At 34.8% G+C, this 72,089-nt stretch overlaps 5 protein-coding genes across 6 annotated transcripts; 4 read left to right on the forward strand and 1 right to left on the reverse strand.

Annotated features, from left to right (window-relative positions):
- The first annotated feature begins 13,463 nt into the window (after positions 1-13,463).
- Positions 13,464-22,916, forward strand: LOC130461146 (uncharacterized). 2 transcript variants are annotated; one of them, XM_056829110.1, is made up of 2 exons: positions 13,464-14,439; positions 22,239-22,916. In XM_056829110.1, the coding sequence occupies exons 1-2, from the start codon at positions 13,764-13,766 to the stop codon at positions 22,247-22,249; spliced, it is 687 nt and encodes a 228-aa protein (XP_056685088.1). In that variant the 5' UTR covers positions 13,464-13,763; the 3' UTR covers positions 22,250-22,916. The 2 variants fall into 2 exon arrangements, with proteins under 2 accessions (XP_056685088.1, XP_056685087.1); XM_056829109.1 differs by having other exon boundaries at positions 13,469-14,523.
- LOC130461145 (uncharacterized) lies at positions 14,948-17,677 on the forward strand. Its single transcript, XM_056829108.1, has 4 exons — positions 14,948-16,009; positions 16,106-16,426; positions 16,501-16,600; positions 16,697-17,677. Exons 1-4 carry the CDS (start codon positions 14,964-14,966, stop codon positions 17,432-17,434), a joined length of 2,205 nt encoding a protein of 734 aa, XP_056685086.1. The 5' UTR covers positions 14,948-14,963; the 3' UTR covers positions 17,435-17,677.
- A 10,741-nt stretch (positions 22,917-33,657) lies between the features above and the next one.
- LOC110793872 (MLP-like protein 43) lies at positions 33,658-34,900 on the forward strand. Its single transcript, XM_021998804.2, has 2 exons — positions 33,658-33,909; positions 34,292-34,900. The coding sequence occupies exons 1-2, from the start codon at positions 33,717-33,719 to the stop codon at positions 34,570-34,572; spliced, it is 474 nt and encodes a 157-aa protein (XP_021854496.1). The 5' UTR covers positions 33,658-33,716; the 3' UTR covers positions 34,573-34,900.
- A 6,598-nt stretch (positions 34,901-41,498) lies between these two features.
- Positions 41,499-42,920, forward strand: LOC110793868 (uncharacterized). Its single transcript, XM_021998801.2, has one exon. The coding sequence runs from the start codon at positions 41,499-41,501 to the stop codon at positions 42,918-42,920; it is 1,422 nt and encodes a 473-aa protein (XP_021854493.2).
- A 1,509-nt stretch (positions 42,921-44,429) lies between these two features.
- Positions 44,430-50,308, reverse strand: LOC110793869 (probable E3 ubiquitin-protein ligase LOG2). Its single transcript, XM_021998802.2, has 3 exons — positions 49,474-50,308; positions 45,197-45,692; positions 44,430-44,844 (listed from the first exon to the last, which is right to left on the reverse strand). Exons 1-3 carry the CDS (start codon positions 49,965-49,967, stop codon positions 44,716-44,718), a joined length of 1,119 nt encoding a protein of 372 aa, XP_021854494.2. The 5' UTR covers positions 49,968-50,308; the 3' UTR covers positions 44,430-44,715.
- Positions 50,309-72,089: the final 21,781 nt, after the last annotated feature.

A 72,089-nucleotide genomic window follows, 5' to 3' on the forward strand; every position in this document is an offset into this window, starting at 1 on the left:
AGTTCCTCGACCAAAGACGCACCCGATATTCCTCAACCGAAACCATAGAGTGCCTCGGCCAAGGAAACTCTCCGCCAACACTTGGGGCTATAGCGTGTTCCTCGACATGGGAAGAATGTATATCCCTCTGCAGCTCACCAATCTCCATTGTTAGATAAAGGCCGATCAAATTAAAGTCTACACGACACATCCGACAACACTCCGCCCAACGAGGAGGTTCCTCGACGAACACAAGGAACATCCCTCGATTCCAAGAAGGGGGTGGTCCTTGACATTGGCATAAACAAGGAAGGGAAACAAATCCTGCCTCGTCTAGAATTCGCTCAACACACGACATACCGAGGACGTCATTTCATATGTCAAGCGTGGGGCTAATTGTTTGGGCCCATACACATGGTCAGCCCAACTCGATGCAAAAAGACTAAAATGCCCTTGAAGTCTCCAGAATCAAACAGGACAGCTATTAGCTAGAAGTAGACGTAATTACGGAATTACCCCCATGTAATCATATAAATACTCTGTTGTAATCATTTAAAAAGAAATCTAATCATTACCTTAAAAAAGCAAATCTGTTACTCTCTCTCTAGTCCTTCTCACTTAACAATCACTTATCTAATTTAAAAATCATACGAAGGTTACTCGGACATATTCAGGGACCGTCTAAAACGATAATATAGGTGGTCGGTTATAAGATTACGGTCAAATACGTCATCGATTAAGCTAATTCCCAAAATATTATATTTACAGTTTCTCAGGCAGAAACCCATTCCATTTCAATTCGTTGAACCAAACCAACCTTAGTCTATACCACTACCAGAATTCATCCGACATTGCAAATCAATTTACGGAGTAGTTGGCAAAGTGTTAATTATGAGTAATAAATGTCAATGAAAGAGAAAAAGTAGTAGTAGGTTGATTATATTGGACGGTTGGACGTAGTAGGTATATTGGACATTTGGACGTTTAAAGTATTCCACCACACAATTCATGTGATTTCTTGTCTGTGGCTGAGTGCTGAATTGCTGATGCATTTTCCAAATAAAGTGACGAATTTTGTCAAATTGGGCCAATTGGCCATCCTTAATTAAAATCATTCGTTAATAGATGGAGTATGGAGTAGCCTATTCAAGCTGATTTGATAAATTGGTTATTGTGTCTCATCTTTTTAATTTTGGACGACTCACATGTTCATATTTATCATAGATCATAAACATTAAGTTATTTAAGTACGTGAAACGTTGAATATGGTCAATTAAATTGTCAAAAAAAAAAAGAATATGGTCAATTAAATAATCATTATTATCTTTAAACCCATCTATTCGGGTTGAGTGATACAAAATAGAAAAGGGTCATTTTTTTTTTTTTTTGACATATGAAAAGGGTCATTAAGTTCTTTTAAGTAGGTTTATTAGCATAGAGGTCTTGGCCTAGGGAGTATTTTTGCATGGACCTAGTGTACAATAAATGTTATTGTGGATTTAGGCGATGTTCTCTTCACCTTGTCATTGTTACTTATTGGAATCTTATAAAATCAGAACAGATCAGACCAGTAACATTCAAACCAGACCAGATCAGACCAGCAACATTCAGACCAGACCGAACCAGACCAGCAATATTCAGACCAGACCAAACCAGACCAGACCAGGAATTTTTAATTATTTATTATTACCAGACCAAAGCCAACAATTTACTTTAGCACCCTTTTACATACATAATGACCTTTATACATAGTGACTGTAATAAATTGAACACCAATTTCTTAATATAGTAACCATTTTTTGCATCAAAGACCCTATATTTTTAAAATAGATTCGTGAATTAAAATCACATTATTCAAGCATAACATGTGTTAATATTACCAATTTGATATTTATTTTTCATAATAATTCAAATAAACACTGCCAAAATAAACTAGAATTAAGTTGTTGACTTTTTTATACAATAAATTTAGTGCAGACTCCATCTACTTAACAATTAGTACGATGGATTACCGAATCAAATCCCCTTTCCGGCCTATTTATAATTCATAATGCATTTGTAAGATATTGGACACATATCAAATTAAAGTAGTCATTTAATTTTATTATTATTATGATTTTTTTTAATTAAGTTAGGTATGTAGTTAAGTTTTCTAATCATGCTCAGAGAATAAGAGAAGTATCATGCATAATGTCCTATTCTGTCGATCAAAAACATAGAAAATGTACAAGAGATACCAGAAACAAGCTTGCAAATATTGGAAAAGGGAAAAAAGACAATTAAGTGTTGCAAATATTCAGAAACGGGTGGAATCTCTATTGTACAAGAGAACTCATAAGGTCAATTTAGTAATTGCACGTTTGGTGTCCCCGTATAGAATAGTCTATTATACCCTCCCTCACAATTGAATTAGTAACAAATCTTGCCTTAAATTAAATCAAAAATAATTATATCATAGTGACCAAGTTGAAAAAAAATTAAATAATTTCAATCATCTTTATGATTATTGCAATTATAATTTTTGATTAAGCTACATTTGGTGATAACAACAATTAACCCATAATTCGCGTCAATCACCTCTTAAGAAGTCAATAATAAATAACATTTGGTTTACTATATAAATTTAACCCCCTCCCATCCTAATCACTCAAAACACAATATATGTTTCGCTCTCCATTTATTAGATCTCTAATGTATGACCAAGTTAGAGCATTATTATTGGTTGTAGTTGAATAGCTACTAATTACACAAATACAATATCACTTTCTTTTGTAGTTACGATCTTAGAATTATCACACACTTGGTGGATCTCAATCTATCATTTCATTTTAAAGTTTTCAACCTATCCTTTTTATTTCTTAATATTTTCAAATTGTTATTACTCTATCTAACTAATTAAGTCCTTTATTTTCCTGTTACAATTTGTAGAAACTAAATAGCTAGATGAAAATGATGTTCATATATCATTTGCTACTCTGGTTCGTATAGCATTTTTTCACATTATAATCGACTTTTCTACTATATTTTTTTTAATCATATGTTATTGTTAAAGCACTGATGCAACGGAGATTATATCATTTTGGTCCATTATAATGTATAAAATTCTTTAAAAAAAAAAAAAAAAAACCCCATGTACTCCGTTGTACTAAATTTTTTATGACTTATTAGTACAAGAAACACCTTTGAAAAGATTGACAATCTTGCATTTTTTTTCTTTGATAGTGTCAATCTATCATTTATAAAATCAGAAAAGATATATGATCAAAGAAATTACGCTTTTCATAAAAATATATAAAATAAAAATTAATTAATTGTTTTTTAAACCTTAAAATCGTGAAGATCGAATAACGTGTATAACTTTTATTTGGCAACAAAACTCACGGACAATTGGATTTTATAGATATTTTTAACAATTTTCTTAACTTTTCGACCATGCATTTGTGATGAAATCTTCCAATAGGTATTAAACTATTGGTTAAAGTACTTTTTTAAGAAAAATAAAGAGGTAGTCATTCTACGAAAATAAATATTGATTTATTAATGTTGGTTAATTGACATGCATTCTACAATCCACGCACGCATCGGGTGTATAAATTACAAGTACCTAATAAATAAAGAATACGAAGTATATACAGAGTATGAGATAGAAAAAGATTGAAAATTTGTGTATGATATGTCACATGTTCAGTATCACCCTACTTTTCTTACTCCCTCCGTCCCAGAATACTAGCCCCGGTTTAACCGACATATAGTTTAAGGCAATTTAATTGACTTATTTTTTTTTTGAAGGAGTTGACTTATTATTTAATTATGTGGTAGTTGATAGTGGAATTTTTTTAATATAGTTAATGGAAAATGTGTCAACTTTTGAGGAGGTTGGAGGTGTACGTATGGGACCAAAAAAATTAATTGTGAGGGGGAGGTCGGGGTGAGGGGGTTGTGGGGTTGAATTTGTTAATATTTTTTTAGGAAGTAAAAATATAGGTAGGTTCACGGTTAAATGAGAGAAATAATATAATATTAGTGAAAGTGTGTCATTTATAGAAACGGGGCAAGTATTAAGGAACAACTTTATAAGGAAAACATAACAAGTATTAAGGGGTGGAGGGAGTACATGTTTTGTATTCCCTTCGTATTTTAATATGAAGTACAAAAGAAGTATGAGTTACACTTTGAACGACACAAAATTATAGGAGGTTTAAGTTGGATTTAATAAATAAATTGTACGGAGTAAGTGGATAGTGAGTAAATTATTTATTGTAATTTGTAAGATATGAGTTGTAGGTGAATGATTTATTTTGTGAAAAAGAAGAAGTGCGTAAGTGTGAGACCATGAGAGAAAGAGAAAAATTAATATAATTGGGAGTTAGGATCACAAAATAAGGAACAATAATAGACTATTAGAAAAATATTCAAAAAATAGAAAATATAAATTAAATACGACCACTTTAAAAATGTGTAATTTTTTTTAGGTAATTATTTTATAGGTTTAAAGAAAAAAGAATACATTAAGAGATGTGGGGAACTCTCTTAATGGACCGAAAATTACTTTACAAATTACAATGGGAAGAAGACTAGAATGGTTACACGGAACAATATCCAGAATACTATGGCTGAGTATATCCCCCTTGGAATATATGTTGGGGTTGATATTCGCCCAAATAAACTCAAAATTAGCAATTTTATGGGCTTTTTGGATAAAATTTGAGAATTGGAGGGTGGCAATCTAAACTTTTAAATATGGCGGGTTGTTGTACTTTGATTAAATCAGTTTTAAATATGTATCCTTTATACTCTATGCAAACTTCCTTACTTCCGGTTAGTGTTACTAATATTATAGAGAAGAGAACAAGGAAATTCCTGTGGAATAAAGTTGATAGAAGTCATTATTTAGCCCGTACTTCTTGGGCCACTGTTACTAGGCCAATGAGTGAAGGAGGTTTGGGGATTAGACGTCTTAAGGAGTGGAATTTTTCTTTTATGGCTAAATTAGGTTTGAAGATGTTGACTTATTCCGATAAGCCCTGGGTTAAAATTTTAATAAGAAATATTTGAAGCGCTCTTCTTTCTTTTACTGTATCCTGGGGTCCCATCATTCTCGATGTGGAGGGATATTTTGCAAGGTCATCCTTTATTACACAAAGGTTTAATTGTTGGGATTGGGAATGGGAAATCAACATCTATGTGGTACCATCATTGGGTGAGTCCTGCCCCGCTGTATACCTTGGTTACTACTGATTTCCCGGACTCGATTGCACATTCGTTTGTCAGTGATATTATTCAAAAGGCAAATGGAATATAGAGAGAATTAAATGTTATTTACCGGATCATATTTGCAAACTAATTATTGTTGTCCCTCTGTCCAATAATCCTAATCAGGAGGATTTTTTTCGATGGGCTGATAATAATAATGGTCACTTTAGTGTTAAATCAGCCTACTTCCTTCGCACTCACTCCAACCTTAACATTCACATTAGTAATCAGTTCAATCGGAAGTCAATATGGAAGATAAAAGTACCTTTTAAATACAAAATGCTTATTTGGAATTGCTGCCATGAAATCCTTCAAGTTGCTCAAAAACTTTCCAACATTCTAGACATAATTTCTCCAATTTGTTATAGACTTAGAAACACTTCAGAAAGTCATATTCACTTATTTAGAGATTGTTGGGAGTCAGGGATTTTCTGGAATTTTATTTTTCAAAGACTAAAGCATAACTCAAATTTCAATTTGAGTTCTTTCTTTAATCTAGGCTGGAAAGATTGGCTTTATTTTAATTTATCTCAAGATACAGACTGGAAAATGATTTACTGTGTTGCAATGTGGCATATCTGTATATCAAGAAATAACACAGTTTTTGAGCAGAAAATGAAGAAACCATTTTCGGTTTATAACTCTTTTATGTCGATTATGTTTCTACTAAACAAATTTTGCAGGGCAAAGAGACTCAGATTCCAAAGTTTCCTCAAATATCTTGGACTCCACCACAATTTGATTACTTGAAGCTTAATGTGGATGGAAGTTGGCAAGGACAAAATGAAGCAGGGGGGATTTAGAGGTGTATCTGGAAACTGGTACGTGGGTTTTTCGAGCAAGTTCAATGCTATTACTCCACTAGCTACTAAGCTCTATGCGGTTCTTGAAGGTTTGATGGGCGGTGGACTACAACATTCAGAACTTGGAAATAGAAACAAACGCCCTCTCCATTGTCAAAATGCTGGGAAGGTTGGATGACACCTATCATCACGAATTATCTCCAGTAAATAATGATGTTGCTTTCTTGACTACTCGATTTAAGTCCCTTGTCTTCAAGCATATTCCAAGAGCTAGTAACAAAGTAGCTCATTGTCTTGCGCAATATGCTTTGAGCATGGCAGTGGGTCACAAGATGTTTTTGAATCCTCTCCCTTTCACAAAAGTATCTTATGAAGGCGACATTGAGAGAATGAACAAAAAGACAGGAACAGAAGGAAATACAACACGACAAGGAGAACAAGCAGTGATTGATCTGGAAGCAAGCTCTACAACTATTCCGACCTCAGAGACTATCACAACTCAGATCATATTTGGTACCTTACCAGCCACAGTTACTCTCACGGCCAACGATGTTAGGAGGAAGGGCAAGATGCGTATTGATGAAGAACAAGAGGGTTTGGCGTCTAGTTAAAAAGAAGATTAGGTTTGATCCCCATTTTGGATGTTAACAGAGTGTGCAAAGGGTGTATGGTTGGGGTTCCTTTGGTACTTGTATACTTTGGTTTGGTTCTTTTAGTTCTTTTAGTTCGACTTCTAGTTTATGGTCGGCAAGCTTTTGGGTTCGGAGCCCATTTTGTAACAACTATGTTTAATATATAATATCTTCGTTGGTGTGTTAAAAAAAAGAGTATATCCCCCTTGAAGTCATACTCTTAGGATAACATGGTTAAAGACTATAATAAGGGTGAAGAGGAGTTTGGAAATTCAAAACTCACTCAAGACTCAACATTTTTTTCTCCAACCAAATTTAATTATGTCACATCATCACACTTTATCCTACTTAATTAATTTTTAGGAGTTTAAGTGAGGTGAGTCTGAGGATAATGTGTAAAAAAAATAACTTGCATGGACCAGGTTCAAACTAAAATTAGCATGGACAAGGATAAAATATAACTAACTAACTACATGTCATATCACGTGACATTTAAAAAACGCGCGCCCCATTTCTCTTCCCCCTCATGCTCACACATTCTCTTATAGTCATTCATCTAATATAGTAACATTACTAAGGATATAGTAATCTTATTTATTCGCATCTTATGTTCCGTTCTATTAGAATAACTATAACAAAATGAATAACTATAACAAAAAAAAAAATAGGGACTATAATTGTGAGAGTAACTATAACAATAAAAAAAATAGTAGTCACAACCATAATAAATTACTATGAATTTAAAATAGAAATTATAACGGAGAATAATAGTTATATACTCACTATTGAATTGTATATTCACCATACCAATTCAATAGTTATAATTTATGAAATATAGTTACCGCAAAACTCATGTAGTTATTCATATTAAACATTTTCAAAAAATAAAAAAATAAATCTACGTACGATAATATTGATGTAGCAGTAACCTATTCTTTAAATGTAAATGGTGAGCTCACAGTTCCCATAGCAGGAAAAAGAGGCTTACGACAAGGTGACCCTCTGTCTCCTTACTTTTTTTGTTTTATGCATGGAATATCTTAATAGGTGCTTGCTTCATCTGGCGACCAATGTAGAGTTCTAGTTCCACCCCAGATGCAAAAAATTCAACCTAACACATGTGTGTTTTGCCGATAATCTCTTGCTTTTTGCAAAAGGGGATTTGAATTCAGTTACTGCTATTTATGAAGCTTTCTAAAATAATTCTTCAGTTTCAGGACTAAAGGCTAATTTGTCTAAAATCTCCATTTATTTTGGTGGAGTCAGTGCAGTTGTTCAAGATCAGATCATTGAGAGATTTCAATTCACTAAGGGCATCCTTCCTTTTAAGTACATGGGCGTACCTTTATCGACAAGGAAGTTGACTAGTATGCAGTGCCAACCTTTGGTACAAAAGATCTTGAACAAGATAAACTCTTGGTCTTCCAAGATTTTGAGTTATGCCGGTAGGATACAATTGATCAAAGTCGTTCTGTTTGGAGTTCAATATTACTGGTGCCAGCTGTTTCTTATTCCCAAAAAAGTCTTGAAGCTTATACAGTCGGCTTGTAGAACCTTCCTTTGGACAGGTGCCTCTAGGATTTCCAAGAGAGCTTTAGTGGCTTGGTAGAAGGTATATGAGCCTAAAACTGCAGGTGGCTAGGACATAACTAGTATTACCCACTGGAATCAGGCCGCAATCTGCAAGTTACTCTGGAACATTCACAAGAAGAAATACTACATCAAAGGTAGACCTATAAGCAAACTTCCAGCTATGCCTCAAGCTTCATGGATGATCAGGAAAATTTTAAATGCTGGAATATGGTTAGATGCTACTGCTCAAAGAACTAACATACTGCAAAATGATCAGTTCTCAGTAAGGACGGTGTACATGTTGATGAGAGGAAACTATGTCAAAGTGCTGGAAAAAAGTCATCTGCAACAATCCTGCTGCTCCTAAATGAATTTTTGTGTGTTGGTTGGCAATCCTAGAAAGATTGTCTACATGTGATAGAATGCTGAAGTTTGGTGTCATTTGTAACCCAATTTGTATCTTGTGTAATCAAGATAGAGAAACAGTTCAACATTTGTTCTTTTGTTGCAGTGTTACTGCTCAGGTGTGGAATGCGATCCTATCATGGATGGGCTATCGGGTTTCTGCTGACTGGACCACTGAGTTGAATTTTGTTCAACACCATGCTAACAGCTAGCAACTCAGCTCGACATCAAGTGTATAGACTTGCCTTGAGTACAACAGTTTATAACATATGGATTGCTAGAAATCATGAGAAGTTTCAAGGTTGTCCTATTGTTATTGATAGTATTATTAGACAAATACAGTTTCAAATTTATGTTAGGTGTTTTAATTGTAAAAAACTCCAAGGTTTGGAGTTCAGTGTCTAGTGTTTGGAGTCTTAGCCTAGGGAGCCTTCCTAGAAGGGTTGTTAGGTATAAGGTCTTGCTCCAAGGTGTACGTCTTTGTTTGTATTGGGTGTTTTTAGCCTTTGTTTTTACAATTTGGTTAATATATAAATACTTACCAAAAAAATATATTGATGTAGCAACCTTATAAATCATATGGTTACTATTTGAATTATGTAGTCATTATAAAGCTAAATAAAACACGATTCAATCAATTTTATAGTCAAATATAGTCAAATAAATTATTATAAGAATAACCAAGTATTATAGTAATCATCAATATCAAATTACATAAAAATATTAAAAATTATATGGTCATTCTTTATATCATAAAGTTATTGTACGTAACACTCATATAAGTAGTCATTATTTAAAATAGTAATCTTAAGAATCAATAGTTGTTATTTGAATTACAATGTCACTATAAATCTCAAGAAAATATTATTCAATAATCATGAAATTTTTAGTCCAATGTAGTCAACAAATCATTATAACAGTAAACAAATGTCATAGTAATCATCAATATCCATATAATAATTATTTAAATCACGTAGACTTGTTTTAAATCATATAGTCACTTTTTAAATCACAAAGTTTCTGTGAAACTCATATAGTTATTACTTAAAGTCGCGAAGTCACTGATTAAACTATCGAAGTTAAAAACGAATTTCGACAAAACATAAACCCTAATTTCCAAAACAACAAAAAATTTCAAATTTAAATAAAAATAAACTTTAAATACTTTAAAAATAACGAATCGAGACATAATTTTTACAAATTCTTGCAACAATTTGTATAAGAGCGCAACCCTTTTCGATTATAGTCACATAGTCAATCGATAAATCATTATAACGTACAATAAGCAAATGTTATATTAATAATTAGTATGTTATATAGTTGCAAAATCGTATATACACTCTCAAAATCACATAGTAACTCTTTCAATCACAAAAATTACTATAAAACGCATGTAGATAAAATATATAATCGCGAAGTCACTGATCGAATTCGCGAAGTTATATAGTATATCGGCAATACACAAACATTAATTTCTCCAAAACAACAAATAATTTCAATTTTAAATAAAAATAAACTTAAAATTACTTTAAAACAAAGAACCGTGATGTGATATCTCAAAATTCTTGCGATGATTTGTAGATTAACATAAATTGTTCGATTCGATTTCGGTAATGGTGAACCTCCTCCTTAATCTACTAATTCCCCCATTTTTTTCTTTCTCTAGTAGATCCAATTAATTATGAAAATTATAAGATAATTAATTACGGTGAAAATCGCACAAAAGTGAACAAACCCTAGAAAATTGAAAAGAAATATGAAAAACATAGAGAGAAAATAAAGAGAGAGATATGAATACATATCTGAAATGTTTGGAAAAAATGCTCAAATGAAAAATAAAAAAATTTAAAATGTATATAAAGTGGGCTAGGCACAAATCGCATAGAAACTCTATAAATCACATAGTAACTCTTTAAATCACAAAATTACTGTAAAACACATCTATCCATACTATTATTAAATCTCCAAGATAAGGAATGCCACGTTTCCATGTGTCACTGTGATTTGGCAAATGAAATGAGACTGTGCCATGTCACGCACACACATGCAATTCCCAATTTTATTATCACAATAAATGTTAGTATCAATGTTCGGACGCATGACCTCTCATTCATAACGTAAAGTTTTAACCATTTTTACAATGATATAACATACGACTCTAAAGTAATGGAAAAAGACAAAAGTCATTCTTATAAATATTTAAACTTTAATGCCCAATATATATTTGAATAATAACCTATTACAGAATATAATTTTATTTTACTTAATACGGAGTATTTCTTAATTACTCAGACTATACGTGAAAATAGTTAATTGTTGCACTGCTTCTTTAGCTAACCAATTGTGTATTTTTTTTCATTTTTTTTTGTTATTCAATTTGTAATAATTGATACATTAAGAAATTTCTTATGTTTATAAGTGAATTCGAAAAAAATAAAATTCTATACGAAGCACCAATCAAGTAAACTACTACTCCCTTCGTATTTTAAAAAGAGATACACTTTTCTTAAATGGCCGTATTTTAAAAAGAGATACACTTTCCTTTTTTGTGATGTTTTAATTGGTCTCCACTTCCAATTATATTAATAATTCTCTCTTTCTTGTGGTCCCTACCCTTACTCACATCATCCTTTTTCTATATAAATAATTCACCCACTACCTCACTCTCATCTTATTTTAATAAATTTAACTCACTGTCCTAAAACTACGTGTCGATCAAAGTGTATCTCTTTTTAAAATACGGAGGGAGTAGAAAAATTAAATTTTTATACCGAGTACCAATCAAGTAAAACTAAACTAATCTTAATAAAAAACACCATACAACATCTACAAAAGAAAATTGAATCTAAAAAAAGTTGGTACTAATTATAAATTTGTTAATTAATATTTATGTATACTGGTTGAACCGTCGCGTGCTACGCACGCGTCATTCAACTTGAATATAAAGTAAAATTTTCTTAATTGTGAAGTAATAAAATATTTTTGTAATCTAAATTATTTTGTCCTATGACTTCCAATTCAAAGTTACTTTCATTGTTCTTAATTTATTGCACCAGTTTGGGTTTTACACGTTTTGCACGTTATACTTTGACCATCTATTATGATTTTTACACACAAAAAAATATATAATTGCGTGAATTTTTTCTTAATTTTGTTTAGTTTCAATATATACTTTTAAAATGATATTCTCTCCGTCCCACATTATCTGTTACACTTTCTTTTTTCGTACGTCCCGGATTACTTGTTACACTTCTAAATTTAGAATGGTCCTACAATTATTATATTGTCTATCTCTTCCCACTAAAAAAAGTTTCACTACAAGAAAGCGCGTGATTACCAACCGATTTTACCGACCGCCTAAAAAGGAGTCAGTAAAAATAAATTTATCAACCGATAATGAAGCAGTCGCTAAATTTACCGACCGACTGAAAAGCGGTTGGTAAATTTAAAATTTACCAACCGCCTTCGAAACGGTCGAAATATTAGCGACTGCTTTACCCCTATTATGACTAATGCGCAGTCGGTAAATATCCGACTATTATCAAAATTAATTTTAAATTTTACTAACCGCTTATTTAATATCTCCGACCAATAAGCGGTTGCTAAATAAATAAATAAAAAAAAAAGTAACTTATTCAATTACTGACCAACTATCTTTCACATTTCGAAAAAAGCAAAAAACAAATTTGGTTGGGCTCTCAACCTTACGTCGCAGCCCACGACGGAGCCGACGAGATTATCGTCAGCCGAACTAGGGTAAAACGTCGCCACCCAGCCGAGCACGCCACCCTGCCCGTCGCCGCCACCCAGCCGAACTACGTCGCAGCCCACGAAGCTTTATAATACACACCGCCCACCCGCGCAGAACTCCACCCGCCGGACCGGATTCCGTCGACGATTACTCAGCCGAATTCCGTCGACCCATTTCCCACCCCAGGTAAGGTTTGTTCTTAGTTTTTCATAACATAATGCTTCAATTTTTCAAACCCTAACTTTGTTGTTTGTATCAAATGAAAGAATTACAGTTTTTCATTTCTAAATAATCCTCCAATCTAGGTAAATTTGTTTGGTTTATTGCAAGATTTAATTTTGGTGACTATCTTTCATTAAATTGAGCGATTTTCGGGTTTAATTGCTTGGTCTATTGCAAGATAGCATTTTGATGTCTATTGCGATTTTCGGGTTGAATATTCATCGAAACAGTGGATTGCTCTTTTGATTATCTTAGTCTGGTTCATGTTATTTTTACCTTGACGATAATTCTTTTGAAAATGCAACAATTTTTTGTTTTCTTCTATTTAGAGTTCGACCCAACTCAAATGACTAAATGAGATTAGTGGAACTTGAGTTGAGATTAGTGGAATACTAATAAGGTGTAAATTGTGGGATTAGTTATTGTAATTAAGAAAGTGCTCCAATAAAATTAATGACAGTATTATTTTAGGAGTATGTGAGTGATTCCTAGCTGTAATGGTGTCAAGTAGTTGAGATACAGACAATTATAATGGACCATCCGAGTCACTCACAACTCACATAATAAATGACAGAACTTAGCGAGCACAGTTATCATTCACTTATATCCATCACAAATTAAGCATAGTCTCTGCAATATGACTGGAAATGTAGTTGTTGATCAGCAGATCGATCACTAATTAATAACTCATCCAACTATTCTTCATTTTTAACTTCAATTGAATTAGTGTAGTATTAGTTTCACTTTCAACCTTAATTTTCTTTTGAGTAGGTAAGAAGGTTCAACACATAAACTAATAATGAGGAATCATATCAAAACTTATATAATGTTTATTGTAAATGCATTTTATTATTTATATTTGATTTTTATCCTTATTGGCTTGTGTTTAAGTAATTATTGATCTTTATATAAATTATAAGTAAATTATTGAACTTTATATAATTTATAAGTGCGTTTGAATAAATTATTGATCTTTATATCATTAATAAATTATTTAACTTTATATCATTAATAAGTATTGATTTTTATATAATTAATAAAATCAATTATTTGATTGTTTATTTAGAAAACTTCGAGCGGTAGTTAGACTATATAGTAGGTTTAGTAACATGATTAGTGTGAGATGTGTAGAGATTGGTTAGTAACATGTTTTTTGTGAGATGTGTAGAATTTGGTATCATGAAAAGAAGAGAGCGTAGTTGGATGTATGATAGACTCGACGGGCGCAATCTTAAGCCCGACTTTCTCAAGGGGGTTGGAGAGTTCATTGAGTTTTGCAAAGAGCATCCAACATGCAATGATGGTGACAAAATAAGATGCCCGTGCCCCTTGTGTGATAACAGGCGTTTTCATGATACTGAAACAGTTAGAGTACATTTGTACAAGAAGGGCTTTGTTCGTAATTACTATCAATGGATATGTCAAGGGGAAAGCTTAGTAGAGTCCTCGCGTGTTCAGCCAAATCAATATCGGGATATGGTTATTGATGCTCTTGGAAATAATCAAGAGCATTTGGTGAATGAAGAGGGTAATTCAGTTGAAGAAGAACCAAATGATGAAGCTAAGAAGTTTATAGACCTTCTAAAGGCAGCTGGAGATCCATTATATGAAGGGAGCAAACTCTCTGTGTTGGAGATGGCATCAAGAATTGCAAGTTTGAAATGTGAATTCAACTTACAACACAGGTGTGTGGATGGGTTTGCATCTTTGATGAATGATGCGATTCCAAATAACAACCAAATGGGTAGAACTTTCAATAGCACAAAGAAGGTTCTTGAGGGCTTGGAACTTCCTCATGAGAGGATCCACACATGCCCTAAAGGTTGTTTGCTCTTCTGGAAAGGCGATGCACAGTTAGATAAATGTAGAGTATGCGGAAGTGATCGGTATAAGAAGACTGCAAAGGGTAAGCTTATTCCAGCAAAAGTTCTAATCTATTTTCCAATCACACCGAGGTTGCAAAGGTTGTATGCTACCAAGAACATTTCGGAGGATATGACTTGGCATGCCAAGAATCCCCGAGTTCAAAACACCTTCGCACATCCTAGTGATAGTCAAGCGTGGAAGCACTTGGATACAACCTTTCCTAATTTCGCATCAGAGCCACGAAATGTCAGGCTTGGTTTGTGCACGGATGGATTTGCCCCCCATGGTAAATTTGGATCCCAATATTCATGTTGGCCAGTTATTCTTACACCATACAACTTGCCTCCATCGATGTGTATGAAAAGACCATTCATGTTCCTTTCTTTGCTCGTTCCCGGTCCTAAAAATCCTAAAGGAAACTTGGATGTGTACATGCAACCACTCATTGAAGAGTTGAAATAGTTATGGGAGGTTGGGGCTATGACTTATGACATCTCAAGCAAGCAGAATTTCAACCTCCGCGCAGCCCTTTTGTGGACTATTAGTGATTTTCCTGCATATGGAATGCTATCTGGATGGTCCACGGCCGGAAAGAAGGCTTGCCCTTATTGTATGGATAAAAGCAAGGCATTTTGGCTTGAACATGGAGGTAAAGTTTCATGGTTTGATTGCCATCGACAATTCCTTCCACATGATCACCCTTTTCGAAAGAATAAAACAGCTTTCTGCAAAAACAAAGTTGAAAATGGCATGGGTCCGCATATAATGTGTGGAGAAGAATTGTGGCAATGCGTGAAGGACTTGCCTAAAGCAACTGATGGTCCTGAAGCTCTTAAGAAGTTGAAGAGTGCCAAAATGGGTTGGTTCAAACAAAGTATTCTATGGGAACTCCCATATTGGAAGGATTTGCTTCTTCGTCACAACTTGGATGTCATGCACATTGAAAAGAACTTTTTTGACCAACTCATAAACACTGTGATGGATGTGAAAGGTAGCACCTCGGACACCACTAGTGCAAGGAAAGATATGGCTAAGTATTGTAAACGTCGGCAGTTAGAGCTTGGAAATGGAAATCAAACCATGCCAAAAGCACCCTTTGCACTTGACAAGGCTCAAAAGAAGGTGTTATGTGAATGGGTTCGAGACTTGAAATTCCCAGATGCTTATGCTTCAAACTTGAGCAGGTGTGTTAATCTTCAATCATGCAAGCTGTATGGAATGAAGAGCCACGATTGTCATGTCTTCATGGAGAGGTTACTTCCGGTTGCTTTGAAGGAGTTGCTTCCCTTGCATGTTTGGAAGGCAATTACAGAGATTAGTCAATTCTTCCGAGACTTATGCGCCCCCACTATCAAAGCGAGTGACATAGATCGCTTGGATAAGAATATAGCTGAGATCTTGTGCAAGCTAGAGAAGATTTTTCCACCTGCATTTTTCAACTCAATGGAACACTTGCCAGTTCATCTTCCACATGAGGCAAAGGTTGGTGGTCCCGTCCAGTACAGGTGGATGTACCCATTTGAAAGGTAATCAAAATAATACAAATTAGCGTAAATAAATTATTACTTTAAATATCTTATATGTTTACTAGTAACTATTAATCAAACTTACATAATTTATAGGTTTCTTAACCATTTGAAGCGTAAGGTTGGAAATAAGGCACGTGTAGAAGGCTCCATATGCAATGCTTACCTAATGGAGGAGATTACGAACTTTTGTTCCCACTATTTTCAACCTGAGGTTGACACCAAAGCAAGGGATCTAGGAAGAAATGTCCATTCGGTTGTTGAGAACCAACATGACGTTAATATCCCCGAGATGTTCAGGGTGGATTGTGGTCGTGCACCTACTAATGGCCGTTTGCGCTTCTTGCAAGACATGGAGTATGATCGAGCACATCTTTATGTGCTTGCAAACAGTGGCATCTTAGGTGAATATGAAAGGTAAAAAACTATAATTTAATTATTGTAAACTCTTCTAACGACGTATTTAACCTTTATTTCCTTAATTACCATAGGAAATTTGAGGAGCACATTCTCCAAACTCAACCTCACATAGTAATGGAGGATATTTGGAGTAAATGCGAAGCCCAGTTCCCTGAATGGTTTAAATCACATGTGAGATTAATTGTATTTTGCTTTTATTCATAAACAATATTACTTACACTAGTCATTGAAAGGGAAAAAAAATTACTAACTAATTCTACGAATTAGGTTCTCCGGTCTTTGAGTCCTAATGATGTGACACGGGCGCTTGCGATGGGCCCCTCTAGACAAGTAAGGACATGGAGCCGGTTCTATGCGAATGGATATAATTTTCAAACTCATGACTACGGCAAACACAAGTCAACTATGAATTATGGAGTGTGTGTACAAAGTCCTGATGAAGTTGACTACTTTGGCATTTTGGAGGAGGTGGTTGAACTTTCTTATTGTGGTAAGCTTCAAGAGTACAAGACAATCTTGTTTAAGTGCAGCTGGATGGATTCCGTGAAGGGTATGAACATTCATGAACAATACAAACTTGTTGAGGTCAATCATTCTAAGAGATACCCAAAGTATGACCCGTTTGTATTGTCTTACCAAGTTAGTCAAGTATACTTTGCACACTACCCCAGTTTGAAGAGGGATAAAGCCCAATGGTGGGCTGTGTTTAAAACTAAGGCAAGGTCTGTGATTGATGCTCCGGTTGACTTAGACTTTCTACAAGAAGATGCAAATGAGGTTTCTTCAGCTCTTTGTGCTCCAGATGAGATCCCAGATTATGAAGATCAAGATGATGATGATGATGATGACGATATTAATGATGGTGATGCTGATAGTATGAGTGATGAGGATGAGGATGATGAAGATGAGGATGAGGATGAGGATGATGGTGATGATGACATTGATGATGATGATGACGATGGTGATGATGATGATGCTGATGATTCTGATGGATACGACGATTAACTTGATATTGCTGATTTTGGTCCTATTTGGTTGTTTAATTTTAGGTTCAAGAAATATTATGTAGTTGTTTGGTAAACTTATGATTGGAGTTTGACATGTGTTGTCTTTTATGATTGAACTTTGAATTATGTTGTTGTTTATTGAACTTATCATTGAACTTTTTATTTTGGTTGTATAAATTTATGTTTGTTAGACAATCTGTAGTTGTTTGTTACTTGTTATTAGGTAATTATATATGTAGCGTAAGTTTATTAATGTTAATGCTTGGTTTGTGTTCCATTAAATAAACAGATGTCCAATCGATGAATTGTCTTTTATGATTGAAATTTGAGTTATTTAAACTTGGTTTGTGTTCTACTAAATAAACAGATGTCCAATCGAGGAGAACATTCAGCCATCCGCAGTCGTTTAGGTGCACGTGGAGGTGGTCGTGAAGGTGGTCGTGGAGGTGGCCATGGAGCTGACCATGGAGCTGGCCGTGGAGGTACTACACGGGTGACCCAACCCTCACTGGATACCTACTTTGATGATGACGAAACTCAAGGTGAATACTCTGAAGAGGTGGTACCTGATTCACAAGTAAATGAAGAAGCTGAGGATTCTGGAGTGGTTTGGATGGCACCGGGTGAACTTTGGTAAGATTTAGAGTTACATTTTAATTATTTTATCTCATGTATGAATTTTGTAAACTAACGTTACTTGTGTTATTTCCTATTCCACTATGTAAGGTTTGATCACAGTTCCATTTCGCGGGATATTACTAACGTCATCCAGAAATATTTCAAGAGTCCTTGGACGTGTTATACCAAAGTTGACAAGGATACAAAAGATCATTGGTTCACTCTGTTCAAGGTTTACACAATTTTATATCATGTAATGTATCACTTTTTATTTTTCAACTTTCTATAATTGTAACATAACAAAATATCCTTCTTTTCTTTTCTTTTGTGTAGAGGACCTATAAATGGTTGCCTGAGTTTGATCACCTTGCTGTGCGTGATTACCATGCAAATGCATATAAACGGGTTAAGTACATCCACTACCAAATAACAAGAAAGAGTAATGGAAGGAAGCCAGATTGGATGTCTGAGAAAGTGCATGCAGATATGATGAAGCACGTGGATGATGATGAATTCAAGAAAAGATCTGAGCATGCTAAGAAAAATAGAAGAGGGGGTTCATTAACCAACAATGTTGAACCATCACATTTCCAAGGTTCCATTTCCACAACTGAGGCTGCAAAGAAAATGGTAAGTTTAATAATGTAACTAAATTTCATTTAACGTTGTTACTAATTTGATTATTCACAAAAATTACTTGTATAATTAGGCAAAGGAAAGTGGAGGTGTGATGCCTACAGCTGGTGACTTGTATTTGAAGACACACACGAAGGAAGTACCGGGTAAAGGGAAAGTCCCTTGTAGTAGCAAAGCAAAGCAAATCAAGGTAACTTACTATTATTCAAACAAAGCTTATGAAACACGTTTTAAGTTTAAAATCAGCCCTTAGTTCTTTTAGTTGAAAAATGGGAGCGAAAATGCCTTATTTGGTCAATATAGGTCCTATATCGATAAAATATGACTTAAATGTGCTTACATTGATTCGAATGAGTTTTAGGAAGCTTGAATATGCTTACATTGATTCGAATGAGTTTTATAGAGCTTGAATATGCCACACAAAACATGTAAATGGTTTGAAATGACAAGTTTGGTTCCTTAGCACAAAGTTGGGCGAGAAAATGACATTTTAGGCAAAATATGACCTATAACGAACAAATAGGCCTTAGATGTGAGTAAACACATTTGAATGTGACTTAGCAAGTTCAAACAAAGCTTATGAAACACGTTTTAAGTTTAAAATCAGCCCTTAGTTCTTTTAGTTGAAAAATGGGAGCGAAAATGCCTTATTTGGTCGATATAGGTCCTATATCGACAAAATATGACTTAAATGTGCTTACATTGATTCGAATGAGTTTTATAGAGCTTGAATATGCCACACAAAACATGTAAATGGTTTGAAATGACAAGTTTGGTTCCTTAGCACAAAGTTGGGCGAGAAAATGACATTTTAGGCAAAATATGACCTATAACGAACAAATAGGCCTTAGATGTGAGTAAACACATTTGAATGTGACTTAGCAAGTTCAAACAAAGCTTATGAAACACGTTTTAAGTTTAAAATCAACCCTTAGTTCTTTTAGTTGAAAAATGGGAGCGAAAATGCCTTAGTTGGTCGATATAGGTCCTATATCGACAAAATATGACTTAAATGTGCTTACATTGATTCGAATGAGTTTTATAGAGCTTGAATATGCCATACAAAACATGTAAATGGTTTGAAATGACAAGTTTGGTTCCTTAGCACAAAGTTGGGCGAGAAAATGACATTTTAGGCAAAATATGACCTATAACGAACAAATAGGCCTTAGATGTGAGTAAACACATTTGAATGTGACTTAGCAAGTTCAAACAAAGCTTATGAAACACGTTTTAAGTTTAAAATCAACCCTTAGTTCTTTTAGTTGAAAAATGGGAGCGAAAATGCCTTATTTGGTCAATATAGGTCCTATATCGACAAAATATGACTTAAATGTGCTTACATTGATTCGAATGAGTTTTATAGAGCTTGAATATGCCACACAAAACATGTAAATGGTTTGAAATGACAAGTTTGGTTCCTTAGAACAAAGTTGGGCGAGAAAATGACATTTTAGGCAAAATATGACCTATAACGAACAAATAGGCCTTAGATGTGAGTAAACACATTTGAATGTGACTTAGCAAGTTCAAACAAAGCTTATGAAACACGTTTTAAGTTTAAAATCAACCCTTAGTTCTTTTAGTTGAAAAATGGGAGCGAAAATGCCTTATTTGGTCAATATAGGTCCTATATCGACAAAATATGACTTAAATGTGCTTACATTGATTCGAATGAGTTTTATAGAGCTTGAATATGCCACACAAAACATGTAAATGGTTTGAAATGACAAGTTTGGTTCCTTAGAACAAAGTTGGGCGAGAAAATGACATTTTAGGCAAAATATGACCTATAACGAACAAATAGGCCTTAGATGTGAGTAAACACATTTGAATGTGACTTAGCAAGTTCAAACAAAGCTTATGAAACACGTTTTAAGTTTAAAATCAACCCTTAGTTCTTTTAGTTGAAAAATGGGAGCGAAAATGCCTTATTTGGTCGATATAGGTCCTATATCGACAAAATATGACTTAAATGTGCTTACATTGATTCGAATGAGTTTTATAGAGCTTGAATATGCCACACAAAACATGTAAATGGTTTGAAATGACAAGTTTGGTTCCTTAGCACAAAGTTGGGCGAGAAAATGACATTTTAGGCAAAATATGACCTATAACGAACAAATAGGCCTTAGATGTGAGTAAACACATTTGAATGTGACTTAGCAAGTTCAAACAAAGCTTATGAAACACGTTTTAAGTTTAAAATCAACCCTTAGTTCTTTTAGTTGAAAAATGGGAGCGAAAATGCCTTATTTGGTCAATATAGGTCCTATATCGACAAAATATGACTTAAATGTGCTTACATTGATTCGAATGAGTTTTATAGAGCTTGAATATGCCACACAAAACATGTAAATGGTTTGAAATGACAAGTTTGGTTCCTTAGAACAAAGTTGGGCGAGAAAATGACATTTTAGGCAAAATATGACCTATAACGAACAAATAGGCCTTAGATGTGAGTAAACACATTTGAATGTGACTTAGCAAGTTCAAACAAAGCTTATGAAACACGTTTTAAGTTTAAAATCAACCCTTAGTTCTTTTAGTTGAAAAATGGGAGCGAAAATGCCTTATTTGGTCAATATAGGTCCTATATCGACAAAATATGACTTAAATGTGCTTACATTGATTCGAATGAGTTTTATAGAGCTTGAATATGCCACACAAAACATGTAAATGGTTTGAAATGACAAGTTTGGTTCCTTAGAACAAAGTTGGGCGAGAAAATGACATTTTAGGCAAAATATGACCTATAACGAACAAATAGGCCTTAGATGTGAGTAAACACATTTGAATGTGACTTAGCAAGTTCAAACAAAGCTTATGAAACACGTTTTAAGTTTAAAATCAACCCTTAGTTCTTTTAGTTGAAAAATGGGAGCGAAAATGCCTTATTTGGTCGATATAGGTCCTATATCGACAAAATATGACTTAAATGTGCTTACATTGATTCGAATGAGTTTTATAGAGCTTGAATATGCCACACAAAACATGTAAATGGTTTGAAATGACAAGTTTGGTTCCTTAGCACAAAGTTGGGCGAGAAAATGACATTTTAGGCAAAATATGACCTATAACGAACAAATAGGCCTTAGATGTGAGTAAACACATTTGAATGTGACTTAGCAAGTTCAAACAAAGCTTATGAAACACGTTTTAAGTTTAAAATCAACCCTTAGTTCTTTTAGTTGAAAAATGGGAGCGAAAATGCCTTATTTGGTCAATATAGGTCCTATATCGACAAAATATGACTTAAATGTGCTTACATTGATTCGAATGAGTTTTATAGAGCTTGAATATGCCACACAAAACATGTAAATGGTTTGAAATGACAAGTTTGGTTCCTTAGAACAAAGTTGGGCGAGAAAATGACATTTTAGGCAAAATATGACCTATAACGAACAAATAGGCCTTAGATGTGAGTAAACACATTTGAATGTGACTTAGCAAGTTCAAACAAAGCTTATGAAACACGTTTTAAGTTTAAATGTGCTCCATTTAATATATTTTTTATGCATGGGTGATAATCATTTTAATTCTTGTAGGAAAACTATGAAAAAAATGTTGCTGAATGTGTTGAAAAAGGCATTGCTAAAGATCCCAACCAAATCTACTTTGAGACAGTAGGTGGGAGAAAGAAGGGAAAGGTCCCCGGGCTGGGTAGTGGAGCCTCTCTATACTTTGCACCATCTAGAAGGGGTGGTAGTTCTTCTAGCTCATACACCCCATCTATTTATTCTCAAATGTCATCTCGATTGGAAGAGACTCAACAACAGTTGACCCAAAAATCCATTGAGCTTGAAACAACAAAAAATCAGATGTTAAAGGCTTTGGAGGACGATCTACTTTTGAGGCAAAGGGAGAGAGAAGAAAGAGAAGCAGAGCGACTACAGCACCAAAGGGAGATGGAAAGGGAGAGACAAGAGAGAGAAAGGGAGAGACAAGAAAGAGAAGAACATGCCGCCCAGATGAAAAAGGCAATGGAGTCTTACGAGCGGATGTTCAGTCAGTGTACTGGTTTTCCTTTCTCGCAGTCGCAGGACCCTCGAGATCCAACCGGAGGCGGGACACCTTTGTGTTAGGTAGTTAGTATTCTTGTATTAGTTTGAACTAGTTACAACTTTTCGTATTAACATGTTTGAACAACATTATGTGTATTATGAATCTTTGTTGTATGACTTTGAACATGTTTAATATTATAACATCGAGCAGGTTTCATACGATTTTACAGAATTTATATAAATTCGTATATATACAGGCATATATAATATTTAAAGGTACATATTTAATATTTATACAGGCATATATAATATTTACAGGTACATATATAATATTTATACAGGTATATATGCGATTTTACAAAATTGGCTGCAAATGATATTTGCATAATTACCGACCGCAAAGGCAGTCACAAATTTAGTGACCGCCACAAAAGCAGTCACTAATTTAGTGACCGCCCCCAAGGCAGTCACTAATTTAGTGACCGCCAAAGCAGTCACTAAATTAGTGACCGCCACCAAGGCAGTCACTAATTTAGTGACCGCCACAAAAGCAGTCACTAATTTAGTGACCGCCACGAAGGCAGTCACTAAATTAGTGACCGCTACCAAAGCAGTCACTAAATTAGTGACCGCCAAGCGGTCGCTAATTTAGTGACCGTCAAGGCGGTCGCTAATTTAGCGACTGCTTTAGCGGTCACTAATTTAGTGACTGCTTTGGCGGTCACTAATTTAGTGACTGCTTAGGTGGCGGTCGCTAATCCTGTCGGTAAATTTTAGCGACCGCCTTCCAGTTGGAGTTTCCTAAATTACCGTCCAGGTGAAAACTGACCGCCTTTTTGCGACCGCTGGCGGTCGCAAAATCTTTTACCAACCGTTTTTCGCGTTTTACCAACCAATTTTAGCAGTTGGTAATTAATCAATTTCTTGTAGTGTTTGGTCATCGCTCTCTCTCTCACATTCAATTAAAAAAATATCCCACTAACTCCTATCACATCTACTTTTTCAATAAAATAATGATTGATAATCAAACAAACACTTATCACCTAAAATTTTGTGCAAAGGTAAGTGTAACGAGTAATGTGGCACGGAGGGAGTACAATTAAACATATTAATTATCAACTTTGTGCATTGACAAACGTAAAAATTTAATTATGTGATAAACAAAGAATAATGTAAATATTTTTGAGGTGGATTTTTATCAATTTTTTATCGTAATTCAAATTAAATAACCATAATATATTATTCAGACTTTGTAATTAGACAAAGTTTATAGTTTGATTTCAGTATGTACACTAATAGGATGAATATTTATATTTACACTCTTGTAATTTACGAAGTTCATAATTTGTAGCAGATTGTTAACTTTTGAGATATTTTTCCTTGAAAGTGCAAAGTTCCATTCACGATATATTGATATCTCTATTAAGAGATTAATATTTTATTTGATTACAAGTAATAAGTTAATTTTTGGCAACATTATAAACTACTTTCTCCGTTCATTTTTACTAGCTACGTTGGTCACTTTCACGCATGTCAATGTACAATTTTGATCATTAATATCTTAAATTATCTTTAGGCAAAAATTATAAAAATTGATATTTTGAACAAACACGTTGAGACGACGAATCTAACAAGATACTACATGACTATGTTTTATATTTCATATAAATCACCAACAATAATCAAAGTAAATTAAGTAAATAATGTAAAAAGTTCAAACGTTGCGAGCATTAAAATACGGATGAAGTTGTAACATGGAATTGACAACTGATCTGATATCAAGGGAACGGACATCACTCTGAGCCTACTTGCAGTGGACAATAGATTGAATAAATAAGTTTATTCACTTCCGCCAATCATTCACTTCAAGAAATGGTTGACAAGAATGATAATACAATATTATTTCAATATTTATTTGCATATTTTGTCCTTTGCATTTTCATTACGAGCTTGATCAATATTGGATTGTGAATAAATTGTAGTATAAAAACATCCACATAAAGAAGCTGTGCCCCTTGAATTGGTTCCTTTTTATTTGTCATATAAATCATATTGGGAATCTTAATTCAAGTGTCACACGCGACGAACTTCTAATAAAACTGATGGTATATTAAAATAAGAAGTTAGTTTAATAAAATATGGTTATTGATAACTTGAGATATTAATAGGTAAAGGTATGTCTTGAAAAGCCTGACTAAATAAACATGTCAATTAAAAATACACGGAAAGTGTCACAATAAAAGTTAGTTATATTAACATTAAGGGATTATCGAGTTTTAAAATGCTCATTAAACAAAACGTATGTTTTTTGTTGAAAAAAAAAGTATGTTAATCTATTGTACAACTCTTGTTAGATACTCCGTATATACTAACTCACCTGATGTAGCCATAACTAAGCTTTAAACTATATGAATTCCCCGTGTTTTAATTTGTTTGAAGAAAAAACTTATCTTTGTTTTTAATTGAACTTGAGCCTATCTTACTTGAGGAGTCATTTTTCGGAAATAATTCATTTTAAGTCAAACTAAAATTATTCATACTTATTGTAATTAATTTATTTGTCCTTAACATTTTATTATTCCCTTGACTTTAATTTATCTTTGTTAGTGTAAAAACCATATATAAACAAGGAAATTAGACAATTATGACTCTAGTTTAGAGATCACCTAGGATATAATGTTTCTAGTCGCTCATACAATTTAAAAGTCTACGCTTATACCCCATTTTTTGTGGAAGTTATTTCTTTGCACAACAAATTCATGTTAGCAAATGAAAAATAACAGTAGACATATTTATATGAAAGGAGATAATTTAATAAGTATTCAGCAACAACGTGTTCAATGCTTGTAGAAAATTCAGCCGCTTATGAATGACGTCAAACAATTGCTTACATGCACATTTTGACAGTTATAATATTGACATGTCTAATGAGAATGCAACAGACTATGTTCCTTCTATTGCTACACTTTCTGACCCACCAAGATATAGATCCTTTAATTGATACCAAATTTTCTCATTTTATTTCCTTAGATAAATTAAGATATAGTCTTGAGAGAAGATTATCTTAATTAATTTCTACTTATTTTTTTTAAATGAAATTAATAAGGAAATTAGTGGAAAATATGTCCCCTTTTCAACTTTTGAGTAGTGAAGCTAAGTTGTATACTCGTATGAAGTCCAAATCAAAACAAAATATGATACCAATTAAAAAGAAAACTCATTTTTATTTAATGTACAAAGTTTGACTTTCATGCTCCTCAACGCAAAAGTTTGATCATAAATATCTCTGGTCAATATTTAGAAATCATAAAAACCGATTCGATCCGAGAAACATCTCACATTATGTTTTCTTTAACTATCAACGTTGATAAAAGTGGAGTATGCAAAAAGTTGTAAAAAGCAAAATGTGTAGATTAAAAGAAAACCGATAGAGTATGACTTTTACTTTACTCAGCTCTACTCTTTTACTATTTATGTGGTCGAAGTTATAAAACAAGTGGTCATATATTTATACGCATGAGGAAAAATATTTTTTGTGATAACTTGTTGAATTCCTATTTATTTTTCTGAATACCGCTTTTAATGATTTTACTAACCCAAAAATTGAAGATATTAATCGTCAATACAAAAACTTATATATCATGGTCACGTGTAAAACACCACTTTTTTTCCAAATAGTTATACTTACCCAACATGACCAATTAGTTATATTCAATTGTTCTTAATTATATTTTTCAATAAAATAGTTATATTTTCTAATCAAATATGTAGTAGTTATAGTTTATAGTCAAATAGTTTTTTTTTTTTTTGAAATGGTTACTTTGGCGATCTTATAGAAGATACTACTCATTGGTCAAAGCAATACAACAACAATTGTGTTGAATGTATATGAATAGCAACCAGGAAAAAGAAGGGAGTAGGTTTTTGAAAACAGTAAGCCTTGTGTAAGACCGACTTATACTCATAAGACAATAACAATTAGCAATAAGAATGTAACTTTCTAATTATAAATATAACTATATATTTGATCATAAAGTATAGTTGTAGTCTTATAATTGTAACTTTCTAATTATAAACGTAATTGTAGTCTTATATTCATAAGACGGTCTTAACTAAAAGTTTACATTTTAAAAATATAAAATTTATTTCTCGACTTCTTGTATTTTATTTTTTGTGATATATGTTAAGCAAAAACACAACTAACCCGTCAAAAAAACAATTCCTTAGTCCCTTTATGTTTGTCATCCATTTTTATTTTTGGTCCGCCACTAAAAGATTGTCCCAAGACTAAAATGATCACGAATTGAAACCACAATATTACTTCAATATAACACAAATTCTTACTTAAAGGTGGTATATAATAAATATTGTACATCAAAGTTAAAGTTAACTTAAAATTCTTAAACTATCTATTTTTTTAGTGATACATTTTTATTTTAGTAAAAATTATTTCCTTTAAAAATCACTATCAATGTATGAAGGTAACCATTTAACTCTCTAAAATGCTTATGCATCAATATTTTTCATAATATTAAAGTTATATTAATCCCTCCGTATTTTATTAAGTGATACACTTTGATAGGAATGGAGTTTTAGGAGGGTTAGTTGCTTTTATTAAAATAAAGCCGAAGTGAGGTAGTGAGTTGTTATTTATTGTAAGAAATTTATGGTGAGTCATTTAATGTAGTAAAAACAGGATGTGAGTAAGTGTGAAGATCATAAGAGGAAGATAACTATTAACATAATTGAGAGTGGAGACCACGACATGCCAAAAATAAAAAGTATATCACTTACTAAAATACGGGCGAATAAGGAAAGTGTATCACTTAGTAAAATACGGAGGGAGTAAAAGTTACAAAAAACTGGATAAAAGTTAGGAAAATTTGGTAATATTAATCCAACCTTTGGCCGATTTTCTTTTATTAATCTCACCTACGCCATATTTTTTAATAATCTCACCTTTACTACCCAACGACTTTTATTGGGCTTAAGTGAGAGATAACCGGTGAAAAATTCAACGAAATGGTGATGAATTGATGATTATGACTGAATATATCGAGAGAGGGTACTGCAATGTAGGGACATATTACCGCCTACAACAGGTTTATGACCTGTTAGGCCCAATAAAAGTCGATGGATAGTAAAGGTGTGATTATTAAAAAATATGTCGTAGGTAGGTTTAATAAAATAAAATCGGCCAAAGGTTGGATTAATATTACCAAAAATTATTCTGATATAATGTACAATAAATTTATTGTACAGATTGTGCTTGTAAAATATTTTGTCCACATAAAATATATGTAGTCCCATCATTTTTGTCTGTTCACGATTACACACAACCAAAATTTAACAAAGCAAAAAAATTATTTGAAGGTAATCCTTTAAAGATAAAGGGAATTGAATTAGATAGTCTAAAAGATTGACTACAGAGTGTAATACGTTTTGTAAGGTTATGTTCGTAGTCTTAGGCTTGTTTCTCTCCGGCTTATGTTTGCCAAATTTAAATTATTTTACCCGAACATAAATTTAACTGTTTTTTTTACTAATTATCTTAACAAAAGAGAAGTGGGAACTTCCATTTGGCTAGCTGGAAAATTGACGTGAAGGTGACTTAGATAAGAACAAAGCATGCAAAATTGGAAAATATGGCTCTACAAATACCACTGCTGCAGTGCTGCGTTTTGATTGAGAAGCATGTACGTGGAGCTGCCTTTTGGAAAGATGGGTCTACAAAGGATACAGATGGTATTTTTGAGAAAGATGTCACTATTTCACTACCCCTTAAAACCAAACCTGCTACTCTTTTTTAAATAAGATAATAAGATAATAACGATTGTGCTAAATTCATTTTTTTTTTTTAAATAATATAAACATACGATATACGACCCGACGCATTGCTCGGAGAAATAACTAGTTTAGTTACTATATATTTAAAATCGTGAAGTAACTGTCACATGACAGTTACACACGTTACCCCAGCCAAAATTACCCCGTTACCCTGATTCACGCTAAATTAACGTGGACCAGGTTTATAATAGAGTTTATAATGTGCGATCCAAGAATAATTTTGTATGAGTTTGGATAATAAAAATATGAGTAAAATAAAAACAAAAATTCATATAGTAAAATCTGAAATTTGGGTTGAAATTAAGGGATAAACTCACTGTTATCACCCATGAAAACAGTAATATCCAAATAATTTGCAACTATACGACCGTACTTACTTTCCAATCTACATCAAGATTTATTTCTCGATATAAATATGTCGATTTTTTCATGAAATGCCCCTGAGGTTTCACGAAATTCACCAAATACACTTGCGTGTTTCAAAATACATAGTATACCCCTATTTTTTTTAAAATGCACCAAATACCCTTATTTTTAACGGAAGTTTAACTCCGTTAATATTAACTCTTAATTAACTACCTAACCCACAATTAACCTACTAAATTACTATATTGCCCCTCCCTTAATATCTCTTCTTCCACTCTCTTCTTTCATTCTCAACCCACTTTCAATTACTACTGCTCCTTTCTCTTCGATCTCCTGCACCATGTCAGCCTCTTGCTCATCCGCCCACCACTACAACTGTCACATTCTCTCCTGACCCTTCGCCGCCCCAACCACCTTCTCGTTCACCACCACCAACGGACCAGCAACTCAAGCTACCGCTCCTTTCTCTTCGATCTCCTGCGCCTAGTAACCACCACCACCAACTCACTGCCCCATTATCCGACCTCCGGCATTCCATCATCAATTAGCACCACCAAAATCCACACAAAACAACTTTTGCAAATCCAAGAACCCTAATTCCCAAATTCAATCACATACCCAAACTTAATTTTTCCTACAAAATGGATTTTGATTCAAACGACGACAATAAATAAAATTCAATCGACGAAACAAACAACCAGAACAATAACCCCCCACTGTCAAAATCAAACCTAACTAATAGAGCGATGGGTAGCTAGGGCGTAATTCATCATGATAATGAAATGTTGGGTGGAATTTTGGGTGGCCCGTTTCAATTCATCATCATTAATTGCTACCCACAACTTAATTAGCTAGGTTGATTTTAGGTTTGATTTTGACAGCATGATAATTGGCAAGTAAAGTGAATTGGGTAAAAGAATCAAAAGCACCTCACCCTAAGAAATCCCCATTTGGTAGAACTAAAACCCGTGAATTTAACAAGTGGGAAGAGTTCAGAGTAAGGAATTGAATACTCAGATGAAGAATCAACATGAGGAGTTTCTGTTGCCATTGTTGAAGGAGAGAGAAAATGTGAGTAACAACATCAAGAAATGGGTTTTCTGGGAGATGGATTTGTAACTATTTATGGGGAATACCATGACTAATGTCTGGGTTCATGATGTTTGATGATGGTGGTGGGGGAGATGTACCAAGCTGTCAGTAATGTCTAGAGGAGAGTGAAAGCAGGGAAGTGGAGAGGAAAAAGAAAGGAAGAAGGATTATTTTTTAAGGTTAGTTTGTTAATTAGGAATAAATGAGTTAATTAGGAGTAATGGATAACTAATTATATGTTAATTTAGATTGATTCGTGCTAATGACTAACGGCGTTAACGTCGGTTAGCCTTTGAGGGTATTTAGTGCATTATTTTAAAAAATAGGGGTATACTATGTATTTTGAAACACGCAGGTGTATTTGGTGAATTTCGTGAAACCTCAGGGGCATTTCATGAAAAATCCGTTTTTTTTTTTGAATGTCGAATATAATGGGAGCGAACATGTGTGACATCTATTTGCCAGTCTGCCACGAGTATATTTCCAACGAGGCAACGAGCATTGTACGGAGTACCAATCTACTCCATATATAACAATCAATGCCATCTCTGTCATGTGTAGTAATGAGTTAAGTGACATGGCATCATCACATCATGTCATATACACACATTATTGTTTGTTCTCTCCTTACAAAAAAAATATTGTTATACATCCTCGAATTCATGATCTCTCAGATGTTAATGCAAAGTTTTATCCATTACTCCAACAATATAACTTATGGCTCTAAAACTATTAAAAAATTAACAATTCATACTTATATGTGTATAAAAGTTAATGCCAAAATTTATGTTTATGTATGTATAAAATTTAATTAATGCCCAAAATTTATGTACTCCCTCCGTCCCGGAATACTCGACCCGGTTTGACCGGCACAGAGTTTAAGGGACTTGAATTGACTTATTTAATTTAATAGGTAGTAGTTGATAGTGGAGTATTATTTTAATGTAGTTAGTGGGAGGTGGGTTAAGAGGTGGGGTTGGGGGAGAGTAGGGGTTGAATTTTTAATTATTTTTTGTATGGAGTAGGGCTAAGTGGGTTAATAGGGGTGGAGTAAGAAATAATATAATATTGTTAGAATATTTCCATTTTTAGAAACAAGTCAAGTATTAAGGGACGGCCCGATAAGGAAAACAGGTAAAGTATTCCGGGACGGAGGGAGTATTTGAGTAACAATTTATGATAACAATTTTTTTCCTTCTCCGTTTTTACTCATTAAAAGCATAAAACTGTTAAATTAACAGAGAAAATAATAGGAAAAAATTTTATTGCGTTTTCTTTTAGCTAATCAAATGTGTTTTCCCCCCCTCCAAAATGTATTTCGACTCAATGTACAATTATAACTTAAAAATTTTCTAAGTTATAAGTAAAGTACTCCAAGTAGTACATAAACAAAAGTTTTACCCAAATAGGGTAAATTACTCGAAAATTAGTTCGATCTTCGATTGACCAATTTTATTCTTAAACTGTATATATACGGAGTAATAAAATTCATATATAGTATTCTCAAATTGCATATATAAAGAAATTTATAAGTGAATTTAAAATGAGTAAAAGAAACTCAAACTATATCCAATACTCCGGGGCATCCTCCGGGCCACTAACTATTAGAGTTCGGAAAACTAGCTACAACAGATGGAACGAACCCTTTGTTCAAGACTGTATCAAATAGAAATGTGAAAGAGTGTATTTATCATTATCAAAGCTTATCCATAACGATGATGGTTTCGCAAGATAAAAAATGATATAGGTCGCAATGCGACCTTTAGACCGTTTCACAATGATTACATGGCATGCTCATGTGTCATGATTTAAATTGAAAACTAAAATATTTAACTTATACTTCCTCTGTCTTTTAATACTTGCAATGTTTGTTACTTTCACGCATGTCAATGCATAACTTTGTCATTTATATCTTAAATTCTTTTTATGCAAAAACTATAAAAAGTTGATTTTTTGAAAATATACATTGACACAAATCTAACAAGATCCCACATGACTATGTTTTATCTTATATAAAAAATATCAAGAATAGTCAAAGTAGATTATATGAATAGTGCAAAAGTTTCAAACATTGCGAGTATTCAAAAGAGGAGGAAGCATAACCTATTACGTACTCCCCTTTCCATATTGGGATGTTTATTAGTCCCCTTTCCGTATTGGGATATTTGTTTTATTAGTCCATTTTAAATATTTCCATATTTGTTCAACAATTATTCACCTTTTACCCTTATATTACAATTGTAATTCCTTTTTATCCCAATTAAATAGGCAAGTGATACCTTTATTTTCTAATTTAACAACACTAAACACCCCATCTACCCATATTTTTTTTTCCCCTCTTTTATCCATATGGGTAAGATTCTTTAAAGATTCACATGCAAGGTGTCATTTTAGCAGATTGTTCAATATTCCACGAGGGACTAATAAACAAGAACGGATGGAGTATACTTGTTACAAAAAAGGTATGAAAATCATAATATTCTAAGTTGTTTTCTTCTTTATACCGACTACCTTATTTATATATTTTTATAATAAAAATAGTGCATTATTAGTAAAAATATTCTGATGACGCATATCCTACGTGGCGCCTATATGTACCAATTAAACTCCGACATGTAAGATTGCGATAGCTAAATGTTGTCGCAACTTTCGACCTTTATCATCACCCTTGCAGGATTAGAATATTTCGTATGATCCAAATTATTTTATAATTTTTTAGTTTTGATATCTATTTTAGATGTATGATATTTTATTAATGAACTACTCCCTCTGTTCCTTAATGTTGGTTACGTTTGGGAAATGGGGTGGTTTTTAAGAAAATTGAAATCTTAGTTTGTATTGGGATTTGAGTAATGATTGAGTGTAAGAAATTATATATTTAAAGAATAAAGTAAGAAGAGTGAAAGTATTAAAGAAATAGGAAAAGGGTGGATGGGAGGGGTATGGGGAAGGTAAATGAATTTAATATTAATAGTTAGAAAATTTAGGAAGGAATTTGAAAGGAATCTTTGGTATTTTTGGTACTCCCTCCGTCCCTTAATACTCGACTTGTTTTGATCGGACACGCTTGTCAATGCACAACTTTGACCACCAATTTCGTTAACTATATATTATAAAAATTTGTAAAAACTTTAATATTTTGAAAATATATATTAAGATGAAGAAAACAATATATTATATACTAACATTTGTTTTCATAAACTATAAATAAAATAGGGTCAAAGTGAATTATGTGAATAGTGCAAAAAGTCAAAACAGGTCGAGTATTTAGGGACAGAGGGAGTAAATAAGAAAGGATATAAGGGTGTTTTGGAAAAAAAGTGTCCAAAAATAGAAACGTAACGAACAAAAAGGAACACCTAAAAAGGAAACGTAACTAACATAAGGGAACGGAGGAGTAATAAATAGTACAATATTATATTTCCCCATCAATATTATTTTAACATTATCACCTAAAATAGTAGTCGTAAATTCGTATTAATTTGTGGACAGCTATCAGTTCGTTTCTAGTTGGATGCCTAGCTCTATGAAGAGTTATTTCTTCAGCTAAGCTTTTGTACGTGTATGATATTTTATTATTAAGTACTTGGGCCAACATGTACAGTAGATATAACACGGTTTGAATCTCCTATAAAAAGGATGGGATCACCTAATTTCATACATATATTTCATAAAGCTAATAAGAAATATATAATTAATATCCTTAATTTTCGAAAAATGGGAGGTTTAAAACGTAAGCTAGAAGGTGAGATAGAGATAAGAGTTGCTGGAGGTGATGCCTTCCATGACATATTCCAAGAGAAGCCTCATCACATCGCCAACATCCATCCTGAGTTAGTGCATGACTGTGAGTTGCATGATGGTGCTTTTGGTAAACCTGGCTCCAAAATTTGCTGGAAATATAAGCTAGGTAACTAATTAATGTTCCAAACCACTTTTTATTTATCTCATATGAGATCTTGTCAAATTAAAGATATTAATAATAACTGTCAAAAAAATACAATGACAAACATGATGAAGAAGTAAAATATATAGGCCATGTTTGGTTAGGACTTAGGAGTTGTTAGTTGTTAGCTGATAGCTGGTTTGACTAGCTGTTAACGGTTAGCTGTTTGCATTAGATGTTTTGACTAGCTGGTTACATCAGCTGTTTGTGTAAAAGTGTTTGGTAAATTAGCTGATAGATGTTAGCTGTTTAATATGTAAAATGACAATTAAGGACATATATTGTTTGAATGAATATTGAATAACGTTATTGTTATAATAATGATATATATGTTGACATGTTGTAGATGGAAAGAGTCAATCTGGAAAGCAAATACTTGATGTGGTAGACGAGAAGAACAAAATAATAAAATTCAGAATGTTGGAAGGAGATTTGATGGAGGATTATAACACCTTTGTTCTAACATATCAAGTGATACCTAAAGGTGAGCATAAAAGCCTGGTAACTTGGACATTTGAATACGAGAAGAAGCATCCTGGCGTTCCTGAGCCTTCTTCTTTGATGGACGAATTGCTCCGACTGGCCGAAAAAATTGATGATCATCACCACGCCGGCCAACCCAAATAGACTAATTAATTAAGTACTAAGCCATCTGTTATCATCGATCTTATGCTTTGTTTTTTACTACATAATATGATCGTATGTGTTTATTACTGCAAAATAAGGCATGTTTGCTGTTTGCACATGCCCCATAAGCATCTATGTATGTGAAACAATCGACTGGATCAACATGGTCTATGTATCATGTATGTTGGATTGTTGGGGTGCTATATATGTATAATGTATTTTTTTTGGGTTCTACTACGAGGAGTTCCCACCGCCTTCGGCGAGTGGACTAATCTCCCGTGGATGTATAATGTATTATATATATCATAATATATTTTTGTTGATTTAATGCTTTCTTAAAGAATAATGTACATTATTGTGCCTTTTTCTTGGTTTTTTTTTTTTTTTTTTTTTTTTACCGACACTAGCATTAGCTAAAATAGTCCGTATTTATTATGCAAAATGACGTTTTCACCCTATCACCTCACCTCCTAAACCCCCTCCCCGCCCTCTCTAAATTTGCAGCAGCCTCACAAATTGAAACTACTAATTTTTTTATTACTCCTTATTTACTTAATTATTATCGTTTAAGAGCTATTTAATTAGGCTTCTATTCGACTTATTAAGTCTGAAATGAACTTATTTTTTGGTGAAAACGTCTAGGGAAAAAATTATTTTTTCTGAGTTTATATTATCTAAACTTATCTGGACTTATTTTGTCTAAACATAAGTCAAGCGAACAGAGCCTTAATATTGACATACAATTTATACTTAATATTAATAATTAAGACAATAACAATAACGAATATTAATAATGCCAAACGAACAACTAAGAACACAAACAAGTTAACAACATTAAACAACAATTATGTGACATTTACTAACATTATTAGTAAAATAGTTATCTGACATTTACTAACATTATTAAACAATAATTATATGACATTAAACAATTATTTTCTTAACGAATATATATATATTAGTAAATAGTAATATAATTAACGAAAACTAAATAAATAACATAAAAATATTTTTTTGAAATAAAAAGAAAAAATAATTGAGCGGTACCGCACAGAATGTGCACTGCCGACACATGGTGTAACAAGCAAGATATGTATCACTGCATTGTCGACGCGCACATTCTGTGTGGTACCACTATGTTATCCAAGCATAATCCTTGCGGTACTGTGCATTAAAAACGAACGACGCGACATTAGCAAAATTCGTCGACATTGAAAATTGTCCCAGAGGCGCGACGATGTTTCTACCCTTCTCATTTTCAGGGACGGAGGTGCAGCTACGCTATTCTTCTCTTCTTTTCTGCGGTGCGGCTGTCCTCTTCATCTCTCCTACGATTTTCGGCAAGGTTGAGGGTTCTTCTCTTTTGCGGTGCGGCACTCCTCCTTATCTCTTCTGCAATTTTAGGCGAGGGTGAGTAATAGGCTACTTCTTTTCGGCGGCAGGAAGATATGAGGGGGTTTGAGAGATGGCGATAGGGTGAAAATGGGGGTGCTTTGTTTTTCTAAAGGGAAAAGTCGTAGTTTTGTATTATAAATGCGGACAATTTTAGCTAACGCGGGCGTCGAATAATTATACACTTTATTTTATCGTTATTGATGTATGTATATGTTGATGTACCTTGTGTGGAAAAACATACACGGATTATACTTCGTATGTAATAAATTTGATACTGCACAATAAGAATTTGTGGTTTACGATTGTTATAACTGATTGATAAATATTAAAAGAAGTCGATAATATAACGACCACTAAATGTAGGGTGGGTAAATATGGTTGTGGATAGGGTCAGGCCATGTTTCATGTCGAGCAGGCATGCTTTGGGCCTGAAAGGGCCAGGCTCAGGCTCAGGCCGCTTGTTATGGATAGGGTTTGGCTTTATCAAAAAAGGTGGCCTGGTCCAAGCACGACCCAAACCCACATGCCCTCAGGCTGGGCCTTCATGTCTAAGTCTAATTTCACTAAATATAACGTGTTTTGTCTTGTAAGGTCATGTCGATCGTGCTATGCTGTTTCCATATCATGCTGGTGTTAAGTTATGATACATATGACAATTCATAAATCATGCGGAAAAACCATTTAGCCAGGAATACATATTATTTACACATAATCATATAGCATAGTTTAGATGCATACTCTTTGTTGCGTGCCTTCCCTAGCTGCGCCCGAACCGAACAAGAACAAGTCTTTAGGACTCCAAGTGTCGTCCCTCCGTAGATAGTCCACAGCACGTCCGGATCCGCCTTAAGATTGACCAACTAGAATCGCCCCTAAGGTACTATAAATTTTCGGCACTTTTGAGCAAGATGTGTGACTGAATTTTTCTCTCAAAAACTCACTTTGAATACTTGAATAATCTCTGAAAATATGTGACCCTAGGCACCTATTTATAGAGTCATGGAAAGGGTTTTGGAATCCTATTAGGATACTAATTTATTTAATTATAACCCTACTAGGACTCTAATTAAATAATCATTATCTAATAGTTTTAGGATTTAATCACACTTCGAATCCTGATTGCTTCAGGATTCCCGCACAAGCATTGCACGAGCACCGTACACCCGCGCAAGCCTTGCGGCCCACGCTAGGCGCACAGCGCTCGGCCCACTGATGTGCTCTCGTGCGCGCGCCCAAGGCCTTGGCTGGGCATGGCCTTGCGCTGGGCCTGGTCGAGGCTTGGCGTGCGATGGTGCGCGTTGGCTCGCTGGGCGACGGCCTGGCTTCGTGCTGGGCCTTCGTCTAGCGGGCCTCGTCCGATGCTAATTCGTACGATACGCTTCCGATTAAATTCCCGATTCCGGAATTCATTTCCGATACGAACAATATTTAATATTTCCGATTCCGGAATCAATTTCCGTTTCGAACAAATATTTAATATTTCCGTTTCCGGAATTATTTTCCGATTCCGATAATATTTCCGATTCTGACAATATTTCCGTTTCCGGCAATATTTCCGATTCTGGCAATATTTCCATTTCCGATAATATTTTCCGATACATACCATGTTTCCGTTTCCGACAACATCTACGACTTGGATAATATTTTATATTTCCGATACGATCCATATTTCCGTTTCCGGCAATATCATCGTTTCCGGAGTATTCATTTCTTGCCTGTGACGATCTCAGCTCCCACTGAAACCAAGATCCGTCGATTCCGAATATCCATAGATGGAGTATTTAATGCCATTAAATACTTGATCCGTTTACGTACTATTTGTGTGACCCTACGGGTTCAGTCAAGAGTAAGCTGTGGATTAATATCATTAATTCCACTTGAACTGAAGCGGCCTCTAGCTAGGCATTCAGCTCACTTGATCTCACTGAATTATTAACTTGTTAATTAATACTGAACCGCATTTATTAGACTTAACATAGAATGCATACTTGGACCAAGGGCATTATTTCCTTCAGCTGGGCCATGTCTAGGTGTATATTGTGCAATACGTTTATAAATAGGTGCATTTGGTGAATTATAAACATGACTTAACAGAGGACTAACGGAAGGTCGACTTAGGGGTATTTGGTGCAAACTTAGGCAAATATAGGGGTATATTATGTGATTCAAAAGACACGAGGGTATTTGGTGCATTCTTGCAAACCTCAGGGGCATTTTATGAAAAAACTGTTTTTTTTTTAAATTTATTATTATAGTTAGTGGGAAATGTGTCAACTTTTTGTGGGTGGTGGGGGATAGATGTGAGTTTTTTTAATGTTCTTTTAGATGTTAGGAATACAAGTGAGACCTTAGGTAAGTGAGAGAAACAATATAAATTAGAAATATATACCATTTGCAGAAACGGTACAAGTATTGCAGGACGACTTTATAAGAAAGATCTGTGAGTATTCCAGGACGGAGGGAGTAGATAGTTGTAAACTTATAATCTCATAAAGTTACATAATTGTATAGTTAATTATAGGCTTATAGCTTTATATAGTTAGTTATATAATGTTATACTCCCTCCGTTCCGAAGGTTTGATCGACACATAGTTGAAGAAAATTTTAATTGACTTACTATTTAATTAGGTGGTAGTTGATGTTGAGTATTTTTTTTTAATATAGTTAGTGGAAAATGTGTAACCTTTTTTAGGGTGGTGGAAAATGTGTAAAGACATGAGAACCTTCTTTTACAGTGAGAACCTCAAATTTGCATATTTTTGTGAACTAAGTGTGCATATTTTTTGAACTTAAATATGCAAACTATTTCAACCGTATGAACTATGCATATCTTTTTACTCAAATGTTATGTGCATATTTTTTTTTACTAGAATGTGCATTTTTTCATTTTTAGAAAATCAAAATTTTTATTCAACTTAAAAAAAAAGGTGGTGTACATTTAGTTAAAAATATATGCACATATGGTTCAAATAAGATGCACATATAGTTCAAACATACACACAAAAGATCGAGGTTCTCACCATAAGAAAATTTCTCACCCTAAGACGGTTCTCACCGGAACCTCACCCATTATAACAGTATATAGTTAAACAATTATGTAGTTACATATTTATTCTTACATAGTTAGGGGTCGCCTGAATTGGGGTTAGTAATTAGGGGCGTATTTGTTTTGGGAGAACAATTACAAGTGGAATAATTTGGGGGATAATGTTCCAGAGCTTGTATTTTTGGTGTGTTTGGTAAGAAGGTGATAGATATCTGCTAATCTACCATTCATCTTTTTCAGAAACTATCACATAATATGCAAATAGCATTGCATTGTATTTCATTTATTTTTATTTTTATTTTTCTAAACCGATACATTGCGATAATATGAGAACATGTCTTTGGACTTTTAATCGAATCGCTTACTCTGTATTTTACTTTATTTTTGTTCGAAATCAAACAAAAAGCTTGAAATATAATTATTTTTTGAAAAGTAAAATGAATAGTACTCCCTATATTTTTTTTTGAGGTAGAGTACTCCTTTATAATAGAAAGAAAGAAAAGTAAAATTAAAAATTAAAATAAATTTGATAACGTAATCAAAGAAGAATGTCAGGTATTGAAGCTTGAAGATCTTTGCCATGGAGGAAAGGGATGAATGATGATTGAGGATGAGTGATAATGAATGGTTGGGCTTTACTTTTGGGAGAAGAGTTACAAGGAGAATAGTTACTCTAGGGGGGGCTAGTGTAATGCATTATCCCCATAATGACGGGAAAAATTACTGGCCTAACTAAGTCACCCAATCCAGGCATAAGAAAAAAGCCCATGTTTATTACCCTACTAATTATTACAGCCCATTGCCCCCATTCCAGGCGAGGCCTTAGTGGAAAATGAAATCCAAGGTATAAACGTGATTTCTTTGTGCGTGTATCATCCGCCAGCAAATACGGTGCCCTGCATACCAACTCTCTCACATGGGCTGCCCACCCATGTCCATGTTACTAAACTCTCGCCCAAGCAGACGAGGGTCGCGCATCCAAGATTGTCCGCCCAACCACAGGGCTTGGCCTCCTCTAACAATCAGCTATGCTCGATCAAATACGTCGAAAATCAAAAGCCTGAATCAAGAGTCGATCAAATTACCACCTAAAAATGCCAAAATTAAGTATTCTGCCAAACTCTCGAGTCCTTGACCAAACTCGTAAGTTTGGCGTAGGGCTTATGTTCGGGCCCCAAGTGGGACCCACTTTTTACACAAATTACCAAAATACCCTTCTAGGGGAAATTACTGAAAATACCCTCAAACACAAACCCCCTGATGGGCTCAAACCAGAATTTCAGGGCCCATATCTCAGCCTCCTGCAGGCCCAAGATTTCATACCCCTACAATTGCTCATATTTACTAATAATGTCATCCGGTATTACTATAAATATGTCTCACCTAATCATTTCTCAGGTATGCAATTATTCTCACACTGACTCTCTCACTGCTTTCTCTCTCTAACAAGACCTGACTTGAGCGTCGGAGAGGGTTTTCTCGGGAACCCCCCGAGCCAGTTTACATTTGCCCTTTTGTAGGAAAACAACAACCCGATTGGAGGAAAACAACAACCCTGATTGACAAGACTTCCCTTGTCTTCACACTTAGCAATTTCTTCGCAGAAACAAAACTAATTTAGCAATTACAGTAGCTTAAATGCTCTTAGTAAAAGATAATGACTTGCGTCTCAAATTTTATGCGATGTGGACCTAACCATCAAACAAAAAAGCCAATGACATTTCTTAAAATATGAAAAGCAACTAATTAATCACGAAACTGACATTTAGAAACCTGGTTTAAGAAATCATTTGAGCAATAATCATCATTTTAGAAAAAGGGAAGCCATATTACTCCGTAGCATATTGCAATTATGCATTCATGATTTCAGGCCAATTTGGCACAAAAATTTGACACATACTCACTCTCGCATTGATTGACGTTGACGATCAGATCACACATGGAACCTTCGTACAAATTTCGACCCAAACGTTATCAAAAACTGTCCCCTTTTGTTTCATGTAAGCAACAACCGCCAGATTCATTGTTTCTCTCTCTCTCACTTCACTTTCACTCTTCTTCTCAAAAACCTCTGTAAATCCTGCATTTCTAGATCTAATTTCAAAAACAAAAACACAAAATAATTCCAAATTATCTAGAATTTCATACCAAAAAACAAATGGGTTGATTTAATTTCGTGAAAGAATGATGGGTTTATCTTGGTTTGAACCAATGTCTAGAAGAATTCCGAGAAGGGTTTGGTTAGGGTATCAAAAATCAATGGGTCTCCTCGTGGGTGGAAATCACACCTCCTCCAGGTTTTGTTCTCGCTAAATGTACACTTTTATCAACTCTTTGGGTTGTTTTCTCTCTATATTTTCACTGAATTTGCGAAGAATTTGACTTTGATTCTGATCTTGTTTAGTACCTAGATCCTAATTTCAGGCCAATTTGTTGTACTTTTACACCAATTTGTGTGTTAATTGTTGAAATTTCGATGATAATTATGGGCGGGGTGCATAATTTGGGGGGTTTTAAGACAGTGAAATGGCAAGCCTTTCACGGGTCTTTAGCAAGGCGATTAGCAATTCGAACTTTGATGTTTGCTCTTGTCATTTCGATGTTGCCCCTTTTGCAACTTGTGATTGATATTGATCCTGCAAAACCCATGTTTATGAGCTCTAATGGATGTGATACTGAAGTGGGTTATTTTGACCCGGATTCGGTCCTTGGCAGGGTTCTTAAACCCATTGCTCCATTCGTATTCCCACATTTGAGATCTGGAATGTGCCAGGATAATGTGAATTTGACTATTTCTGTGGTGAGGGAGCTAATGGGTAAGAATTTGCTCAATTTTGGAGCAAAAGCCCTTTGTATTGGCAAGGGGACAGCATCGGCTGTCTCGGCGTTGCGTGATTTTGGGTTTTCAAATGTTGATGAAATTCACAGGCACCCCTTTTTCATGCTTAAGCAAAAACAAGTTGTTTGTGAACTTGATTTTGATGACAATTCCTTTGATTTTGTCATGGCGAATGACCTTAGTAAGGTCTCGGTTCCTGCTATCCTTGTGAGTGAAGTGGAGCGAATTCTGAAATCCGGGGGGACTGGAGCAATTCTTGTGGGTAGTGAAGGCTCCAATCATGATAGTTTGATTAGGTCTGCAACTACAGTATCTTCATTTCTCAAAAGGTCAAATGTGATTGATGTTGTTAGCTTAGGGAGCTTCACTTTAGTTGCATTTATGAAGAAAGGTAATAAGTTGGGTTCTTTCGAGCAGTATCGTCTGCCAACAAATTGTCCTTCTATCAAGCGGAACAAACCCATTATGAACAAGATGGAACCTTTAGTTGACAAGATGCCTAAGGCCAATGGTAAGAGAGTTACTTATCTACCAAACTTGGTTGGTGTACCCTCTACAGGAAAGCTGGTTTATATAGACATGGGGGCAAAGGAAGCTGCAAATTTTAGCAATAGCAACTGGTTCTTACCCTCATACCCTATCAATTCAAAAGCTTTTAGTGTTTACATTGTGGATCATGATGCTTTTGTTTTGACTTCTCATGTAAAATGTCCTGGTGTTACCTTCATTTATCACCCAGCGTTGGGTGGAAGTGTTGTCAAAGATAAATCCAACTCTGTTAATGTCCATGATGAAGAGCCACTTATTGATGATGAAGAGTTTGATTTTGTTGTTTGGTTTAAGGAAACAGTGGAAGTTGCGGATTTTGTGGTGTTGAAGATGAATATGGGAAAGGCTGAAATGAAGTTTTTATCTGAACTGTTTGAAAGTGGCATCATCTGCTATGTTGACGAGCTGTTCTTGCACTTCTCTGATGCAGATCGTGATGATAATGGTGAAAGCCACATTAATCTCTTTCAAAGCCTAAGAAGCAATGGTGTGTTTGTCCATCAATGGTGGGGCAATTGAGCAACTTCAGCAGACTCTTATATGCTATGATTCCATCCTTAAATAAAATGCCTCCGGATTCTAGTCTGTTGAGGCGGTGTTGTGTGGTAAATCGTGTATGAATGTATGATGTGGGTTTTATCATTATGATGAATCTGTCAACATGGATTGTGTTGTGTACGTGTTGTTATCTATGTAATCTATCATTTGTTGAGTATTTTGTGTAATCTATCAGAATGGACTTCTTCTGGCAAGCTATTGCTACAAGATTTAGTTCTAAACTCTCAAGTATTAATGTATTACTGAGTGTTCCACAAGTGCAAAGTTGTTCTATAACATAATTTAGCTATTTCACGGAAGTGAATTGGCACTGCAAAATCTGAGGAGGAACTTCAGGATTTTTTTTCTCCTGAATTACCTCGCCATGGAAGCTCACACGACTGAGTTTTTCATGTTATAGAATCCATACTCCTCCTGTCAATATCTCATTTACGCGTTGTATGTTTGTTCTTCCTCTGAACCACTGGAATCTGGAGCAGCCTTCCGAGATACCACTCTGTTTCATCTTATTTTAACAAAAATAAGTTCAGATAAGTTTAACCCAATAAGTGTTCCCAATAAGTGTTTTTCAACTATTTAACATACAAATAAGTGTTTCCAATAAGTGTTTTTCAACTATTTAACATACAAATAAGTTCTTTTTAGTAAAAACATATTTAGATAAGTTTAGATCGTTAAAACTTAAAAAGTTTCCTTACCAGTAACGGAATCCTTGACAATCATTACCGCCTCTGTATGTGAAAATTGACAAGACAAAGACAACAAAGAGTGCGTTCTATTTAACCTATTTGACCTGAACTTATCTGAACTAAACTTATCTGAATTTATTGGAACTTATCTGAACTTATTGGAACTTATCACTAATAATAAATAATAAATAATAAAATAATAAAATAATAAATAATAACTAATAATTATAATAATCATAATTATTATTAATAATATAAATAATGATAAATAATAAAAATTATAATAATAAAAAATAATATTTTTATTAATATTGAAACTTATTGAAACTTATCTGAACTTGTCTAAATTTATTGATTCCAATAATTTATTGGAACTTATCTGAACTTATTGGACCTGAAACTTATTTTTTTTTTTAAGGTGAACAGGAGGCACGCAAACACTTTCGTGATTGGGAAATTGGATCACTAAATTATGAGTTGATTGATTGGAGCAACTGGCCCATCTCCATTAAATCTCTGTGTTGATTGGTCGGATCATTAATTTCAGATCTTGTATCATGAAGATTCATGGGAGGTGTATAATGCGCTACGGGGACGGTCATAAGACTCAGCCATATTGACTGAATATTGGCAACCGTGATGGATTTGCCGCTACGGAGGTTCACCGTCAATCCACATAATTTTTGGTACTGTAAAGCTTACCAAGTTAGGATTACAGCTTGAAATACTAATTGCATTTAGTTAGCAGGAGGTGTTTGAATTTCGGTACAAAGGCACTAAATTAACAAGAAAAACAGAGTAATTACCAATCTTTGAACCAAACCTTACTATTACTTACAATTAATTATCAACTTAAGTGTGAAATACTTGTACATTTCTTTACACAAGGCGCTTTTGGCACGTTTTTTTTTTGTTTATTTGTTGCTTTTCAAGAGAGGAGAGCAACAAAGAACTCTACATTTAACATACTGGCAACATTTATAGAAGAAAAAAAAGGGGAAAAATTCCAGGAGATGGTGGCAGGAATGCACCATCTCTGTTGAAGTCTTAATAACCATTGAGTTAACTCAATTGCTCCTTTCTTCTTCGTTCACGTTACTAACTTTAATCTCCAGAAGCCGCTCAACTGGTTGCCGGCAAATGGGACAACGGTTTGTCTGAAACCTCAAAACTTTTGCACACCCACTACACATACACTGCAAAAGGGGAAAGATGCAAATGTTAGTATCCAAAGGTCCTCCAATAAATATAAGGGGTAATAGGATTCGTGCCCAACCAATTATAGTAAGTAACTGTAAGAGAGCACAAGCGAATAACGATTTCACAAAAGCACAAAAAAGACGGACAATCAGTATTTACCTTACTGGCCCTATCGAATACCCAAAACAAGAATATCCCCACACCAAGTTCACGTAAGAAATAAAATGATCATGAGAAAATGGGTAGTATTGCCACTATAGGGTATTTGAAGCATGCCTTGAGAAGTTAGAAATTCATTGCAATGGTCTTTAATATCTAAGGTACTAATTAGAAAGCAGAGATAATTACCATGTGCCTGCACGGAAGGACCGTTGTGTCTCTAGGCTCTGACAAGCAGATAACACATTCTTTTCCAGGGTCATTGCCATCAAAGTCACTTTCAACTGAGTTCCCTATTCCATAGATTTCCTGCAGTTCATACCTCATTCCATTAACCCATAGAATCTGCTTCAGCACCTTCACCTTATATTCCCCTTTATCTTTTTCAAATACTACTTGAGTTATCTGAGAGTTTGTGCAGCCTGGAACAGGCTCGCCATCACTGCCTGTCGGATTAGCTGGGCAAGCATCAGCCTTTATTGCTAAAGGATATACATCTATATCGCCTTCTCGGAGCAATTCAGCCTCCTCAAACATTAAAAAGTCAATCCCTGTTCCAGAAGGTTGTCTGAACTTTTGGCATAGGCCTTGCTCAAACTGCACAACCACTGGAGGGAGTATACTTTCTTTCGTTGGTGTTAAATTGCAATCCTCACCCTCCTTTGCGAAAAATGTTACCGCTATGCTGTTGTCAGGATCCACAAAAATTGGCACACTGTTAGTGCTGTTATCGTGATATAACAAAATTCAGAGAAATAACTGCATACCATATTAATGATACCAACATAATACAAATAAAATTAGAAAGTCATATGTTTTGAAACAGCTGAAAGTCCTTAAAAAATCACTGAGTATGCACCCCTAGAGTCTGGATGCCACCATTTTCGGTGCATGTCACATGGCCAACAGATCAGCCTTCACTTTTTAGTCCCTCCATGGCTAATGTAAATAAGTACAGAAAAAGCAGTCCGTAGAATAAAAAAAGGTAGGTTCTACTGGAATACGATGCTTAAGCACATCGCTACCCCGCTCCTCAAAGCTTCTTGGGGACTACCATTCAATGATAGACAACTGCCTGTTTGGAAGATAGAAAGGGGAAGAAAAGAAAAAGCAGGGGTTCCCAAATTCCATAAGATAGACATCTCAAATTTACAAGTACCAACCATATTGTGGAAGGACAATAACAAATATAAAATGGAAAAAGAGTGTCACTAAATTCAAGGGAAAGAACGCGCACATCTGGGGCTCTCAAACACAGCCAAAGACAAAATGCGTAAGAGGGTTGAGAGCAAAATACATTTGATCTGCTAAAATATACACCATTCTTCAACAATCCATTCAACCGCAGATTATGTCATGCACTCATGCAACAAAATCAAGACTGATCTAAACGGACTAACATTTTGACATCAGAATAAAAATACTACTCCGTAAGATTTAACTATAGTTTCTGAGAGATTTGCATCTGGATGACTGAATGAGAAAAATATGCTTTCTTCATCATCAATTACTTCTCACCATTAAAACTGAAGCAAAAGATGTTATTAAGTAGGTATCTAGATGTAATTCTTGGACAATTCCACCGAGCTGCAAGTACAATGCCTTAAACGACTGTCATGCTCCTTGGGCAACTCATTTACAATCTTGTATGCCTTGATCCTTACATACCCAAATCCAATAATAAATAAGTAAATTTTTTGTGAGGAATAACTTGAACAACTTCCTCCAGTTTTTCTTCAACAAGATTACTGCCGAATTATTATTAACGATCAAACAACCAAAGGAAACAAAAACCCCAGAACGTCCTATATATGTCCTTTTTTGGCGGTTCCCCGGGAATGCTTCAAGATCCCGAAATTTTGAATAGCAATAATCATAGATAAAGCTTCAACATCATATCGTTAATAGAAAATGCTAATACCAATGGGATTGGATCATGGATTAAAAAAAATATCCCACATCACTTAAAAGGCTATCATGGAAAAAGCTTCAACGATATGAATTGTCATATTAAATGCTTCTGCTTGAAGTGAACAAAAAATGGAATGCACAACAGGAGAGTCTCCAGGTATATGTCATAAAAACCACATGCTTTATACAGTTTATTATTTATTTAATAAAGAGTTTGCTGTGAGAAAACACAAAAATCAACTGAACCACTATAATTTGGCTGGCCTGAAGAAGGGTAGCACATATTTCTCGAATCACTGTAAATACAATGTCTAGTGTCTACAACTCTACCACACTACAATGTACAACTAATGGGTGGAGGAAGTTACAATCTCCACCACTCATTTTTCTTCATGTCCCTGCAATCACCAATATCACCAGTCTGTGTGTATTTTTGGGCTAATCATAGGAAATCTCCAAAAGTTCCCACCAACTCAATCAAGACCAGTAGCAGAACTCACCAACTATCAGAAGTTCAAAACTAAAGGGTGCAGAAATCATTAGCCATCGTGCTTAGATTTAGCAGTAAGCACCTTGTCGGACCAACGACCATCACTTTAAACAAAGGGTATTACTACACGCAACCCTAAGAGACAAATATAAGGGTTATAACATTTCCTAGTATAGTATTCCATACTTCATCAACTATTTTAAGTGTTATACTTGCCTAAATCGACCGTTATTTTTAAGTGTTACACTTCTATTTATGTAAATATTCTCAACTATGCTTCAGTATCTCTCTCCTCTCATGCTCCCCAATCCCAATTACATTATCTTTCTCTCTCTCCTATTGTCCCCACACTTATATTATCTTTTTCTCACGATAAAAAATTCACCCAGTATCAATTTCTTGCAATAAATAATTTACCCACTGCATCACTTCCATATTGTTTTATCAAATTCAACTCGACCTCCTAAAACTATGTGTTGGTCAAAAGTGCAACACTTAAAAAAAAAGGGAGGACGCGCAAGGTTATATGACAATTGATTTCATAAACAAAACTTGCTTAAATTTCAATGCTAGCTCACATAGAAACCTACGGTAACAGAAATATAGAAACCCAACACAAAAGAAGCAACAAAACTATCCCATCTTTCACTATAATGCTATATGAGCTTCATTGTGATGTTAGATTGTTATTCCTCATAACTTCAGCCCTTCTAAGGATCTTCAATTTCAAAGTGACCCACCGCAAGCAACTCAAATTTCCTAATTCCTATCCATGTAGGCACAAGACGCTTTGAGGCAATAGGGATATTTCAGCACTCTTTGTGCACTTGAAGTGAGGCTAGCTAAACAAAATGTAGAAAATTTAGTGAAAAACAAAAGTTGTGCGCTTAATTGAATTCACCTCGCCAAAAAAAAAATTTGTTTGATCCCTATCCCATTGCACCTCGACGCGCCTATTTATAAACTGTTTCCTAAATTGTTTTCCTTTGTATACTAAGACTAAAATTCAGATCTTACATAATTCAAAGTTTTGAACTGCAATGAAGTCAAAAGGATCACTAATAACAAATTCAATCATTGAATGAGGAAAGCTTCAATGAAGTGGAACCACTATGATTGAATGCTTCTCCTTGAAGAAAATAAAATAAGCAACGGGAGAGACTTCACAAATACTCTTCAAACAGTTAATTACGATGTTTGCTGTGAGTATGCACAAAGGTCAACTAAGCCGCTCTAATTGAGCTGACTTCAAGGCTTCAAGCTCACTCATATGGTATCAAAGGATAGCACAAATTTTCTTGAATCGCTCTGAATAAATTTCTTAGACCTAGTGAATGAGGGCAGTTTACAATCTCCTTCACTCATTCTGCTTCACGATGTTATCAACAACTTAAAAAATACAACGGAGTACTAACACCCCATGTGTAATTTAGGCTTATCATAGCAAAACTGTTAAAGTTGATAACCAACTCCATCAAGACAAGGAGCAGAAGTCACCAACCCACAGAACTTTTAAAAGGGTGCACAAATATATGCACCTCTCTTGCTTAGAAGTTAGAACTCATTAGTGTACCAAACTCAAGTGGGACCAAACATCATCATTTCATCACTATCTAAGAATGCATAAAAAGAAAAACAAGGTTTTGGACAGTGGAAAATTGGAAACAAAAAAGAAAAAGTTTGGTGTTGTATAGAAGAATCAAACTAGAGATAATACTTGAACTATGGTAGTTCAAAGATCATGCAGTGTTCTATGACAATTTTAAAAAAACAGCAAATACAGAAGTACAAAACAAAATAGGAAATATAACACACGAAGGATGTTAGTACTCTTCATAGTATAGACACTTTCGACACTTAATTTTGGGCTAATATCATGGAACTATTCCACAAATTAGCCGAGCAGCGTCCCAGTAACATAGACAATAACAATCAGCTATGCAATTTTGTAACGAACCAGTTAAAAAATAAAATTCCTACCAAATTAAACATCAACGCCAATCAACAATCACATATAAACTTATAATAACCAGAAAAGAAAAAAAATGAATAAAAAAATGATTACCTTCCAGCAACAGTAGCATCGAAAGTGAAGGCAACAAGAAACTTGCCAGGATTCTCCTCATCAGCTTCAACCCTCAAACTTTCCTTCTTCAAATTCACATCATTCCTAATCGTCACCGCCTTTTGATGCTCCACATACGGCGTCGCAACCGGAGCCGGAATCATGGGCCCATAATGATACCTCCCAGCAGTCCAATTCGCATGATGATGACCTTGGTGGTGGTGATCATACGGCGCAGGTAAAGGCATCTGCATCGCCGGTGGAAGAGGCGGTGGTGGAGGTGGGTAATACCCGGGCGCCGGCGGGTGATACTGGTAGTACCCTGTAGAAGGATAAGGCGTGGCCGCAGCGAAAACATATCGATTACCCCCTGTTATTTCCGGCTGTGACGGTTGTGGAGGCGGTGGGGGAGGCGGGGCAGGTGGGTGATTCCGACGACTCCCTTGACGTCGTCGATTACTACCGTTACCGCCGCTACTTCCGGCGTTACCCATGTTAAAACAAAATGAATATTTGAGAAATTGTATAAAATCAAAACCCTAAGAATTGGGAATAATTAGGAAGACATTTAGGTGGGAGAAAGGAATATGTGTGAATGGCTAAAAGCTTCAACAACACACTACTACAACAACTATGATCGGACGAGAAGAAAAGTGAAGGGAATAATCAAAATAAATAATAAAATTAAAATGTTGTTGTTAATGGTAATGGTGGTGGAGTGGGGTTGCTTTGCGATGATATTAGGCAAACAAATGATATGATGGGTAACACTTTTTTGAATTTGGGTATTTGTGTGTCTGCCCTTTTTGGGTGGAGTGAACTGTTTTTTTTGGGTTGATTGGGAATTACCTGGAACGATAAGTATCATTATCAAGTTGGGATTATTTTTTATTTTTTTTGGTTCTACTACGAGGAGTTCCCACCGCCTTAGGCGAGTGGACTAATCTCCCGCGGGAGTTTGCATGGATACCTCGATGGGCAGCATCCCTCCCAGTTGAGATTTTTTCCATTCCCAAGGCTCGAATCCGAGACCTTGGTTAAGGAGCAAGAGGCCCTTAACCACTCATGCCAACCTCAATTGGTATCAAGTTGGGATTATGATTTATGAGTGCTACGGGATTAGGGTTCAGGTAGAGTCGTGGACTTGATGGTTTGGGTCATTTCAGGTTCATTTTTTTTTGTTATGTTTATACTCCGGGTAAAAATTATTTGAGGTAAAAATTTAATCTAATATATTTAGATTTACCCTCAAATGAAAATACACCTTATAAGGGGAAGAATGAGAAGAAATCTTAGGCGTTCAAATCGATGGTCAAGATCAGATTTTAGGTTTCGAATGCAAAATTTGTAATTTTTATGATGTTAAATTAAATATTTGCGAATCTTGTATGTAAATCTTGAATCTATGATTGACCTGTTGTATATGTTTAACAATATTAAGGCCTAATCTTGTTAATTATACAACCTAATTTGTAATTGTAATTAATTTGTTGAATTTCAAATAATTTAGAATTTGTTTTGAATTTCATAATTAATTGATAATTTAATTAGGATCCTATTAAAAACCACCATAAAATTTGTTAAAATTGAAAAGTTTTAAAATTATATGACCTAGATTTTAATCCCTAAAAATACATGTAATCAGAAATTAATATGGATTATTAATTTGTCGTTAAATTTAAAATATAAAAGTTATTAAATTTTTATAAACTGATCACCAATCTTGCACGCACGAAGCAATGGAGGCTAAGTGTTACCCTTAAGGGGTGTTGCATAGTGCGGGCATGCGACGACGAGCAAAGGAGCTCGTCGCCCATGCGGTACGAAGCAATGAGCAAGCACGAGCATGCGCGGCAGGCACGACCCTGTGCGGTGTGTGCTGTGCGGGTGATCGACAAAAGCCGACGATGCATCGTAGCGCAAGGCACGAGGCAAGGCAGCAGCACAACGAGAAAGGGAGCTCGCGTGCCGCTGCGCAAGCCCCTGCCTAGCGCGCATGCAGCAAGCACAACACTCGGCTGGTGCGCTACTGTGATGCATCACTCGGTCAACAACAATGCAGGTCCTGGGCGTTGCCTTTTGCACGCGGCCCATGGGCGTTGCGGCGTGGCTGCTTGGGCGAGGTGTGGGCTTCGGCCCACGGCCTTGCCTTGGCACATTTGGGCCGTTTTGTTTATGTTTCGGTGAAAACGATTTTAATTAAATTTAATTTCGTAATTTAATTTTTGCTCGAAATTTAATTTTGATTAATTTAATTATTGTAAATTATTTTATACTAATTATTTTAATAAACCTTGATAAAATTTAATTAATTAATTTTAATCAACCGAAAATAAAATAAAGGGATTTAAATTAATTTTATATGAGCTTTAAATTTTAATTAAATTTGTAAGTTTTCGGCTGGACTAGGAAATACAATTTTATGTTTAAAATTTGTAAAGCATGTAAATTCTTGGTTTTAGTGGGAGCTTTTGTCATTAAACTCTTGATTAGGTCTACATTCCTTTAAGGTTAAAACAACTCGACTAGAAGTAATAAGGTTGAATAATTTGTAGATTGTTGGAACCTTTGATTAGTTGCTGCAAATGTTTATGTGATGCATGATTTTTCTACTAACTTGCTATGTGGGTCATTCACTGATAAATGAATGGGTGAATGGTATATTGTAAATGTACTGTTTTGCAGGTTATGGAAAGTGACTAGTATGGCCCAAAAAGGATAGAAAATATGGTCTGCGTACCATTAATTTGAATGTAAAATTGGTCTAATGCACCAAAGTTTTTGTTTTAAATATGGTCCGTGTACCATCAAATATTTGTAATTAGTTTTAATTATAGCATATCCTATTTGAAGAAAATGGCGCCTCCCATGGTGAAATTCAAGACAGAGTTTCCAATACATTTTCAAAGACGGAGTTTGAAGTTGAAGCTTCAAGATGAAGTCGGACCATACTAGATCACATTTAAATCTTATGCATGTTTTAAGTTATTTATTGCTTTAAATATGTCTTAATTATGCATGAGATTATGGCTTGATTATGGGATTTTAGTTTACTTAAAATCTAACCAACATAGTAAGAGCCTTAAGTTCCAAACTTTTAAAAAATGAGTTAAAAGGTGCCATGCCAAAATAACACTTACTTGGATAACCTTTACATCAATCTAAGTAATAGTTTTCCGCCATAGATATGTGTTACTTGTTGATCCTAAAGGGGTAAGGTACACAAATAATTGTGAGTACATGTTAGTTTTTGTGAAACTCAACGATATAAGTAAGGAGTCCTTTTATGTCGTGGAAAATGAGATAGGTTTACCTAATAAGTTCTTAGACGTACCTATAAAACAAGAGTAGTTTCTAGACTATTAGCAAAGGATTTGCTTACATAAAATATTTTAGAATTGAGTCTAAATACATAATGTGTTTAATTCTTCAATGATTTAAGGATCCTGGATTCATTTTATTCACACCTGTCGGAACAATAAATTCGAATAAAATGTCAATGACTTGTTTAAATTGCATGATTGCTTTAATTTTCAAGTTATTACTCATGATAAATGTTTAGACTTTGCATGATTCAATGTATGTTTTAATTATTGTTTATAATTAAATATCTTTTACTGCAATAAATCCTTTTAGAAGGGTAACAGTAAATTTCCTCGATTGGTAGTGAATCCAAGAACGATTCACGGAAATGAGAGAAAGTGAGAAATTTAAAATGTACGTTTCTTTTAGCGACTTTTATGGTTGTTTTCGAGTATCAAAGTCGAATGGCAAACCAATTGGTGCTTGTGAATTCAAAATACAATGTAGTTTTGAGATCATAAAGCATTAAGTTTAAACGCTCAGCTTTACCAATGGTTAATAACCAAATATCTTTGTCCGTTTAATTCTCGAATGAGTCTAGTCCCTAGACATTCGAATAAATTGATGCTTAGAGAACTTTAGAAGCTTCTGGTAAGATCATCTAGTTGAAGCAAAATATTCAACATAAATTAAATTGTAAGAACCTTGTTGGAGTGACATTGGACATGTCTAACAAAGTATAAAAGTCAATACTAAAGAATTCAATTCTTAAGACTATAAGAATGGGTACAAGAAATAGGAAAACAAGGAACAAAAGAAAGGAATTTACGATTCCGTTTACACCTATAAGTTTATGTTTAAAGAAAAGTAACCTAGCAATCAAACTTCCTTGGTATCATATACCGCTTGAGGTTCTTACTTCGGTAATAACTCAAATGATGGAAGCTAGGATACATTAATGACTTACAAATGGGAAATGAAGCATGGCATTGCTACATTAGTTGTAGGGTCATCTAGTTTGTTTTAAGTCCTTTCAAGGATGGAACTTAATGGCTATTTTAATCCATAAATCAGCATACCTAAATTTCTGTTTTCAAACAACAGAAAGACTCACATTCAAGAAATGGTAATTTACGGGTTGAGTCAATATGCTTGATTAAAACAAACATTTCATTAACAATAAAGAACTTTACTAGGTTCAAATCAATCTCTTGATTTGAGTTCCACACATCTTTGGCATTCTTACTTAGACCATATCAACAAGTTAACATTCAAAAGCTCTATTTTGATGGATTTTTGAAAGTATATTGATTTCTAGATCAATTCAAGACAAGCTAGTCTTACTTGTTGAAAGTAACAAAAGATATGAACTATTGTTAGAACACCTAGACAATAGAGTTAAAAGCTAAAGAAAGATTTTATGACTTTATTATTTCACCTGAATTAGAGTGAATATAGGTTTATTTACTCAATGTGATATAAACTTGAATATGTTTGGCTAGTTCAAAGATTCAGAAGTATAAAATCCACTTGGCAAGAAATCATAAAGATCTAGGTTAGATCATGTTGATGATTACTTAAGTCAAGAATGATCATCAATGATTGTGTGTTGTAACTTCACGATCGAGCTCCATAAGATATGGTATATCTAAATTGGAATGATCGAAGTCAATTAGTGGTTGATTCGATCAATGATGAATCATAAAGATTTTTCCTATAGTTTCTAAACAAAATGCTCAACTACCATCAAACTAAACCAAATTCGTCAAAGCTATTGAAAAGTAATTTCAGAACATCTTTTCAATAATATATATATCTAAGGAGTTGCTAAACTCAGTGGGAGCTTAGTGTTTGTTATTTAACAAACTAAGGCGCAATTATAGATATATGTTTCATTGTGATTTATTCAAATGAGACACAAGGGTATTGTTTCTACCACGAATTTTGAGAACATAATGTTTGTTTGCTCGAAATAATGTCCTTTTGGAGATTCGTTTCCAAAATGACAAGTGGGAGAAAATAGACCTCGAAAGTCTTCGAGGCGAACAACAAACATAAACGGACGTTCTGGAGGCTTTTAGAAGTTCGGGATTTTAAGTTCTTCAGAAAATCCGATTGCTTATTCTTTAAGGACTTTAGAAGTGGCTCTAAAGAATAGACATCTCTTAGAAGTCTTTACAAGTGCTTCAAGGAGAACAGAATATTCAAAGGACTTTCAAGTCTCTGTTGATATTCTATTGTTTGATGTTTTATACCCATGTGGGCATAGAGTTCAGGTAACTGAAGCTATGATATTCTTCTATTAGATAGTAAAGAAACCTACAACTTGCAGTCAAACTATTATCACGAAGATTAATGAGTTTGTGACTTGTAAAAAAGCCATGACAAAACCTAGATTCCCTAAAATGGTTACAGGCCATATATAGACTCAAATTTTTAGATGGTTAAAGGCCATAAAACAGATTCAATGTTTTGATGACAAAATTAAAATTTCGTTGAGTTGAAAGAATAGATTAACACTTAATAATTGGTTGCAAATTGGTTTTAAGGATGAAAGCTATCAAACATGGAAGTGTGTCTTCACACAAAGATAGATTAGTTGCTAAAGGTTACAAAAAAAAAAATTCATGGCGTGGATTGTGTTGAAACCTCATGCATAATCGTAATGCTCAAGTCTATAAATCAAGCAATGATTGCATATTGGTAAATATGGAAATTGGATGACAAAACGTATTCCTCAATCAAATGTTGGAAGAAACTATGTACATGGTATGTCATAGGATTTGTGGATCCAAATAATGCTTAAAATGAAGGCTAGCTTATGAAATCTAATTATGGATTTAAGCAAGCAATTGGGAATTGGAACTGTATTTTAGTGAAACTAATATATATTTTAGTTTCATAAAATGTAGTTGATTCTTATAGATATATAAGAAGTTTATTGGGAGTAAAACAAAATTGGTCTTATGTGTATAACACATATCTCTCTATTGTAAAATAACATTCAAATGCTAATAACTTAGATTTGAAAATTATATTATTTATTAATGCTGGACCAAGGAGAAACTTAGTACATACTGGGTACTAAGATCTATTTACAAAAGATCTTAGAATATTGTTTAGGATTAAGTAATGGCATTTACTAAATCAAACACGAAAGACTCCATAGGAGATATTCGACTTATGTGAATAATCTAAGTAATAGATGTTTGAACTATGTATAAGCATTTACTAGTTAAACATCAAGGAGTCTAAATGAGATTCTTAATCTATATTATATATCAAAGAATTTAGATGGATTTGGTATCTACTGAAACTGAATGAGCTAAAGTTACATGAATAGAATTTAATTGGGAATTATTCTGCAAAAGAATTTATCATGTATGATATAATACACGGATCGCCAAAAATGTATCGTATGGCTTTAGGCATTACGAACATATACCAGTCTCTATTGTTCTAAGTAAAGATCAACTATATTGAGATCAAGAAAAACTTATGGTACTTGAAAAGGTACATAGGAATGGTTCTTGATTCAAGGAAATGAAGATATGCTAATATTGATGCTACACGCATAAACACTGGCAAAGGATCAAGCAAGACCCCGTTGGAGTTAACCATTGGCAAGGACGAGCTATAGAGCATCGTGTTTTGAAATGGCAACATGGATTGGAGACCATGAGTTGTTGCGTGGGAAATTAAATATTAATTTCTATGTTTTAAGATACAGCTGGAAAGTCTTCCACATATCCGTGAACTGCTTGGATAAGAAAATCCAAACAAAGCATCATTAGCAACCTATATAGTTGAAGTAAAAGTACTTATTGCCTAAGAAGCAATAAAACAAGGTTGTTTATGTTAAGAGTTCTTCACTGAACTTGGGTAGATCACATGTCTGCTGATTTCATGGTTCTTCATTGCAAAAAATTCAAGATGACCAACCAACGTAGGATTAGAACCCACATCTTTAAGAATTTGCATATTGCTCTACCAATTGAGCTAGTAGGTTAGATTAGGTTGGTCACTGAGTTGCACTTAAATAGGTCAGAAGTATGAAACAAAGCATGCTGCTCGTTTTGGCCATAAGCAACACCATGTGCTTGAACATGCATTTGGTGAAGAAAATAATGTCCTTGGTCCAAGTATGCATTCAATGCTAAGTCTAATAAATGCGGTTCAGTATTAATTAAACAAGTTAATAAATTTAGTGAGATCAAGTGAGCTGAATGCCTAGCCAGAGGCCGCTTCAGTTCAAGTGGAATTAATAATACTAATCCACATTTTACTCTTGACTCAACCCGTAGGGTCACACAAATAGTACATGAACGGATCAAGTATTTAAATGAACATATTATTCATTAAATACTTCATTTATGAACATTCGGAAACGACGGATCTCGGTTTCAGTGGGAGCTGAAATCATCAAAAGGCAAAATATAGAATGCTCCGGAAATGATGATATTGCCGGAAACAGAAATATGGATCATGAAGGAAATATAAATATTATCCAAGTCGTCGTAGATGTTGCCGAAAACGGAAATATGGTTCGTATCGAAAATGGAAATATTGCCGGAATCGGAAATATTGCCGAAAACGGAAATATTACCGGAATCGGAAATATTGTCGGAAAAGGAAATAAATTCCAGAATCAGAAATATTAACGAAAACGTAAATATTTGTTCGAATCGGAAATATTAACGGAAACGTAACTATTTTTTCGAATCGGAAATAAATTCCGGAATCGGAAATATTAACGGAAACGTAAATATTTGTTCGAATCAGAAATGAATTCCGAATTCGGAAAACGAATCGGAAGCGCGACGTGCGAACGCTCGACGAACGAGCTTGCGAGACGCAAGGCCCTGCGCAAGCGCCAGGCCTTGCGCCAAGCAAGCCCGCGCGGAGGAGCAAGGCTTGGGCCGAGCAAGGCAGCAGCGCCCATCGCATGGGCCGCGTGCTGCTGCTTGATGCCAAGCGCGCATGGGCCGAGCAAGGCAGCAGCGCCCAGCCGTGTGCCGCGTGCTGATTGTTGGATGCCAAGCACAGCAGCAACGTTGGCTTAAGGCCACACGGTGCAATGCCTTGGCCGACCGGTTCCTTGCGAGCCAAGTAAACTTGTGTTTTCCTAAATCTACTAAAATTAGATGTTTAGGGTAAATCTGAAATACTTAGTGTTTGATTGTCCCTAGAATTATAATGTTATTAATTAACTAGAATCCTAATGGATTTAGTTAATCGATTCCTAGTAGGATTGAAACTCCTTTATTTCCACCCTATAAATATGTGGTTCATGATCACAATTTATAATGCAATTCAATATACTATTCTAACACATTAAATTCAAGAGAGAATTTAATACTTGCCTATCACTATTGTGAGTTTCCCAAATGCACATAAAACCTTAGAGAATATTCTAGTTGGTTGAATCTAAGGCGGATACGAACGTGTTGTGGAATATCTACGGAAGGACGACATTTGGAGTCATGTACTTGTTCGTGTTCGGTTCGGGAGCAGCTAGGGAAGGCACGCATCACATAGTATGTATACTAAATTATGCTAATTGACTATGTGGCAATTAATTTGGATTCTTGGCTTTATGGTTTTTCCGCATGAATTATATTGTTTATATTATTCATAACCCTACATTTGGTTGTGCTTTATTTTATCTCCAGAAGCATACTTGCAACAAACAAGAATGTAAGATACAATCTTATCCCGACAGAAGCACAGTCAAGTCCGTAAAGTGTCTCAAACATTAAGAATCCAGATTGTGCAAGACTTCAACAACAAATATATTGAAGGGGGGATTGAAAACCTTCGAGCCTTGTAGTTGGAGTAACAATGCCTAAATAGACAGAAGAAAAAAATCAGCAAGATAGTTTTAGGGATGATATCTAAAACTCTTCCTCGTGAATGTACAACGATCATCCAACTAAAGAACTAACGAAAACCATCTAACAGAGAGGATAACAAGCAGTACCAAAATATAGCAATATGTAATCACGCGTATCAGACTACCATTCATATAGAAAAACGACCGGCAATGAACTCACAGGCGAAGCCAACTCAGTGGCGGAGTTACCAAAAAAGTTCTGAACCATAACCAAATATATCACTTTTGTACTTGGGTGTCTTTAATCTCGTGACCAACCTACTTCTGATGGGATTTGTAGGCGCATAGCAGCAACAAAGTTCTAAAGAAAATGTAGAAAGAAAAGAAAAATCCAGAAATTGAATAAAAAAAAGGTTAAGATCTCTAAAACACGAATCAAACAACTATCGAAGTGCACCAAAAACTAATCATATTTATATTCCAGGGAAAAGCATTCCATGATTAGTTTTCAAAATAAAACATGAAGAATTTTATGGAAAATCAGGATTACCATCACTGTTATAAAAATGTTAGGTAATTAGATGCAACCTAGCTTTGGGATCATTGAAAATGTACACCAGAAACGAGACAACGTCTCCAAAAAAAAAAGCAATTAACTAAAGGTGGAAATGCAAAAAAATGATAGTACAACAACACTAACATAAACTTTCCCCTAAATGCATGTACTGCAAGACTACAATACCAATTTACTACAGTATCTGAGGTGAACATGTTTACCCAAAAGAATACAAATTGATCACTTAGAAAGAGCTCAAATAAAGGCTCTTGTCCAGTTAGGTAATGATCAGGGAGTTCTTCAAACATCGTAAAAAATGAAGGACTATAACAGTAGAGCTTTACTAACTGATATAGTTGATAGCTGAAAACCGGTCTAAACTTGAAGCATTCTTTACAAAGAGAATTGGATAACCATTAAAAATTAGAAAATAAGATATTACATCACTCTAATATGCAATATTTCTATAGGATGACATGAAAATATAAGAAATCAGAACGAGAACAGATCATTCATGTTCATGCCAACCTGTAACCCCATTAAACCGGCTGCAAAGCGTCTCAACCAAGCCTTTCATTTATTTATCCAATAGAAGACATCTGAAAAGAATAATAAGCATACTAAACTCATCACACTGAACATAAGACTATCCATATTATTCATATAAAAAACTACTTTTAAATAAAGAGAAACGCATAATATATTCCTAATTATCTAGATGCATCGTACTATACACTTTCGTACACAAATTTATTTTGTAGAAACATAATATATTCCTAATTATCTCAATACATTGTACTACGTACTGCGTATACTTATAATATATTCCCAAAAATCAGTTGGTCTTTGTGGATGTCAGTATTAATTCACCGTATTTTCACTCTTTCTAGAAAAATTCAGACGAGATCACATCAACAAGCTCAAGTAACACAAATTTCATTGACAGAATTTGAAGGAAATTGCTTCAGCTATGAAATTTAGATGTACAGACACAAAGTATAATTGAAAATGGATGGAAGGACTGAAATCAAGCATAGTAAATCTTGATGGTCAATTTCCGTAGTTACATTAAGATAGTCTAGAAAGCTGCTTTTAAATAAGGGACACCTATCTATCTAAAATCAGGACTTAACTCTCAAACAACATACTCGGAAAAAAGCCAGAGCAAAATCAGAAAAAGGGCTAATGAGTACCTGCTTTGCAAAATCTACTGCCACAATCAGCACCTATAACCACCTCCAAATAAACACTATCATTCAAACCACCCCAATAATACAAAGACACCCCCTTCCCATCTCCCAACACTACATCAGCGGGTAAATCCCTATCAATGGTCAAGTATTATGATTGAAAAATGTTATAATCAGTTCTTTAAAGTCATAATCATTCCATCAATACAAACAATTGAAACGTTTAAAGGGTCAGCTTAGAAGTTGCTTAGTTTTTGTATTTGTATTTTCTCCCATTTCCTTTTACCCAATATTAATGATAAAGCATACTAAGAAAATTATAATTGCTTAACACTTTATCTGGCTTCCAAAATTTTACAAATCAGTAAAGACAATAAGCATTACATAACTTCCTATACACCACAAATTGGATTGCCTTCTTATTGGAATGATATGCAACCCCGCCTAACACGCATATCTTGCATACCACACCTAAAATACCTCTAGAATAACCTAACCTCCTTTATTGATCCCATATTACAAAGCAATCACTATACAAAGATCATATTTTCATAGCATATCATTATAAAGTCCAGATCAGAACCCCAGACATATCTTGTGGTTTCTACGATTTGTCAAACAAAACCCAAACCATCAAGACCTCAAAAACTGTTAGGTTATGACAAATATAAAACATATATTTCATGCGGAAAAACCATAAAGCCAGGAATCCAAATTAACTGCCACATAACAATTAGCATAATTTAGGATGCATACATTTGTAGCGTGCCCTCCCTAGCTGCTCCCGAACCGAACAAGAACAAGTTTAGGACTCCAAGTGTAGTCCCTCCGTAGATAGTCCACAGCACGTTCGGATCCGCCTTAGATTTAATTAACTAGAATTCAACCTAAGGTTTTAAGTTATTCGAATATAATTTGTGGCAAATTATTAATTTTAGTTTTAACCTTAAAACTATATGAATACTTGAATTTATTGATTATAAATTGTGAATGCCATCACCTATTTATAGGGTAGGATTATCGGAACTAGAAGCCTACTAGGTTTCAATTAATCTAATCTTATTAGAATTAGATATTAATTAAAACTATTAAGTTAATGTTTAATTCAACAACTAACTCTAGTAGCTTTAGGAAATTAATCTTTAATCTAATCCTAATCGCTTAAGGATTCGACGCATACACGAACTCAACACACACAAGCACGCACAGCACACGAGGGGCGCTGGGCATGCGCGCGCGCGGAGAGGGCTCGGCCCAGCAGCGCTGCAGCCCATGAGTGGGTGTGCCAGCCTGCTGGCCTCGCTGGGCCTGGCCTTGCGCTTTGCTTGGCTGGGCCTTGCGATGCTGACGGGCTGCCTTGCTGCCTTGCGCGCATGGGATTTACTAGGCGCAGGCCTAGCTTCGTGCTCGGCCTTGTGTCTAGCAAGCTTGTCCGATGTTTATTCGTACGACACGCTTTCGATTAATTTTCCGATTCCGAAATTCATTTTCGATTCGAACAATATTTAATATTTCCGATTCCGGAATTAGTTTCCGTTTCGAACAAATATTTAATATTTCCGATTCCGGAATTATTTTCCGATTCCGATAATATTTCCGATTCCGACAATATTTCCGTTTCCGGCAATATTTCCGATTCCGGCAATATTTCCATTTCCGATAATATTTTCCGATACGTACCATGTTTCCGTTTCCGCCAACATCTACGACTTGGATAATATTTATATTTCCGATACGATCCATATTTCCGTTTCCGGCAATATCATCGTTTCCGGAGTATTCATAATTTGCCTTTTGACGATTTCAGCTCCCACTGGAACCGAGATCCGTCGATTCCGAATATCCATAAATGGAGTATTTAATTCACTTAAATACTTGATCCGTTCACGTACTATTTGTGTGACCCTACGGGTTCAATCAAGAGTAAGTTGTGGATTAATATTATTAATTCCACTTGAACTGAAGCGGCCTCTAGCTAGGCATACAGTTCACTTGATCTCACTGAATTATTAACTTGTATAATTAATTAATACTGAACCGCATTTATTAGACTTAGCATTGAATGCATACTTGGACCAAGGACATTATTTCTTTCAAAAATAAACCCCATGTCAGAAAGATATAAACATAAACAAAGAGACGATAGCAAAACCTATAATACATGAACAAAAGCATGAGCATGGGTAACATCCAATGGCCTTTCACTTCAAGACTGTATACATTCAAAGAAACAAAATGACAAAAACAAAAAGCTGAATTAATCAAAATTAAAACGATAATCAGAAGAAAAAAAAATCTCAGATTACCAATTCTAGAATTCGAAATATTGTCACAGTAAACTTTGAAATCGAAAAAAAAATTTGAATAGTACCTGAAGCAATACATGGAAAAGCCCTTGGTTCTGGAATTGCAAGATTCTTCATCTCCTACGCATCCACAGAAATTAACAGCTACAATCAAAATAGAAAAAAGGCAACTGGAAATCAAAGATGAAGAAAATTGAACAAAAGTGGAATCAATTGAAATCAAAATGATCCGATTTAATCATAAAATTAACATATTCATGCAACAAAAATGCTAAATCAATTTGCCAATTCAATTAAAAACCCTAATTCAGCAATTACAAGTGAAAATAGAACCCTAATGTAACAAAATCAGAGAAGATAGAATTATACCAGGGACAAAGAAGACGAAGTGAGAGTGTTGATTGCAAGTTGGAGGAGAGAAAAATCCGGCAATCGCAATCCATAACACATTCTTTTCTTTAATTTCTGATCTTCACATTCGTAGAAGACAGAATAACCTGGAAAGTACGTGGAGATAAAAAATGGAAGAAAATGAAGAGGAGAGATCGAAGAAAATTAAGAGGAGAGAGCACCGACATTCGACATTCACAGAAGAAAGAGAAATGGTGAAGAAAGAGGGAGGAGCTCATTAGGAGCTCTGGGAAACCCGCAAAAGAACAAAGATGAAGGGAAACAGTGGAGGTGAAGACTGAAGAGGGAGAGGTGGCACAAGATCAACGGTGGATGAAGAAGCGACGTGGCATAAGCTGGACAGAAGGGCAACGAGTAATAAAGAGATATGAGTGGGGGCATAAACAGAAGAACACTATTGCTGCAATAGTAACTTCAAGTTTACATGTTTTAAAGTGTTAGAATGAGCAAATTTATTTTCTCTCTCACCTTATTATTCATGCTTCTTTCATCCATAGCGAGACACAACCATGATAATGAAATAGAGCCAAGTTTAAAAATCAACCATGAAAAATTCGTTTTTCCCAGTTGCACAAAATGAGAAAATTCATTTTGCTCATCCGTACAAAATGAGAAAATTTTCTAAAAAATCAATTATATTTTTATTTATTTGGAGAGTTAAAATTAATTGTGATTGCTGTGAGAAATTACCAAGCTCCATAAAAGCTTTGTTGTTATTCATACTCCATACGAATAAATTAAAGGTAACTCCTTTTTATTTACTTTTGGCCAACTAAATTTGGTAATTCTTTCACCTTGGGCCATGGGGTAGTTTTGTAATCCGGTAGAAAAATTAAAGAGGGAGCAGTTAAAGTAGCATGTAGACTTGTACTCGTAGTAAGGTTCTGCCATGTTGTCAGACCCATTGTTGAAAGGGAGGGACCGACGGAGCACTACACTATTATTTTTAATTTACCAATCTGCCATTAGTAAGAGGAATACGGCGTGCAATTTCCTCTGTTAGTTTTATTTCAAGTAACGGTTGAGATCTTTTCTAATTCTTCTTATTATAAGGATCTTCTCATTGGAGGGGGACCATATATATATACGGTCCAGTCAGAAGGGTTATGTGAACCATTAAATCATTAGATCCAGTGATTTAGTCAGAAGGAATGTGAACCATTAGATCAAGTCAGAAGGGTTCTGTGATAAGCTGATAGAGCGATTTTCGGTCGTTGACGGATACCGCTTGCAGACACCTAAATCGTGTCTCCCCATTGGGATGGTGACGATACCATTATCCTTGCTAGGTGGTTGGAGCAACTCGGTGCGGAAGTCCCAATTGCTAAAACTTATTCTAAAATCCAAGGTTCAAAATCCAATCCCCGAGACCGTTCCCATCACGGAACTAGGTACAAAATACAATTTCCAAAAACCAATTTCGAAATCCAAGTACAATCTCACCCAATGGACAACCCCATTGGTTTTACAAGGCCTTTTCCAGTCGAAATGACACTAAGCAATCCAAATTCGGGCGCCGACCCACAAAACCGAGCAAGCCGGGCCTCGTCCCGTAAAACCGAATTCAAAAACCCGAAAACGGCTAGTTTTTAGTCGCAAATTTCCTTAACCACCAAGCAAGATATGTGCCAAAAAACATTACAATTCGTACAAAGGTACACCCACTACAAGCCAAACGCAAGGACGACGTCATCGTCCTTGCTTGGCATCTTCTGTGCCACGTCAGCAGCGCCAGGTGCCGTTGCTGCGCTGGGCGCAGCTGTCACCTGGCGTTTAGCCCTTTATTTTTCTATTTAACCCCCCTAATTTCCAATACTTTAGGGAAGAAAATTACAATCACAATGTCGTAATTCTGAAATTGCCTCTCAAAAATAAAAATACAAATTCTTCAAAAATCCCATACAAATCTCAAGTTTTCAAGCAATTGGGAGCTCCAAGAGGAATTCTAACCTAATCCTAACTAGGTAATTCCGAATCCCAATCCTAATCTACTATGTTTCTATAATTTCTCTTTCAAAATGATTAGTAAAGTTGGCACTTTTACTCTTAAAAGTGTCACTTACAACAATCACATATTTTTACAAAATCAACACTTTCTATGATTCAAATACAAAGCCATGAATTCCATGATGTTTAAGGTTGTTTGTAATCACTTCCTTAAACTAGAATCATTTTCAAAACATGGAGTAATCAAAGGTGATGCCTTTTCAACATTAAAAGGTCTTTGAGATTCAAGACTCCACTTTTCAATATTCAAGTTCAAGTTTCATTTTCAAGATTCTATGATGTTTAAGGTTGTTTGTAATCACTTCCTTAAACTAGAATCATTTCAAATTATGGAGCACATCAAAGGTGAAACCTTTTCAACATTAAAAGGTCTAATCTTTGAGATTCAAGACTCCTCATTTCAATATTCAAGTACAAGTTTTAAGATTCAATGATGTTTAAGGTTGATTGTAATCACTTCCTTAAACTAGAATCATTTCAATACATGGAGCATATCAAAGATTAAACCTTTTCAACATTAAAAGGTCTAATATTTGAGATTCAAGACTCATAAGTTAAATATTCAAGTTAAATATTCAAGATTCAATATTTCAAGTTCAATTTCTATGTCGAAAATCTAAGACACTTTGGGATGAGCAACTTTTCCTAAAGTTGAGATTTTTAGACTTGAATTCGCGTCGGACGCACTTATTCTTAAGAAGTTGTTTGGCGTTCGGATCTCAAATTCAATAGTTCAATTTCAATATTGCAATTTCAATAACGCCTTTCAATTATGCACTTCAATATTGAAATTTCAATAATGCCTTTAAATATTGCACCTTTCAATTCCGCACTTACTATTTATGCAACTTTACTTGCTTAGCCCTTCTAGGCAATGTGATTTCCCACCTAGTCCTTTTCTAGGTGGTGATGTATCTTTACTAATTACGCATTTATTTTCTATTGTGATGTTGCTTTACTTGTTTATCGCTTTCATCACCTCACATGCTAAATACAACAAAATACAAAGTTACACCACTCTTAGCAAAGATAATTTCTTGGACAAACCGGCCTTAGGTTCCCTTAAATTAACTTTAAAGCGAAGTGGTCACAATACAAAAGTTGAAATTCTATGTGTTAAAATTCTAAATTCAAACCCACATAGTGCCATGACTAGGGTTATTCGAAAATGTTTTATGCCATGCATTTGGATACAATTTCTAAGGCTCGCGGAATAACTATCTCGTTCCCTTGCCCGGATCTCACCCATCCGTTTCTAAGATTCAATGCCTTATCCGATACAGAGTCAACTTTGGTCTTTCCAAACGGGACCATAAAATTGTTTGGTGGCGACTCCTTCAAAATCCAAAAACATACAAAGCTCCAAGTCCATATTCTCGTAGGGGAAATACAAAAGAGCACGTACAAAAAAACCCCTTACAATTCTGGCGACTCAACAGGGGAGTTCTGATTTCAATTTCGAGAATACGAGCATGCTTTGAGCCACAAGCCACTGCTTTGCTTAAGTTTTGGATGCCAGATCTGGCGCTAGGCGCAGGCCCCTACGCCAAACGCCACTGCCTGCATCTAGCACAGTGGCTCACTCCCAAACCTTGAGAACGAATGTCGAAAAACGAGCCTTTCAAATACAATATTCAAATGCGATTTTCAATTTTCAATTTCTAGGCATTTCATGCATATTTCTAAAACCATATTTGTGCAAAACGAATTTCTACCTTGCCCAATACGAATGTGTTCTACATTCGGGCTAGCCCCGGGGGTAACGAAATGGTGATTCTCCATACGGTTCCTGACCAAAGTGTGTGACCATTTCGCGCCTACCGAAACTTGGCATTTGCTTGACATTCCCGATGTCAAGTATGGAGGTCGTCTGCCGACACATACGTCCCTTAGGTGGATGTGCAAGTTGTCGCCGGATCCGCCTCTTAGTCAAGTACCCTTTTTGACACCTAAAGCCGACCACTTGCATCATACAAAACTTAGACCGACCTTAGGTTGAGAACTTGGCATGTCGCATTTCATATCCATGTTAGTGTGACAACATGCTATTTGTGCATTTGTGCGCGTCTTTGCACGCGTGAATGACTAACTTCGAGTTCTAGCTTTGCCAAAACCAATAGCCTCCAACTAGGAAACCAAGCCCCTGGGAGCATCATTCAAAATTCATGCGTACAAAATCGCCGATTTAAAGTCTTTTAGGAGTGAGGAAGGGGGTGATTTCGGTGGCTGGGCAGTGCGAAGAAAAAGGAATATGTGGTTTCGTTGGTGGGGGGCTTTGTGGTTATTGATGTTGGGGGTAGTGGTGATTGAGTTGAGTATGTAGGGTGCACTAGGTCATCGACAAGGAGATCGAGGCCGATAGTGGTGTTCAAGGGGAGGTAGGAGATAGAAGAATGTTACAGCGGTGGTTGGGAAGATGGGTGAGTTTATTAGCTATTTAAATTTTAATCATTTTGAAAACATAGGGGTCGTTGGTGAATTAAGTTTTAAATAGGTGTATTGGGTGCAATAAGTTCAAGTAGAACTAGTGTATTTGGTGAAAATTAAGTTTATGACTAACGGGGCACTAACAAACCGTCTAAAATTTGGGTGTTTGGTGCATTTTTGAAAAAACAGCGGTAGTTTATGTATTTTTAAAACTTAGAGGGTATTTGGTAAATTTCGCGAAACGTCGGAGACATTTCATGAAAAAATCGTAATATAAATCACGAGTAATATTGATTATGACTTTAATTATTTAACCTATTAAAAAAATTGTAGGTTTATATCTAAATCATAATTCTGAATTATCAAATTAGATCAGAAAAGATAAATTTAGACCAAATCAAATCAGACCAAATCAAATCATGATAAATACGGTGAACTAAATGGGATTGTAGTCCCTTTTTGTTAAGGAAAATGGCAAACAAAAATCGTAGACAAATTCAACAATAGTTTAAGTCCAACAAAATATTTGAAGTCCAACAAAAATCAACAAACATCATGCGTATAGTTGTCTTATCACTTAAAGTGTTATCGTGTTTGAACGAGTCTAGCTAAAATTAGACCGGGTCTTATATGATCCAAACTTTAATTTAATTGAGCTTCTAATAAAGTATGTTTCAGCCTTTAAATTGAATTATACCTTTGGCGTTATTTGGTAGGTTATTTCACACACCTTAGACATGTACTCCGTATCTATTTATTACTTTACTTTCTATTAAAATAGACAACAAGAATGACATAAGTCACTTTCTGGTGAATTTTTTTTGCCAATAATTTTTTCCTTATTAATTTATTTATTTCAATGTTTTTTTATGGAAAAGATTCAACACATTTAACTAAAATTTTATCATTCCCTTTTTTTTTGATCTCCAATATTATAAATTTTCATCTATATTTTTATTTCTTTTAAAATAATATTTGTAACATCATAAAATATATTTAGATAAGGTGCTTACCCAACTCATAAAATATATTTAGCTAAGGTGAAATAAAATATTTCCTCTGCTCCGTAAATATCATACCATTTTACTTCCCCCGTTCGGTAAATATCGTACCATTTCTGTACGCAATTTTACGCTATTCACACTAAGACTTTGGCCATTTTTCTGATTCATATAGTTATGTGGGTCACGTTAGACATATCGATATATATTTTCCAAATATCATTTTTTTTTATAATTTTTACTTGCACCCAATTTGAGATATTAAGAGTTAAAGTAACGTGTTAGAGGAGTAAAAGTCAACCATGGTGCGATATTTATGGAACGAATGAAATTATTGAAAAATAATGCCCTTGGTCCAAGTATGCATATAATGTTAAGTCTAATAAATGCGGTTCAGTATTAATTAACAAGTTAATAATCCAGTGAAATCAAGTGAGCTGAATGCCTAGCTAGAGGCCGCTTCAGTTCAAGTGGAATTAATTATATTAATCCACAGCTTACTCTTGACTGAACCCGTAGGGTCACACAAATAGTACGTAAACGGATCAAGTATTTAATGGAATTAAATACTCCATCTACGGATATTCGGAATCGACGGATCTTGGTTTCAGTGGGAGCTGAGATCGTCAAAGGCAAGAAATGAATACTCCGGAAACGATGATATTGCCGGAAACGGAAATATGGATCGTATCGGAAATATAAATAATTATCCGAGTCGTAGATGTTGCCGGAAACGGAAACATGGTACGTATCGGAAAATATTATTGGAAATGAAAATATTGCCGGAATCGGAAATATTACCGGAAACGGAAATATTGTCAGAATCGGAAATATTATCGAAATCGGAAAATAATTCCGGAAACGGAAATATTAAATATTTGTTCGAAACGGAAATTTATTCCGGAATCGGAAATATTAAATATTGTTCGTATCGGAAATAAATTCCGGAATCGGGAATTTAATCGGAAGCGTATCGTACGAATTAGCATCGGACGAGGCCTGCCAGACGAAGGCCCAGGACGAAGCCGGGCCATCGCCCAGCAAGCCACACGCACCACACGCAACAGCCGAGCCACGCCAGGCCCAGCGCAAAGGCCAGGCCCAGCAGCGGCCTCGGCACGCGGGGCTGCGACATGGGCTTCGTCGAGAAGGGTTGGTGCTGTGCGTGGGCCGCAAGGCCTGCGTACGGTGCTAGCGTATCACTCGAAGTGTGTTACTCGAATCCTAAGGCTACCGGGATTCGTCATATGATTAAATCCTAATCCTAATAAAGATAGAATTTTTTTAATAGAGTTTTAATAAGATTCTAATTAAATAAATTAGTATTCTAATAGGATTCCAAGTCCTTTTCCATAACTCTATAAATAGGTGCCTAGGGTCACATATTTACATCGAGGATTTCATGTATTCAAACAATAAAAAGCTAAGATTTTTAAGTAGAAAAATCAGCCATATTCTTGCCCTATTAGCCGAAAATATATAGTACCTTAAGGGCGATTCTAGTTGGTCAATCTTAAGGCGGATCCGGACGTGCTGTGGACTATCTACGGAGGGACGACACTTGGAGTCCTAAAGACTTGTTCTTGTTCGGTTCGGGCGCAGCTAGGGAGGGCACGCTACAAAGTGTATGCATCTGAATTATGCTAAATGATTATGTGTGAATAATATGTTTCCTGGCTTTATGGTTTTTCCGCATGATTTATGTTTATTCATATGTATAATAACCTAACAGTGGTATCCAAGCCTCTTATTATTTTCATAATCTAAATTGCATGAACATGGTTAAATTTTACAAATTTGCAAAGAATTAAAGGGGTGATTAATTTTCGTAATTAATTGCAAATGGCGTTTATTAAATTATATGTACGCAGTTTTTCGGCAGTTTCTTCGTTACTCATCCAAATCGAGTGATTTTTGTGTCAATTCCGCATGTAAAAGGCATTATAAAAATTTGACAAAAAGTATATTTTTCGGCCGAACCCAGAATTCCCAAATTCGAAGCGTAACTATGACTTTTCGGAGGTTTTAGTTTTTCGAACCCAAGAGTTTGTAAATTTAAGATGTTAAATGAAGTATTTGCGATTCTTGTTGATAAATCCTGAGTTTTTGATTGACCTACTGTATATGTTTAACAATTATGATTGCCTAGACTTGTTAATTATACAACCTAATTTGTAATTATGATTAATTTGTTGAAATTCGAATAATTTAGAATTGATTTGTTTTTCATAATTAATTAATAATTTAATTAGGTATCCATGATTGAAATCCACCATAAAAATTATTAATTTATGTTAAATTTTTAATTTTATGACCTACATTTGAATCCATGTTAATCGGAAATTAATTGATTAATAAATTTTCGATTTTTCGCCCAAAAATTATGAAATTAATATGATTTATTAATTTGTCATTAATTTTGAATTAAAATTTTTTAAATTTTTATAAAGCACGCCCATAAATCTTGCACGCACAAAGCAATGGACGCTACGTGTTACCCTTAAAGGATGTTGTATGGTGCGGGCATGCGACGACGAGCAAGGGAGCTCGTCGCCCATGCGGTACAATGCAGCGAGCAAGGGCCATGGCACACGAGCACAAGGCAGCACGCTGCCCTTGTGTCGAGTGTTGTGCGCACAATGGGCGAGCAGGCAAGGGCGATGGGCCAAGGCGCAAGCCAGCGGGCAGACGCGTGTGGGCAGCAAGCGTGTTGCGCCACAGCGCGCGCTGCCGCGCCCTGCGAAGCAAGCTGACGCGAAGCAACAGGCGCGACGAGTGAGCGGGCTGCGCGCAGCGTGGCCTGTGCTTGATGCTTTGCGTGTGGCCTGCTTGCGTGGTGCTGTACGATCGGTCGAGGGGCGTTAAGCTTCGTGCACTCGACGGGGCTTGGGCGCAAGCCCAAGTGCTCGTCGTGTTACGATTGAGTCGTTTAGAATTTTAATTTGAAATTTTCAGTTCGGAAATAATTTTAATTAATTTTAAAATTAATAATTTAAATTGTTTTCTCGGATTTTAATTTTGAATATTATAATTATTATAAATTTTTATTTATACTAATTATTTTACTAAAACTAAACCTTGAATTAATTTAAATTCATTTAATTCAACTGAAAATAAATTAAAGAGAATGGATTCAATTATAAATTTATATGAGCTTTAAATTTTAATTAAATTTGTATGTTTCCGGTTAGACTAGAAATACATTTTTATGTTTAAAATTAGTAAAGCATATGAATTTATTGGTTTAAGTGGGAGCAATTTTAGTCATAAACTCTTGATTAGGTCTACAAATCCTTTAAGGTTAAACAACTTGATTAGAATTAATAAGGACTGAATAATTGGTAGATTATTGGTGCCCTTAATTAATTGCTGCAAATATTTATGTGATGCATACAATGTGTTTTCACTAACCAATTATGTGTGCCATTCATGATAATGAATGGGTGAATGGTATATATTGTATATGTACTGTTTTGCAGGTTATGAAGTGACTAGTATGGCCCAAATAGGATAGAAAATATGGTCTGCGTACCATTAATTTGAATGTAATTGGTCTAAAGCACCAAATTTGTTTTTCAATTC

The sequence above is a fragment of the Spinacia oleracea genome, chromosome 5, assembly GCF_020520425.1.
Source record: "Spinacia oleracea cultivar Varoflay chromosome 5, BTI_SOV_V1, whole genome shotgun sequence".
Taxonomy (NCBI): domain Eukaryota; kingdom Viridiplantae; phylum Streptophyta; class Magnoliopsida; order Caryophyllales; family Amaranthaceae; genus Spinacia; species Spinacia oleracea.

Bases quoted from the DNA above. Each gene is read 5' to 3' on its own strand.
- LOC130461146 (XM_056829109.1), top strand. From the start codon at position 13,764: ATGTTTTTTGTGAGATGTGTAGAATTTGGTATCATGAAAAGAAGAGAG.
- LOC130461145 (XM_056829108.1), top strand. From the start codon at position 14,964: ATGACTTATGACATCTCAAGCAAGCAGAATTTCAACCTCCGCGCAGCC. The intron at 16,010-16,105 runs GTAATCAAAATA...CATAATTTATAG, and splicing joins TGGATGTACCCATTTGAAAG to GTTTCTTAACCATTTGAAGC. The intron at 16,601-16,696 runs GTGAGATTAATT...TCTACGAATTAG, and splicing joins CTGAATGGTTTAAATCACAT to GTTCTCCGGTCTTTGAGTCC.
- LOC110793872 (XM_021998804.2), top strand. From the start codon at position 33,717: ATGGGAGGTTTAAAACGTAAGCTAGAAGGTGAGATAGAGATAAGAGTT. The intron at 33,910-34,291 runs GTAACTAATTAA...GACATGTTGTAG, and splicing joins TTGCTGGAAATATAAGCTAG to ATGGAAAGAGTCAATCTGGA.
- LOC110793868 (XM_021998801.2), top strand. From the start codon at position 41,499: ATGGGCGGGGTGCATAATTTGGGGGGTTTTAAGACAGTGAAATGGCAA.
- LOC110793869 (XM_021998802.2), bottom strand. From the start codon at position 49,967: ATGGGTAACGCCGGAAGTAGCGGCGGTAACGGTAGTAATCGACGACGT. The intron at 45,693-49,473 runs GTAATCATTTTT...TCCTGACAACAG, and splicing joins GATGCTACTGTTGCTGGAAG to CATAGCGGTAACATTTTTCG. The intron at 44,845-45,196 runs GTAATTATCTCT...CCCCTTTTGCAG, and splicing joins TCCTTCCGTGCAGGCACATG to TGTATGTGTAGTGGGTGTGC.